Source organism: Aegilops tauschii, unplaced genomic scaffold, assembly GCF_002575655.3.
Source record: "Aegilops tauschii subsp. strangulata cultivar AL8/78 unplaced genomic scaffold, Aet v6.0 Super-Scaffold_100181, whole genome shotgun sequence".
Lineage (NCBI taxonomy): Eukaryota > Viridiplantae > Streptophyta > Magnoliopsida > Poales > Poaceae > Aegilops > Aegilops tauschii.
In genome coordinates, this window is record NW_027332455.1 from 806,750 (window position 1) to 878,838 (window position 72,089).

The following is a 72,089-nucleotide window of genomic DNA, read 5'->3' on the forward strand; positions in this document are numbered from 1 at the left end:
ACAACTGAGCACGTCGAGGCTCAAACTCCCCACGGAGCCGTGACAAGAACTCATAGACGCGCTGAAACTCCAAGTCTGACCTCATAGTCTGGCAACACGAGCAAGTGCCACAAATAGTAGTGCGAAGCGAGTCAAGCTGGCGCCAGAAGCAGAACTCTGAGTGTAGACCTCATCAATAGTGGAGTCTCCCTGCTGAAGAGCATGCTCCTGAAGGACCACACACAAGTAGAGAGCATCACCAAAGGGCTTATAGCGCTGATGAAGATGAGTCCACATCTGAAAGACAGTACCGAGGCCTATAAACTCAGAAGCAAACTAAGGCAAAACACTGGAAGTGAGAACAGTCGCAGCACGAGCGTCATCATCACGCCATTCAGTGTAAGAAGCCAGATCGTCACGATAAACATAAAGAGCATTTGAATAATCCAAGACCTCCTGGTCATAAGCGGCAGTCGCATCATCAACAGCAACCCTGGTTGTAGCCCTATCAGCATCAGAAGCGTCTGCGTCAAGAGCTGGTGGCGTCGGCGGTGGGGTAGGAGCCACAGGAGGTACTGGGCGCGGAGGACGGGGGACCTCACTAGAAAGAACACCCGAGAGACGAATGCCATGCATGTGAATGCACATAAAGGCAACGAACTCAACATAGTTAGCCCCATCGAATATCACCGGGCAGCGCGGGATGGCAACATAGCCCGATGACGCCAAAGACATGGTGCTCCTTTTTTGTCTTTTTTTAGAATAGCAAAGGTCACCCAAGACTTATCTGGCCAAGATGAGAGCGGCCAGAACCAGCAGCAGATCAATCAGACGAAAAGCCAGCCGAACGAGGACCAAATCGATTAGACAGAGTCGCGATCTGGAGCAGTAGACACCCGGACAAGAAACGACAGCAGCCACTCACGTAACCACGTGAGCGCCCCGCAGGCAGCCGCGGAAGACAGCAGCGCCGCAGACGGGGCCGGCAGCCGGTAGCAGCAGCGCAAAGGGGGCCGGCGACCGGTGGCGCTGCAGAAGGCAGCAGTGGCACGGACGAGGCCAGCGGTCGGCAGCAGCGGCGCAGACGGGGTCGACTACTGGTGGCCACAGAAGGCAGCGGCGGCGCGCGGACGAGGCCGGTGGCCGGCAGCCACAGAAAGCAGCGGCGGCGCGGACGAGGCCCACGGCCGGCAGCGTCCTTGGAGGAGGACGAGCGGCCAGCGGCTGGATCGATTGAGACCAAGTCCGATCGGATCCAATATTATCCAGCCGATTCCACGCGAGAATTTTTGTTCAAAAAGACTACCCGACGACTGCAATAGACAAAAAAGACCATCACTGGATCAAAATGGCACAAAAAACCAGCTAAGTCGTGGCGGCAAGCCCACGTGCGACATGTGTCACCCCATATATCACAAGATTTGAAATGATGCGGGAACGGAAAACGGGAAATGGGTATAGACATGGCACCTGCCGCCGGAGGCTGTGGCAGCAGGCCTGTTGCTGCATGCTGCGATGTGTGTGAGTGAGAAGGTATGTGCTAGGAAAGAAAGAGGAATGCGCATGTAGCAAGAGAGAGAGGAAAGTATGCATGATAGGACTAGACATACACGAGGCAGACTGCACATGCATGCATGCTATAGGACTGGACGTGTATGCGCTTCATGACGTACAACATGCAGCAACCTGCCGCCACATGCCTAGCCGGCAGGTGCAATGACAACGCCCATTCCCGTTTTCCGTTCCCGCATCACTTCAAAACCTGTGACATAAGTGGTGCCGCTACACGCTGCGGCGGCAGGCCCTGCCGCTTTTGGCTGTGGCGGCAAGTGACACGTGTCGCTTGTCGGGCCTGCTGCCACGGCTCAACTGGTCTTTTGTGCTATTTTGATTCAGAGGTGGTCATTCTTGTCAATTGTACTTGCCAGGGCCAAATCGATCGGGACCAAATTGATTAACAATGGATTCCGCGGGAGGGCAACAACTAGCCAGCTGCTGGATCAACAAGCTAACTTGGATGGGAAGTTCCTGTAGCTGAAGATGGACGCAGGCAAAAACAAAATCACGACCGGAAGGAATGAGAACAACGGCGGCCGTGTAGGAGTTTGGATCGGGAGCAGCACGAGTTGCGTGTGCGGAAAAATAATACTTAGAGCTCTAATACCATGTTGGGAATAGCAACTTATATTATTTGTTTTTGCGGGATAAACTTCCAATCTATTCATCATCTTCAAAGCAGTACAAAGAACACTAGAATTACATCCAAGTCCATAGACCACCTAGCAACGACTAAAAGCACTGGAGCGAGCCGAAGGCGCGCCGCCATCATCGCCCCTCCCTCACTGGAGCTGGGCAAACCTTGTTGTGGTAGATAGTCGGGAAATCGTCGTACTAAGGCCCAAGAGGACCAACGCACCAGAACAACAATCGCCGCCGATGAAGAGAAGAGTAGAACAGAAGGATCCAATCTAAAGACACAAGAACACATACTAACGAAGGCCAGATCCATGTGGATCCACTGAAGACAAACACCGACCGAATCCTGTGATGTCCGTCGGAGACACATCTCCACATGCCCTCCGATGATGCTAGACGCGCCACCAGAACGGGGACTAGGCGGGAAGAATCTTATTCCAACTTCAGGAAGCCGCCGCCGTCTCGTCTTTATAGAAAAACACAAACCCTAAACGCACACAGAAAAACCTCCAAAAACAAATGAGCCAACATATATACACATACATGAGGATGCCAAAAGGCTACAACAGGATGCCAAGAGACTAGAATGCAATAGGCCAAAAGACATCACTTAATATAACTCTAACAAAGAAAACACTTACATTATTGTTTCCTGTGCCCGCAAAGTCTCCCATTGGCCTTATTATAGATGGATCGAAGAAGTTGAAACCTCCTACGGCTAGTCCGCTAAGGGCATCTACAACGGGGGCGCTTAGGCTAGGCGTCTGGGTTCTATTCCGGGCAGTTTTGGGCTAATCCTATTCGATCCAGGGATTGGGGCTGGCATCGATGCTAGTTCGGTCGTCGGGCGCTTGTTTCCTTTCTGTTCGTATGACCCCCTTTAACCAGCGATAAGGATATTCTTTCCAAGAAAAATAAATTCTATTAGCGCTCAGTTAGGCGCTCGTGCGTTGGCCCAACAGATGCCTGCATCAACTCAACTTTAGTAATTATATTTTCCTATTACTAAGCGCCTAAATAGGCGCCTCTCCATTAAAGATGCCCTAACAAGGGCACCACAAGAATACGAGGACTCTGATCACACTAGAAGAAAAACGAAAAACATAAAAAACGGCACGGCAAGGCGCGTGTATTCTTCTAGTCCTAATGATTACTAACTACGTCTCAGGACACAAACTTCGCTAATTAATAAATAAACAGCTCTGTTTCTTCTCTTTCGATTACACAAGGCCTGGTTGCTCGTGTGAAGCCGCCTTGAGCTGGTCCAAGGCATCGCTCTTGAGATTCTTTTTTTGCGGGTATCGGTCTTGAGATTCTGAAACGATTGCACCGCATTTTGAGGTTCAAACGACAGCGTCGTTTCATTCATTTGTGTGCCTATTGCGTCAGGTGTAGACGTTGAAGTCTGGGCACCTTTTCTACTCCGTCAGTGTCTCGCCAGGTTTTTTTTTGCCTCATAAGGATGTTCGTCGCCAAGATAACGCGCGTTTTAGTGGGTTTTTCCTAGCATTATTGGAGGCTTCTGATTTCCCATTTGTTGCGTTTTGTGTGTGTGTGGTGTTGTTTCCATTAACAGTGTCAAATGGAAGCTGGACGAGCCCCAGTTCGAAAGAAAAGAAAAACATGTTTCTCTTGTTCAGATGTATTGCAGAATGGAGCAACGGATTAACATATTTTGAAAATCCAAGACAATGTATGTAGATAGTGCATAACCGAATGTGTAATGAACTAGAAAATCATCATGTTGTGGGCACAGGCAATTTGTTCCCCCTAAATCACCTGAGGTTCAAATGTCAAAACTGAAAATACTCCCTGATGAAACTGCAAAGGTGAAGATATTCCCCGACTGGATGTGTGGTGCCAGGTTCTCTCTTTCTTTAGCAGAACCGAAAATATTCCCGGACGAAAGTGAGGTGCCAGGAAAATATTCCCCGCACGAGTTCTCAAAAGAACTCTTCGCTTTCTTCTTCCTCTGATCAGTTTATGCTAGAGTGAGGTGACAGAGAGGGAGAGGTAGACTCGAGGAAGAGCTAGGGCAAGGTTTTGCCCCAACAGATTTCCTCTGTGATCCTGCACAGGGTGGTGTAGGCCGACCACAAACTAAAGGGCACTTTCTTGATCCAACTCCTTCCGCTGGTCTTGAGTTGGTCGAAGGCATCAGTCTTGAGATTCTGAAATGACTGTGTTTTGAGGTTCAAACGACTGCATCATTTCATTCATTTGTTTGCCTATTGCGTCAGGTATAGACGTTGATGTTTGGGCACCTTTGCTACTCCGTCAGAGTCTCGCCAGGTTTTTTTCACCTCATAAGGATGTTTGTCGATACGATAGCGTGCGTTTCAGTGGGTTTTTCCTGTTATTAGTGGAGGCTTTTTTTCTAGACATCGCATGAATGTGTGTATCATGTGTTAAAGGAGGAGAGAAACGACCCCATCCACAATATTCTTACAAGATGGTTACATGCAAGAACTCCACATCCACACGGCCCAAAATGCTAACTACGTACTCGCTTGTACCCACCTTGCTAGCCCTCCCAGAAAGGTGTCAAAATCACCTTTTAGTAGGCCCGCGTGTGGAGGCTTCTGATTTACCATTTTGTTGCATTTTGTGTGTTTATGATGTTGTTTCCATTAACAACATCAAATGGAACCTGGATGAGCCCTGCGGGAAACGTCGTACCCTAGCTCTGGGCGACGCTTGCATGTTATATAACCTGGGGCGCCACTCCTTGGACAGCATACAAGTTGTTGGGGTTACAGACTTGGGAAGGAAGGAAGAGGTATCTAGTTACAAGAGATAACAGAGAATATAAACTACCTATATCTCTATCCCTATCTGTAGTCTTCGGTTACAAGGAGTGGAGCCGGCTATCACACGATGCAATATGTGTCGTTTGGCACCCTCCCTTAATCACAACTTGGTTAAGTTGAGATTACGCTTGAATTCCTCAAGACTCCTTGTAGGTAATGCCTTTGTGAATCCATCTGCAACCTGATCTCGTGAATGCACAAAACGAATCTCCAATTGCTTATTAGCTACCCTTTCTCGAACAAAGTGGAAGTCTATTTCAATGTGTTCCGTCCTGGCATGAAAGACTGGATTAGCAAATAGATAAGTAGCACCGAGATTATCACACCATAGACATGGAATTCGAGTGTGCTTCACACCAAGCTCTTTCAACATGGACTAAACCCATATAATCTCTATTGTCGCATTAGCTGGTGCTATATACTCAACTTCTGTACTTGACCTTGACACCATGGCTTCTTTATTTGCACACCAGGATATCAAGTTTGGCCCAAAGAATATTGCAAAACCACCAGTGGAGCGTCTGTCATCTGGACATCCTGCCCAGTCAGAATCAGAAAAAGCACTAACAAGAGTGGAAGAGGACTTGTTGAAGGTAAGACAAAGATTCATAGTATCTTTCACATATATCACTATGCGTTTTGCAGCAGTCCAATGAGTTTTGGTGGGAGCATGAAGAAACGGACGTACTTTGTTGACAGCAAAAGAAATATCAGGCCTTGTTAAAGTTATGTACTGAAGTGCTCCCACTAAACTTCTATATCTGGTACTATATATCTTCCTCACTCAAGGGTTCTCCCTCACCAAGTGACAGTTTTTCTGTACTAGATAGTGGTGTTGGTGCATGCTTATATCCTTGCAACCCAACTCTCCTTACCAGATCAGTGGCATACTTTTCCTGAGAGAGATGAAGACTGTCTCCATGTTTTTTAACTTCAATTCCTAGAAAGAAATGTAGGTCTCCCGGATCCTTAAGGGCAAACTCAGCACTTAGATCCTTTAACAAACCTGTCACAGCTTCATCAGATGAACTTGTGACAATGATATCATCAACGTAAATAAGAACAAATATAGTGGTATTTGACTTATTGTAAATGAACACGGATGTGTCGGATTTTGAAGGAACGAACCAAGTGTTTGCAGTTTCTGACTTAATTAGTCGTGAGTACCATGCCCTGGGAGCCTGTTTCAGTCCATATAGAGCTTTGTCAAGCTTGTATGGTGTTGTTTCCATTAACAGTATCAAATGGAAGCTGGATGAGCCCCAGTTCGAAAGAAAAGAAAAACATGTGTCTCTTGTTCAGATGTATTGCAGAATGGAGCAACCGATTAACACATTCTGAAAATCCAAGACAATGGGCCGGTATAGATAGAGCATAACTGAATGTGTAATGAACTATAAAATAATAATGTTGTGGGCAGAGGCAATTTGTTCCACCTAAATCACCTCAGGTTCAAATGCCAAAGCTGAAAATACTCCCTGATGAAACTGCAAAGGTGAAGATATTCCCTGGCAGGATGTGTGGTGCCAGGTTCTCTCTTCCTTTAGCAGAAACGAAAATATTCCAAGACGGAATTTGAGGTGCCAAGTTTTCCTATTTGGTAACGGGTTCTCAAAAGAGAAAAAAATGTAACAAGAAATTTTCGCACTGGGCTACCACTTCTTTGCATAACCCTCTTGTGTAATTTTAGCGGTACAGTTGTTTTTCCCCAACCGGACTGGAAATATTCTGTTTATCCAAACCGCGGTGCATCGGTCTTGAGCCGGTCGAAAGCATCGGTCTTGAAAATAATAATAAGACTAAGCGCGATTGCCTCCGTGGCTGTGGGGATTATAGATGCCCTGTTTTTTCTCAGCCACCATGTTTTCGCGTGCGAGTATTTCCTAGGAAAAACTGTTTAATTTATGTGGTTTCCTAGTGTTTTCCATTTCTTCTTTTACAACGCACAGGCAACTTACATGATGTTTTTAGGAAAACATGTGAATGCCAGGGTGATAGTTTTTTAGATATATATATGAACAACATTTTCTGAAAAAAGGTGCAACAACTTGCACGGATACTTTTCTAGAATATGCGTGCCTAAATTGTTGTTGAATGTAGACGGATTGTTTTCACACATCCTCAAGTTTCCAATCCTTGTTGCATGCAGATAAAATAGGAGAATATGGCATTAAAAAGGAAGCAAGAATCTTTATTATTATGTATCCACATCAATGGAAAACCATTATACATGAGTAATCTCGACAAAAAAAACAGAGAAAGGGAGTCACTGGAACAAGCATGTCGTCATAATACAAAAGACGGTCTGTTAACAAAGAGACAAAAATGAAAGAAACCAAAAAATATGGGATGCAACCGCGACAATTTAATAGTAAATAAATAAAACATCCATAGACACCATAACAGCAGCGACACCGATAGACAAAAGAGCGCGCACTCACACTCACGGGGTCACGGCTTTATCGCTGAGGACTTTGGCACGTTCTAAGTAGGTGGTAGCTTCATTCTTGAGTTTAGTGGCCTGTTCTGGAGAGGCAGTTTTGGCCTCCTTGAGTTTATCGCCAGCCATCTTAACATATTCTCCGGCTCCAGCTTGATACTTGCAAAAGTCAATGCACTTTTGGTTGCACACTTCCATTTCCATTTTTGCCTTGCAATCCTTGAAACATTTGTCCCAGCAGTCCTCTTGGGCAGTTACTGCTGGTGTTGAGACCGCCACGACCATCACGACGAGGAGGAGAACGGCAACGATTGCATTCCTAGTATTCAGCGCCATTCTTTCTTGAGACTACTTCCACAAGGTACGTATGACGGGTTGAGAAGGAGGTTGTTGATGAGGAGATGATGGTTTTTGGATGGAGTTCTGGCCATTGTCCGGTTAAATAGCATGCTTAGGAGAAAAAGTGTGGCCATGAGAGATACATGGACAACCCCACGTTGTAAGTGACATACATGTCGATCTGGGTGCACGGTGGCCATTCCTCCTTATTTTTATCCAACCACAAATTGGTGCCAAGGGATTAGCTAGAAAGCTTTATTTTCGATGGTTCAAGTAAATGTTACGAGGAATGCATGCACGGGGTCATTCCTGATAAAATTCTACTGATCTACTTCTGACATGGCCATGCATCATGGAGGACCATCAGTACTTTTCTTTTGAAAATCATCTGAACTAGAAAGGTTCGACGCGCTTTGTTACGTCATTCGTGTTGTTGGGTTTCTCAACAAATAATCACTCTCTTTAAACATATAAGGTATATTGCCTTTTTGAAAAGGCAAACCTTTTCTATTTGATTAATTTATACAAAAATATGTCAAAAACCATAATATCAAATCAGTATTTTTAGATTCATCACGAAATGAATTTATATACCTTTTTTGTTTAATATTATGGATGTCGATATTTTTTCTCTAAACTTGGTCAAAGATAAATAATTTTCACTTTCTAAAAAACTAATACCCCTTATATTTGAAACTGATGGAATATTTAGTTTGGCGGGTGCGGGAGATGATAGTGTGTTTTATTTTTATTCATAACGCGTTGATTTGGTGGGCCTTTCCTGGTGTGATTATGTGTTATACGCTAACCAAGCTATATTTATGTGGGGAAATTTTTGTGTCGATGGCTGCATATGTACTATATTAGTGCTACAATATCACATGATGACACTTCTTTTTCCAGGTGGTGGGAAGGTGCACCGGATTATTATGTTGTTATAAGCCGGTTGCTGGTGATTGATTTGAAAAATCATTGGCACAGTTAAAATCGTAAACCAAATACAAAATTGAATACCTGAATGAAAGAGCTTCAAAATCAGGGAACATAGTGAACTAAAAGAATTTAATGGGGTAGCTTGAGAAATTGTTGACCAGGTCAAAACTGGATGACCCAAATCTAAATTGAATACCTCAATTAATTATGCGCCTTCAAAAATTAAGAAGCATAGTGTATAGAATAAAAGAATTGGATGAGAGAGCTTTGAGAAATTGTTGACTCGGTCAAAATTGGATGACGGAACAATGCACTCTAGCAGCTAGTTTTGCTTCCGGGAGCTGTGAAAGACTTAGAGCATCTCTATCAGACCCCGTATAACGCCGACACACAAAACACGTTTACAGATCATCGAAAAAGGCGCGGGCGGGCGCAGAGTCAGACCCCGCAAAACCGAACTGTAAAAAGGAATACTCGCGGATATTCCATTTTACAGTTCCGCTATGCGGTGTCTTACTCTGTGCCCAACCGCGTCGGCCTGCAAAGTCGTTTGCGGTTTTATCTGAATTTGACACATATGCACATATTCAGAATTGCTAATTTGCAATATAAGGAAAAATGTCAATTTGACGATACAACAATTATCCAAATTAATATAATTATTCAAATCACCGAAGCAAACTGAATAATTCAATACAAAACTTGTCCCGAATACAAATCACAAATGAATTAAATGAAAATGAATGGAAAAATGGAATGTGTTACTGGCCAGCCCTTTGCCAATGGTACTCAATGAGATCCTCCTAAAGCTAAAAGTGGGTGTTTGCATGTTCAATCTCCTTGTAGGTCTGAAGAAAAGCTCTAGTGCGATTAGGGTCTCTAACTGGTTTGACACGGCTACCCACATTGTAGTAGAAGAACTCCAAGTTCATGCCTATCTCATCTTCGATTATCATATTGTGAAGAATAACACAGCATGTCATGATGTTTTTCAAGGTTCACTTGTCCCAAAAACGAGCAGGACCACAAACAATGGCAAAACTAGATTGCAAAACCCTGAATGCTCTTTCAATGTCTTTTCGGGTTGCCTCTTGTACCCTTGTGAATTCACATTATTTCCTAGTTTGGGCCTCTCTGATGCTCTTGAAAAATGTGCACCAAAGAGGGTATATACCATCTCTAAGATAGTACCCCTTTGTGTATTCATGCCCATGGATAGCGTAGTTGCAAACAGGAGCATCACCACGAGCAAGCCTAGCAAACAAATGAGACCGTTACAACACATTGATATCATTGAGAGTACCCGGCATAACAAAAAAGCAATGCGAAATTCATAAATCCTCGGATGCTACGGCCTCTAGCAAAATTGTTGCATCACGAGACTTGTCACAATACATTCCCTGGCATGCCTTTGGGCAATTTTTACATGTCCAATGCATATAATCTATGCTACCTAGCATGCCAGGCCAACCTCTTCTATCATTAGCTGCCATCAATTTTTTTGTGTCTTCCTCGTTGGGTGCCCGAAGATATTCAGGACCAAAGACACGGATGATCACTTGGCAAACCTACGCACCGACTCAATTGTAGCATCTTCACCAATGCGAAGGTACTCATCGGCATAGTCAGCCGGAATGCCGTATGCAATTACCCACATAGCTGCCGAGATTTTTGATATGCACTAAATCCCTTCAAGCCCGCAGCTGTTGACACACGAACACGTCACGTGTACCCTCTACGCAGGGGGTGATGCACCACAACTCACGTCGAAGGAGACCCGACTGACAGCGCGATACGCAGGACAGTCGGCGGGCGCTTTTGAAGACCCGAAACCCCACAAGCCCGGGAGGGACCCCGTCAGGGATTGCGGCGGCTATGGGCTGCCCTAGGTTGATTCGCTCGCCCCTAGAGCCTCATGGATCGCTGCCCTCCAATGCGAAGAACGAATGAAGAACGAGAAAGAAAGATACAAGGGTAGGCGATAAAGATAGATGAACACAAAAGTGTAATAGATTGATTGGTTCGATTGGTTTTGTTCAATCGACCATCACCCCAACATATATAAGAGGCGGCTGGACTTCCCGTACAAGTAAAGGATTCATCTAGGATTTCCTTACAAAAAATTACATCAATTCACGTCCTAGAGTCCTAGTTCTATTCCAACTCGGATTCAGTCTGAATCTGGCCCAACTTCTGTCTTCCTCCTTGCGCGGGCCGTCGAGCTTGCATATGATCTCCGATCAAGACGACCCAAATATCAAACGTGTGCGCCTTGACGATACGAACAACTCTCATGTTGATCACTTTTTCAAATAAGGCCATCTTGAATACTTTTCGAGGTCATCTTTACCTTCCAGTCGGACTCGGTCTTGCAGCAGACTGGATTGTCCGAGTCTCGTAGTGAATTTGCAGGCCATATACTATCTCTGATGATGATGACTCCAAAACCAAAGTTTACCGTTTTGACAATATGCACAACTTCCGTATTGAACACTTCTCCATCCGAGGTAATCTTGATAAACTTTCGGGCACATGTTCAGTTTCCCTCGGATTCGAGCTCATCCACTCGGATTGTAGAGTCATTCACTCGGATCGTCCGACTGGACTTTTTCACTCGGATGGCAAAATTTTCACTCGGAAGACAATCTTTCACTCGGATGACTATATTTTCACTCGGAAGGCAATCTCTTACTCAATCGGCAAGCTTTCATCCCGATGGTAATCTTTTCACTTGGATAACAATATTTTCACTCGGATGAAAATAAGTTCACCCAGACGGCAAACTTTCACTCGATCGGTAAGTTTTCACTCGGAATTCCCGACTGAAAACATAGCCTGATCTTGATTTGTCTCTCCAGGTCTCATACGACCTCGAATTGAGACATATTATATATGAAAATCGATCTTCTCGACGAGACGAAACTTTTCCGTGTTGAAGGATTTTCGATTCAAGGCCATCTTGAGGGCCTAATTGCTCACGCGACCCATCAGACAGGGTGTCTGGTACTTCGCGCCATATTTTCGTTTAGGTTCGGTCTGTAGTGTATTGTCTCTAACTTTTGCATATGAACTAGGATTGAGATAATTTATATATCAAAATCGATTGCCTCGACAAGACGAAGACATTTCCTTTAGAGTGCTCCTTCATCCGAGGCCGTCTTGAAAGTGTGATCGGCCGAAAACCACTCAGAACACTAAATCCTGCCACTCGGAGTACAATTTCGGTCCCTAAGATAAGGTCGGATGACGATAACCGAAACAACAAAGTTGTTCCACTCGGCGACGTGAAACTTTTCACGCTGAAAACCCTTTCACTCGAGGTCATCTTATTTGCCTTTTATGTCATGCCAAAATGTGGTGTCAACAGCAGCATTTCTTCTTTGAGTAAAATACCGACAATTGGCCTCGCAAGCTTGCACAATTTTCACAAAGAGGGATCGGCGCATTCGATACCTTCTTCGGGAGAGGTGCGGCGGATATGTTGGACTGTCCGTGAAGTAGTCTTGCATCAATATCTCGTTTTCGAGATGGCGATTTTGAGGAATGCAAAGACGTCCGACGGTCGATCATCGCCGCCTCTTTCGGTTCTCATCTTCGTGCTCCTTGACGGCAAGGGCCATCACCAACATCTGCTGGCAGTAGTTGACAAGCAGCGTCTCAACATCCGAGTCGTCCGAATCAGACGAATCGTCTAGTAAAAACTTCTCGCACGGGCTCAATTCCATCTAAATTCACAAACACGCATGCCGCGTTAATTAACAACGTATACCGATCGGCACTAGCACAAGTACATACACACCGGCTGCTCGGGGCGGTGGCTCTCCGACAGGGGATGCGGAGGCGGCGGCGACGACTAGGGGTGGCTCGTGGGCAGCGGATCCCGGGTGGCGACGGCGGTTAGGGGCGACTCGGATCGGCGGATCCGGGGAGCCGGGGCAGCGGCTCGGCGGAAGAGGGTAGGGGCGCCCCCGTGGCCCGCTTGCGTCCGCAGGTTTGGCCGGAATCACCGTCGGCGGACGGGCGGAACCAATGGCGAGCGGCGGCGGAAGGGGGTGGGGAAAGAGCGCAGGCTGAAATGTCCCTCCCGCCAACCGCTTTCCTGGGATACGGGGCACCGTAGGGGCGGGGCAAAAACCTGCGTTTTCGCGGGTTGAGGATGGGATTTTGTCGCGCCCCTCAAAAAACATACGGGTCGAACGTGTTTGCTGGGTCTGGTCGGGCGGGATTTTCCGCGCCGACTCGTATTTTGGCGGTTATTTTACGGTCGCGGCTTTATACGGGGTCTGCTAAAGATGTTGTTAGGACTTGGCCTTGGCGTCCGCTCTCATCCTCGGACCCCGGCATTTGGCTCCTTGCGCCCAGAATAAGGTCGGTCGTTCCAAAACGGGACAGCGTTGTGTGCGAGAAATAGCGACACATTTTTATTCACAAGCAGGGGTGAACCCCGGATACACTGCTTGTACGGCAAGAAGAATGAGCCGGTGCACAATCGGAATGAGCTGGTGCACAAGGCTTTTGTGAGTATTATTTCATACATAGACACAAAATCCTCTGCAACATGATTCACAATACAAATCAACAACACACATGTTCCCCTATGATTACAACTCGTCTACAAAGCCTAAATCACCGCCACATTATTTCAGTTTCTCATAGAAAATTTGAATCCATAAAGAACTAGCTAGGGTTTCACCCAAATTAACTTGCACAAGGATAAACAATGGCAAGGATTTTTCACATGAAAAGGAGGGATGCGGCGGAGAATACCTTGTGGTAGGGACTAGAGTTGAAATCCACGGAGAAAAAAAATTCAAATCCTGGGGAGAGATAGGAAACCGCGGCCACCCCTCTCATCCTCTTTCTTTGTGGAAGGGGTGTGCGAGCGGGCGGGAGGGCCGGCTCGCGCCGGTTACTAAGTGGCAGTATAGCGCTTGACAGAGAGGCCCCATGCGAGGTAGGATAGCGCCCGAGCCTCAGGCGCTACTTAGCCAGGGGTGGGGCCCATCCTGGCCCCGTGACGCCACGCTGGCAAAGGCGTGTATCGCCCATCAGAATAGCGCTACGGCACAAAGCATAGCATCCACGAGTTGGACGCTACCCGAAAGGGTTACCTCTGTCAAATAATTTTTGAGGAGATTTTATTATGTGAATTTGTTTCGCCTCTAGGTTATTCTTGTCCATTTTGCCCATGTGCACACTTTATTCGTAGATAAAATGTTCTTTTTGCAGGGCCTAGATAAAATGTTCGACCTAACTAATTGTAAAGAAAGGTTATATTTTGCCATTTTTGATGCAGATGAGTGACCAAAAGGTAATAAAAGGGAAGTTGTTGCAAAATTGCTCAAATTTGGGTTATTTTCTTCAAATTTTCGACCTACCAATTTTATTTTATTTCGAGAAACCAGTTGTCCTTTTTTTGAGTAACTAGAAACCAGGCATCCATGGGCCGAAACCAGACACAAAAGGGTAAAGCCCAGACCGAACTGAATTAACAACGTTTAGCCCGTTTCGTCTAATACAGTGCTTGCAGGTTTTGTCGTGGTCGAGGGAGGCCATGTTGTGAAAAAAAGAAAAACCCTAACTGACCCGATCTCCTTTGGGAAGGCCGCCGCCAGCTGAGCCCTTCTCGGCCGCCGCCGCCGCCAGCGACAACCACTCCCCGCCGGCGGCCCTTTCCTCCTCCGCCCAGTGGTAGGGTATGTCCTTGGGCTCACGGGATTCCTTCCATGTGTAATCGTGCTAGAAAGAAAAGGAATGGGCTCGGTTTCCATCTGGATTCAGATCCAAAAGGAACTCTTTTTATTTATTAGTATTAGCAAAGTTTATTTGTGTCCCTTGTGATATACAGTAGTTAGTATAAATTATTAGGATGTGATCGCGTCCTCCTATTCGTGTGTTTCCCTTGTTAGCCGTAGCAGATTTTGACTTGTTTGATCCATCTATCTATCTATCTATAATATAAGGCAGATAGGGAGACTTTGCAGACATGAAAAACAATAATGGGAGCGCCTGGAACTCATTCGAATGAGACATAAAATGGTCTTATTCAGATGACGTATGCATGACATCCCTTTTTCTTGTCCCATCCCGTTTCCCTGGCAGGCCTGCACTATCCTTATCCTAGGTAAAAAAACACAATAACGGTCCTTTTTTATTGTCATTTTTTACCTTGTTAGTTTTTTTTGTCGTTGTTTGTTTTGGTTGTCATTGTTGGGCCTTTTTGAAAAAAAGTGTCATAAGTAATCCGGTAACCATCCCGGCTGTACTAAGTAGTACATTGTTGTGAATTGTGATGTCATCTACACAGAGAATGATGTTCCATAAAATAAGCCAATCAAAACAAGGACAACTGGGACATCTGCACATACAAGTAGCTTAGGTGCTGGTGTTTGTGCTGCAATGGCATTGAGATGGCTGAACGGCTAGTCTGTTCAAACACATTGATCACCATAAAAAGCCCCTCCTAGGGATAAACACCTAAAATCACCCCCCTTGCCACATAAGCACACTATAAAAAAGTTCAGAAATGCTATGGTACTCTGAATCTAACAAATTCAGACTTGCTGTACAATTTCTCTAGCAGATACAGACTTCAATCAAATAGAAAATCCTGGCTCAATGAATCAAAATCCTCATCCCCCTGCTGCCCAACCCCCTACTCCAACGTGACCTACACAAAATTCACCAGCAAGACGACGCATTCTACAGTTCAATTCGCGGCGCTGAGTTGAACAGAGTGGAACCAAAGTGGAACTCTGCCTACAAATGAAAAAAAAACATAATCGAGATAGCGTGATGTGGACTTGGTCTTACTCGATCGTGTGTCGCGTGCTCTGTGTCACCGGCGCAGAGATCGGGGGCCCTGCCCATGGCGGACGGCGCGTCGCCCGCGCGGAGCTCCCGGACGGTGCAGACGGTGGGGGACTTGTCGGGCACGCGGGGCTCCTGGACGTGGCAGACGGCGGGGCCTTGTCGAGCGCGCGAAGCTCCAATATGGTGTGGATGGCGGGTGGCTCGTCGGCGGCGACATCACAGGCCATCGTCTTTGATGTACACACCCCCGACTCTGCCCAGCTTCTCTCCCACCGATTCAAACAGTGGCGGCCGAAAAGAGATAGAAGCAGAGCCGCACAACCTGGTGTTATCCGTTGCAAACTTTGGACATCTTGCAGAAAAACCCTCAGAAAAAATTATAATGCAGTTGAGTTCAAAAATTGGCCTTTATGCTCCTACACAAAAGGTTGTTTGTGTAAAAAACATACACGGGATCATACCATGTAAGAATATTTGATATAAAAAAATACTTTAATAATTATTATAGAATATTGATCATAGTAAAGACTAGGGATTATATATTTCTTTTTACAAAATGTAGTTATATTAAAAACAAAGTAGAAAATCCTTTGATTTGTTCCATCAAAAAAGGAAAAAAATCTATCAAAAAAATGGAAATAGTTGTAAAAAAAATGCGAGTCGAGCATCGACTTGGAACTGGTTGAATCGGTCCTCAACAAACACACACAGACACCGGCACCTCTCAATCGTGATTTCAGTGGTTGACATGCAAAAAAATAAGGGTTCGTACAGAAACAAAATTTCCCCTCCCCCTCCCCCTAGTTGCAAGTCGATGCTCGGCTAGCAACAGGGGCTTGTACAAACAAACTTCTCCCCCTCCTCTTCGGTTGCGGCTCGATGATAGACTCGCAAAAACTAGGGACCTTGACAAACACACGAATACACCACCCCCGTCCCGCTCCTAGTTGCGAGTCGATGGTCGGCTTGCAACTGGGACCCTCAACAAACACGCACTCCGCTACTTGCAACTTTGGACCCCTTAGTTGTGAGTCAATGGTTGAGATGCAACTGGGGACCCCTTGACAAAAAGACACACACACATCCTTAGTTGCGAGTCGATGAGCGGCTTGCAACTGGGGACCCCTTGACACACACACACACAGAGACACCCTAGTTGTGAGTCGATGGTCAAGTTGCAAACTGGGGGCCACGAATAAACACACACACCCCCCTAGTTGCAAGTCGATGGTCACCTATTCTAAAAGTGTGAGATCATTTAGTGTAAGAGAAAATTGAGCGTTGTACGAACATGTGATAGCAAAGAATAAAAGCGAGAGACTGCATAATAAAAGTTGCCATCACAAGGGGCAATATAACGTGGCATTCTTTTGCATTAAGGGGTTGAGCATACAAACAAATAAGCGCATGACAACCTCTGCTTCCCTCTGCGAAGGGCCTATCTTTTACTTTTATGCAAGAGTCAAAGTTTTTCTCTCTATTCCTTTTTACTTTTCTCCTTTGGCAGGCATCATGTGGTGAGGAAAGATCTAGCCACATATGTCCAGTTGAATATGGGTGGCATGAGTTATTAAGCCTGTGCTGACTAGCTAATTGTTGCATTAATTGTTTTGGTATGTACATATATTAACTCTTCTTTCTTCTTTTATACAGCCCTCCGGATCAAGCAATACTTCAGTAAAGAAACGAGGCCCAAAGAAAAAGTTGCGCCAGGATGAAAGGTTCACGATCACAGAAATCGTGCGCGATGGCCAACCGATTAAACCCCTCCGGACCAAGGAAGCATTTTCTGCTCAGTGCGGGGTTCTTCTTAGGGACATGATCCCGATCAGCATCGAGCTATGGAATGAGCCTAAGAAGGAAGAGCTTCAAGTTTCTTTTGTCGAAGATAGACAGAAAGAAGATCTTTGGAAAGCGCTGAAGGTAAATTTCACCCTACCGGAAGAGGAGGATCTGGAGAATCCAGTTATAGAACCATTGATCAAGTCCTGTGCTCTCAAGAAGATGGCAGATCTATTCAGGAGGTGGAAGAATGAGTTGAAAACAACGTATGTCGACCAAGACAAGACTCCAGAATTCACCGGCCGATTTGAGAAGATAAGAGATCACTGGCCCGCATTTGTGGCCAACAGGACATCGGAGAGGAGTAAGAAGATGTTAGCGACTAACAAGACAAATGCTGCAAAGAAGGAGCATCACCATCGCACAGGGTCAGGTGGCTACCTCAAAGCCCGGCCGTTGTGGGACAAGGCTGAGCAGGACCTGATTGCTAAAGGAGTCGAACCAGAGACATTGCACTGGCCAGACCGTTGTAGGACTTGGTTCTTCGGGGCTGGTGGAACATTGGACCCTGAAACAGGGAAGTACTGCTGGACCAACGAGCAACTTGCAACACCCATCATGAAGCTTCGGAAAGAAATCAACGAAGTGCGGGAAGGGAAGTTCGTTCCCGACAGAGAGAACGACGAGCTCACAAGGGCCCTCAGGAATCCTGAGCACCCTGGACGAATACGAGGCACGCCAGGCTCCGTTCCGTGGAAGGCTGGGTTTCCCGACGCAGGCGGTTACAAAACCCAAGAGAGGAGGAGGAAAGTGGAGCAGAGCGAACTACAGGAGCTTAATGCAAGGGTAAGAAAGCTAGAGGAACGAGATGTTGAGAACCAGCAGCTGCGAGATCCTGCCCCAGAAGTTACCCCGCCATCTCAGCGGAGAAGCAGCGTGGCTTCCACCGAGCTTGTTCAGCAGCCTGACTTGACGGGTCCTAGCTACCCCGTGGATTTTATCACAGATTCACACTAGTGCCACCTTATGACGCAATGGCTTCAACTCAAAGTCAAGGCGGCTGTCGGCTCTGTGTTCCCTCCTTCACCCGGAGCAACTTTTCACTACAGTCCGATTCCACAAGGCTATGCTGTTGTGATGGTGGACGAAATAACGGAGGGATTTTAGGAGCTCCAGCTTGACCACCCTACAGGAGATGGGGAGACTCAGCTAGGTCTTGCTATGAAGACTCTGTGTCTATTGCGGAAGGAGCACATCAACCTTCTGAACTTCAGGGCTCCGGCGAGTCAGCTGGGCACTCCGCCTCCTCCTCCTCCTCCGGCGAGTGATCACGGCCCTCTGCCTCCTGCTCCGGCGCGTGAGGGCGGCAGTCGCCTCCTTCTCCGCCTGCTCCGACGTGTCCGAGCAGCCCGCCTCCTGCTCTGGCACGTGAGGGCGGTAGTACTCCGCCACCTTCTCCGCCTGCTCCGGCGCGTCCGAGCAGTCCGCCTCCTCCTTCGCCGCCTCGTAAGCGATGACGGAACACAGACGCCGCCGCTCCGGCTGCTCTGGCGCGTCGTAGCAGTCTGCCTCCGGCTACTCCGCTTCTTTAGCAACGAAAGAAGACAACTGCAGCCACTCCGTCTGCTCCGGCGTCTAGCAGTATAGCTCGGCAAAGGCTAGCAGAACGAAGATGGGAAAAAATTCCCCAGCTCGGCGAACAAGCGAAGCAATCGTGCCCCTCGCTCAATGTGTCTAGCGATATCGTCGCTAATCTTTCGGGGATGTTGCCCGGTACCAATCCTAGAGATTACATGACCGACAACGATGCAATTTTTTTAAACAATGGAGGTGGACACATTAAGATTCGAGCACGGGAAGCCTCTCGTCAGACCTGGTGATGCGAAGATTCCATGATTGGTACATGGACATCTGCAGGAAGTCTGGGAAAAATACTTTGTCGCTGAGAGTTAAAGAGGAGCACGACCTCGTTGGAATTGATGTGTTGTTAGTTCCATATGAGGAGTTCTTCTAGTTTTTCAATCAAAAGGCCCTCGATAAAACAATCATCACTTGCTACTGTTTATAAGTACTACTTCTCTGTAATTAATTAAGTCTCTATATATAGCTCAGCTCTTTCATTGCATGTATATACAATTATCCTCACTATATTATGCAGATTGAAGATCGCAGAATTGAAGAAAAGACAAGTAGGTGATATTGGGTTCATTAACATAAATCTCATGGATGAATGAAGTGTTAAACATTCTGCCAGAGAAACCGAGGCCAACTTGCTCGCATCGTACTTCGAAATCAAAACAAAGCTACAATACTCTTTCCTTAAGAATACAAGTGAGTGTTACTGTCTTGTGCATATTCGGTTTCCCTTATTACTCGAGGTTATGGTAATGTAATTGATGAGTTATGCATGCGTGCGTAACTTCCACTTTACTCTGCTAGAGATTAAGCTTGAGCAGGGACTGGTAACCGTCATAGACTCCAAACGAAAAAATCCGAAGGAGTATGCGACCGTGACTAAAATGCGCGAGAAGTAAGTTCAATCGATCATTATCGCACCATATCGGCAACTTTGTTCATTTCCTGATATCAAGTAATTGTTTTCTTTGTCTGGCAGGGTTTGCAAAAAGTTCACCGCACAAGCTCCGGGACTGCCGGTGCAGCTGTGATTTAACCACCCGAAAGTAAGTGCTAGCCTACCTAGTTCCGTGCATCTCCCATTGATTCTAGCTAGTTTCATCAATACCATTTAGCATGCTTGCTTATCAGTTTGATTGACCTCTATTTCTTGTAAAGTGGTTGTGGCAGGAACCCGGGAATGATTTCTGTGGACACTACATTTGCGATTTCATCCACCACACCACCTGTGAGGGGGGCTACTCTAAACAACAATATGAAGTGCGTAAGCAATAATATTCACAATTTTATTTTATTACCATGATTTGTGTTCAGTTTCATTCATATATATGTATTGACCCCCTTCTTGAAATTAGATGTGGCAGATGCGGGATGAACTCCTACCACAAGATCGCATACGAGCAATTCAAGAGGAATTTGTGGGATTCTTTCTTGACCACGTCATCGATAAACACGGAGAATACCATGTGGAAGTTGAGTTCAGATGTTAGGGGACGTAAGAGATCCTATATTGTATATATATATGTAGCCAGTAGCGTCGGATAGATATACGAAAACTTGTTGTTCGACCAATCTATTGGAGAAGGAGAGGTCGTTCACTTCTCTCTGTGCATATGTTCATGACGATCTTCTATACTTAATGGTTTCCTTCATTTGCTTACTAGCTAGCTAGCGTGTCGAGTCCTCTCTATACGTAGCGTCGACCAAGCACGGAGATTAGACATGACATTTCTCTCTATTTGCTAGCTAACACAATATATGAAACCCCTAAATTAACCCTACAAAACCCCCCAAACCCCCCAAACCCCCCCCCCCTTTCAGAAAAAAAGACCCAGCCCCTGAAGTGCTGACACGTGGAAGCCTTTTGGTCCTGGTTGGTGGCACTAACCGGGACAAAAGGCCCCCCTGCCTGGGCAAGCAGCAGCGGCCACATGGAGCCCCATCTGTCCCTATTCCTGGGCGAACCGGGACTAAAGGTACAGGGCTTTAGTAACGACCCTTTAGTCCCGGTTCGGTTCACATAACACCACTAGAGGAGAGACAACATAGATCTCATCAAAATATCGAACGAATACCAAAGTCACATGACTACTAATAGCAAGACTTCACGCATGTCCTCAGGAACAAACGTAACTACTCACAAAGCATATTCATGTTCATGATCAGAGGAGTATTAATATGCATTAAGGATCTGAACATATGATCTTCCACCAAGTAAACCAATTAGCATCAACTACAAGGAGTAATCAACACTACTAGCAACCAAGAGGTACCAATTTGTGGTTTTGGATACAAGATTGGATACAAGAGATGAACTAGGGTTTGAGAGGAGATGGTGCTGGTGAAGATGTTGATGGAGATTGACCCCCTCCCGATGACAGGATCATTGGTGATGACGATGGTGATGATTTCCCCCTCCCGCAGGGAAGTTTCCCTGGCAGAACAGCTCTACCGGAGCTCTAGATTGGTTCCGCCAAGGTTCCGCCTCGTGGCGGCGGAGTTTCATCCTGTAAGCTTGCTTATGATTTTTTTCCAGGGTAAAAGCCTTCATATAGCAGAAGATGGGCACCGGAGGGCCACCAGGGGGCCCAGGAGACAGGGGGCGCGCCCAGTAGGGGGGCCCACCCTCCTGGCCAGGGTGTGGGCCCACTCTAGTATTTTCTTTGCTCAATAATTCTTAATAATTCCAAAAATGACTTTCGTGGAGTTTCAGGACTTTTGGAGCTGTGCAGAATAGGTTTCCAAGATTTGCTCCTCTTCCAGCCCAGAATCCCGGCTGCCGGCATTCTCCCTCTTCATGATAAACCATGTAAAATAAGAGAGAATAGCCATAAGTATTGTAACATAACGTGTAATAACTGCCCATAATGCAATAAATATCGATATAAAAGCATGATGCAAAATGGACGTATCAACTCCCCCAAGCTTAGACCTCGCTTGTCCTCAAGCGGAAGCCGATATCGAAAAATATGTCCACATGTTTAAAGATAGAGGTGTCGATAAAAATAAAATACGGACATGGGGGCATCATGATCATTCTCAAAACAGCAACATATATAGATTTTGTCATATGATTTCTTATGCTCAAGTAACAATCTATTCACAATGTCAAGTATGGTTCAGAAACTTCATTGAGAACGAACAAACTATAATCTCAGTCATTGAAGCAATTGCAATTTATCATAACTTCGGAAAGAGTCAACGATAGAGCTTTTCAATAAGTCCACATACTCAGCTATCATATAGTCTTCTACAATTGCTAACACTCCCGCAATACTTATGGTTATGGAGTTTTAATCAGACATTGAGAAAGATAGGGGCCTATAATTTCGCCTCCTAACGTATTCACCTTTAGGTGATGTCAACAATAATAGCTCATGCTAACTTACATCCAATTGGATATATATATCAGGATCTTTCCAACACGAGGCGCTTGCCAAAGGATAAAATGAAAAAGGGAAAGGTGAGGATCACCTTGACTCTTACATAATATAAAAGACATAAAGTAAAAGATAGGCCCTTCACAGAGGGAAGCAGAGGTTGTCATGTGCTTTTAGGGTTGGATGCACAAAATCTTAATGCAAAAGAACATCACTTTATATTTCCACTTGTGATATCAACCTTTATTATGCAGTCCGTCGCTTTTATTACTTCCATATCACATCATCGTATAAAGCTTATTTTCTCCGCATTAATAAGTCACACATATTTAAAGGGCGATTTTTATTGCTTGCAACATGACAACTTACTTGAAGGATCTTACTCAATCCATAGGTAGGTATGGTGGACTCTCATGGCAAAACTGGGTTTAAGGATATTTGGAAGCACAATTAGTATCTCTACTTGGTGCAAGGAATTTGGCTAGCATGAGGGGGAAAGGCAAGCTCAACATGTTAAGATGATCCATGACAATATACTTTAACTGAGATGTGAGAAAACATAAGCCATTACGTTGTCTTCCTTGTCCAAGATCAACTCTTTAGCATGTCATACTTAATGAGTGCTCACAATCATAAAAGATGTCCAAGATAGTATATTTATATGTGAAGCTTCTCTTTCTTTATTACTTCCTATTAATTGCAACGATGACCAAAACTATGTTTGTCAACTCTCAACAACTTTTATGCCTCAAACTCTTTATATGTGAGGTCATTACTATCCATAAGATCAATATGAACTCTTTTATTTCTTTTTATTCTTTCTATTTTCTCAAGATCATAGCAAGATAGCAAAGCCCTTGACTCAACACTAATCTTTATTATAGATAGCTCACGGACTCGATTACATAAAGAGATCACAAAGCAAAACTCAAAAACTAATTCATACCAAAACTTTATTCTACCAGATCAAGATATTACTAAAAGGACCGAACTAAGTAAAACGGTAAAGATAGGAGTGTAATGGTGATACGATACCGGGGCACCTCCCCCAAGCTTGGCAGTTGCCAAGGGGAGTGCCCATACCCATGTGATTATGTCATCGGAGGTGCTGAAGAAGGAGTTGTTGATGATGTAGGCTTCTTCCTCAATTTACGCTCGAGGATAGTATTTTGCTCCTTTAGATCATCGATCTCCTGCTCAAGGCTTAATATTCTTTTGCATAATTCCTGTTTATTTTCCTGCAAGAGACGAAAATGGATAAACTCGATCTTTGGCTTCTTTGCTCTATCAGGGAGGCTTGACTTTTTAAACTGCACATGCATGTCCCCAGGTTGAGGTAATGGGGCTTCGTCTTCGTCTGAGCTCGTATCCTCCTTTCACTTAGGCTCATAGTCTCCCTCTTCCTCAGTGGTCCAGCCACCATGCTCCAAGTCCCCGTAGACCTTAGGGCCTGCAAGGAAATCAGGAACATAGCTTTCTCCCTCCGAATCCTGGGATGACATATTGCTCTAATTCTGCGACAGAAACAGCTTGAAACAAAAACAGAGGATTTTTGCGTGATACGGTGGTCAAAACCTTCGGGAGATTATATAATGAATTTTTACCGAACAAAAGAAGTAACGTGCAAGAAAACGGAGTCCGGGAGGCACACGAGGTGCCCACGAGACAGGGGGGCATGCCCAGTAAGAGTGGGCGCGCCCTCCACCCTCGTGGAGGCCTCATGTCCTTCCCGGATTACTTCTTGCTTTCCAAAATTCTTAAATATTCCAAAACGGATAAAAATTACCATTAGAATTGTTTTGGAGTCGGTTTACTTACCGTACCACATACCTATTCCTTTTCGGAGTCTGAAACGCTCTGGAAAGTGTCCCTTATGTATTCCTCCGGGGTTATGGTCTCGATAATATTAGTTTCAACATTGATAGGATTACCTGAGATATAATGTTTGATTCTTTGACCGTTCACCACCTTCGGATTTGTGCCTTCGAAGTTGTTGATTTTTATGGCACCGGAACGATCGACCTCCTCGATAACGTAAGGGCCTTCCCACTTAGAGAGAAGTTTTCCAGCAAAAAATCTTAAACGAGAGTTGAATAGCAACACATAATCACCTACGTTAAATTCTCGCTTTTGTATCCTTTTATCATGCCATCTTTTAACTTTTTCTTTAAACAGCTTGGCATTCTCATAAGCTTGGGTTCTCCATTCATCTACTGAGCTAATATCAAATAACCTCTTCTCACCAGCAAGTTTGAAGTCATAGTTGTGCTCTTTAATAGCCCAATATGCTTTATGTTCAAGTTTGAGAGGTAAGTGACATGCTTTTCCATAAACCATCTTATAAGGAGACATACCCATAGGATTTTTATATGCAGTTCTATAGGCCCATAATGCGTCATCAAGTTTCTTGGACCAGTTCTTTCTAGATCTATTAACAGTCTTTTGCAAAATTAATTTGAGCTCTCTATTGCTCAATTCTACTTGACCACTAGACTGAGGGTGATAAGGAGATGCAATTCTATGATTAACATCATACTTAGCAAGCATTTTACGAAAGGCACCATGAATAAAATGTGAACCACCATCAGTCATAAGATATCTAGGGACTCCTAACCTCGGAAAAATAACTTCTTTAAGCATCTTAATAGAAGTGTTATGATCAGCACTACTAGTTGGAATAGCTTCTACCCACTTAGTAACGTAATCAACAGCAACTAAAATATGTGTATATCCATTAGAGGCAGGAAAAGGTCCCAGATAATCAAAGCCCCAAACATCAAATGGTTCAATAACAAGAGAATAATTCATAGGCATTTCTTGACATCTACTAATATTACCAATTCTTTGACATTCATCACAAGACAAGACAAACTTACGAGCATCTTTGAAGAGAGGAGTCCAATAAAAACAGGATTGCAATACCTTATGTGTAGTTCTATCTCCAGTGTGGTGTCCTCCATATGGTTCGGAGTGACACTTGCGTAGGATCTGTTCCTGTTCATGCTGAGGTACACAACGTCTAATAACACCATCTACTCCTTCTTTATAAAGGTGTGGGTCATCCCAGAAGTAATGTCTTAAATCATAAAAGAACTTTTTCTTTTGCTGGTATGTGAAACTAGGTGGTATAAATTTAGCAACAATGTAATTAGCATAATCAGCATACCGTGGAGCAGTACGAGAAGCATTAATGACCGCTAATTGTTCATCAGGAAAGCTATCATCAATAGGTAGTGAGTCATCAAGAACATTCTCTAACCTAGACAAGTTGTCTGCAACGGGGTTCTCAGCTCCCTTTCTATCAATAATATGCAAATCAAATTCTTGGAGCAAGAGAACCCATCTAATAAGTCTAGGCTTAGCATCTTTCTTTTCCATAAGATATTTAATAGCAGCATGATCAATGTGAATAGTAACTTTAGAATCAACAATATAAGGTCTGAACTTATCACATGCAAATACAACTGCTAAGAATTCTTTTTTGGTGGTAGCATAATTTCTCTGGGCAGTATCAAGAGTTTTACTAGCATACTGGATAACATTTAATTTCTTATCAACTCTTTGCCCTAGAACAGCACCTACAGCATAATCACTAGCATCACACATAATTTCAAAGGGTAAATTCCAATCAGGTGGCTGAATAATAGGTGCAGTGATCAAAGCGTTCTTAAGTATTTCAAATGCTTCTACACAATCATCATCAAAGACAAAAGGAATATCTTTTTGCAATAAATTAGTCAGAGGCCTAGAGATTTTGGAAAAGTCCTTAATGAACCTCCTATAAAAACCGGCATGACAAAGGAAACTTCTTATACCTTTTATGTCCTTGGGACATGGCATCTTTTCAATAGCATCAACTTTAGCTTTATCAACTTCAATACCTCTTTCAAAAATTTTATGCCCCAAGACAATGCCTTCATTAACCATAAAGTGGCACTTTTCCCAATTCAAGACGAGACTAGTGCCTTCACACCTCTGCAAAACTTGATCAAGGTTGCTCAAGCAATCATCAAAAGAGGATCCATAAACGGAGAAATCGTCCATGAATACCTCACAAATCTTTTCACAAAAGTCAGAGAATATAGCCATCATACATCTTTGAAAGGTAGCAGGTGCATTACATAAACCAAAAGGCATACGTCTATAAGCAAAAGTACCAAAAGGGCAAGTAAAAGTAGTTTTGGATTGATCCTCCGCTGACACAGGTATTTGAGAGAAACCAGAATAACCATCTAGAAAGCAGAAATGTCTATGTTTGGATAGTCTTTCTAGCATTTGATCAATGAAAGGTAAAGGGTAATGATCTTTCTTAGTAGCTTTATTTAATTTACGGAAATCAATTACCATCCTATAACCTGTAATAATTCTTTGCGGAATCAATTCATCTTTATCATTAGGAAGAACAGTAATACCTCCCTTCTTAGGAACGCAATGGACAGGACTTACCCATTCACTATCAGCAATGGGATAAATTATACCTGCCTCTAGGAGCTTTAGTATCTCCTTTCTTACCACTTCTTTCATCTTAGGATTTAACCGACGTTGAGGATCTCTAACTGGTTTAGCATCTTTCTCCAATTTTATTTTGTGCTGGCATAGAGTGGGACTAATGCCCTTTAGATCATCCAGAGTATATCCAATAGCAGCATGGTGCTTCTTCAGAGTTTTCAATAATCTTTCCTCTTCTTGCTCTGAAAGGTTAGCACTAATAATAACAGTATATATCTTCTTTTCATCAAGATAAGCATATTTAAGATTATCAGGTAAAGGTTTGAGCTCAAACACGGGATCACCCTTGGGTGGAGGGGGATCCCCTAGGATTTCAACAGGTAAGTTGTGTTTCAGAATAGGACCCTGTTGAAGGAATACTTCATCTATTTCCCTTCTTTCATTCATAAACATATCATTTTCATGGTCTAGCAAATATTGTTCTAACGGATCAGTAGGACGTACGACAATAGAAGCAAGACCAATAATTTCATCCTTACTAGGCAAATCTTTATCATGGGGTTGTCTATGAAACTTAGCAAAATTAAACTCATGTTTCACATCCCCCAAGCCAATTGTAACAACATCCTTTTTGCAATCAATCTTAGCATTAACAGTATTCAAGAAGGGTCTACCAAATATAATGGGACAAAAGTCATCTTGTGGGGAACCAAGAACAAGAAAATCAGCAGGATATTTAACTTTCCCACACAAGACTTCAACATCTCTAACAATCCCAACTGGTGAAATAGTATCTCTATTGGCAAGCTTAATAGTAACATCAATACCTTCTAACTTAGCAGGTGCAATATCATGCATAATTTCTTCATATAGGGAATGAGGTATTGCACTAGCACTAGCACCCATATCACATAAACCATGATAACAATGATCTCCTATTTTAACAGAAATAACAGGCATGCCTACAACGGGTTTATGTATCTTAGCATCGGGCTTAGCAATATTAGCAGCTTCACCACAGAAGTAAATAACATGCCCATCTATATTATCATCCAAGAGATCTTTAACCATAGCAATACTAGGTTGAACTTTAATTTGCTCAGGAGGTGTATTTGTTCTAGTATTATTCTTACGAACCACAGTTGAAGCTTTAGCATGATCCTTTATTCTAACAGGAAAAGGTGGTTTCTCAATGTAAGTAGTAGGAACAATAGGATCATTATGAGTGATGGTCTTTTCTTCAACTGTAATAGGTGCAACTACTTTTACTTCAGTGGGAGGATTATATTTAAACCACTTCTCCTTAGGGAGATCAACGTGAGAAGCAAAAAATTCACAAAAAGACGCTACTATCTCAGAGTCAAGTCCATATTTAGCGCTAAATCCACGAAAAGCATCGGTATCCATAAATGATATAACACAATCAAACTTAGGTGTCATACCTGACTCCTTACCATCATCGGAACCCCAATCTTCAGAGTTGCATTTAATTCTTTCCAATAAATCCCACTTGAATTCAGTAGTCTTCAACATATAAGAACCAGCACAGGAAGTATCGAGCATGGTGCGCTCATTAAGAGGAAGCCGAGCATAAAAATTTTGAATAATCATTTCTATTGAGAGCTCATGATTGGGGCATGAATATAACATTGACTTAAGCCTCCCCCAATCTTGAGCGATGCTTTCTCCTTCGCGAGGCCAGAAATTATATATGTAATTACGATCACGATGAACAAGATGCATAGGATAGAACTTCTGGTGAAATTCCAACTTCAATCGTTTCTAGTTCCAAGATCCCGTATCATCACATAGCCTATACCAGGTCAATGCGTCTCCCTTCAAAGATAAAGGAAAGACCTTCCTCTAAACAACATCATCGGGAATACCTGCAATCTTAAATAATCCACAAACTTCATCCACAAAGATAAGGTGTAAGTCGGGATGCAATGTTCCATCTCCTACAAAAGGATTAGCTAGCAGTTTTTCTATCATACCCGAAGGAATCTCAAAGTAAACATTTTCAGTAGGTTCAGTAGGTTGAGGAGCAATTCTTTGCTCTACTGGTCGGGGCGAAGATGCCCCGAACAAGCCCTCAAAGGATTAGTTTCCATAGTAACAAGTGATAGCAAATTTCAGCACACTATATAAATGTTTCCTTACCAAGTTCCACTCACCAAAGGCGCTTCACTCCCCGGCAATGGCGCCGGAAAAGATTCTTGATGACCCACAAGTATAGGGGATCTATCGTAGTCCTTTCGATAAGTAAGAGTGTCGAACCCAACGAGGAGCAGAAGGAAATGACAAGCGGTTTTCAGTAAGGTATTCTCTGCAAGCACTGAAATTGTAGGTAGCAGATAGTTTGGTGATAAGATAATTTGTAACGGGTAACAAGCAATGAAAGTAAATAAAATCCAGCAAGGTGGCCCAATCCTTTTTGTAGCAAAGGACAAGCCTGGACAATTTCTTATAATGAGAAAAGCGCTCCCGAGGACACATGGGAATTATCGTCAAGCTAGTTTTCATCACACTCATATGATTCACGTTCGGTACTTTGATAATTTGATATGTGGGTGGACCGGTGCTTGGGTACTGCCCTTACTGGGACAAGCATCCCACTTATGATTAACCCCTATTGCAAGCATCCGCAATTACAAAAGAAGTATTAAGGTAAACCTAACCATAGCATGAAACTAGTGGATCCAGATCAGCCCCTTACGAAGCAACGCATAAACTAGGGTTTAAACTTCTGTTACTCTAGCAACCCATCATCTTCTTATTACTTCCCAATGCCTTCCTCTAGGCCCAAATAATGGTGAAGTGTCATGTAGTCGACATTCACATAACACCACTAGAGGAGAGACAACATACATCTCATCAAAATATCGAACGAATACCAAATTCACATGACTACTAATAGCAAGACTTCACCCATGTCCTCAGGAACAAACGTAACTACTCATAAAGCATATTCATGTTCCTGATCAGATGAGTATTAATATGCATTAAGGATCTGAACATCTGATCTTCCACCAAGTAAACCAATTAGCATCAACTACAAGGAGTAATCAACACTACTAGCAACCAAGAGGTACCAATTTGTGGTTTTGGATACAAGATTGGATACAAGAGATGAACAAGGGTTTGAGAGGAGATGGTGCTGGTGAAGATGTTGATGGAGATTGACCCCCTCCCGATGAGAGCATCGTTGGTGATGACGATGGTGATGATTTCCCCCTCCCGGAGGGAAGTTTCCCCGGCAGAACAGCTCTGCCGGAGCTCTAGATTGGTTCCGCCAAGGTTCCGCCTCGTGGCGCCGGAGTTTCGTCCCGTAAGCTTGCTTATGATTTTTTTCCAGGGTAAAAGCCTTCATATAGCAGAAGATGGGCACCGGAGGGCCACCAGGGGGCCCAGGAGACAGGGGGCACGCCCAGTAGGGGGGGGGGGCGCCCCCACCCTCCTGGCCAGGGTGTGGGCCCCCTCTGGTATTTTCTTCGCTCAATAATTATTAATAATTTCAAAAATGACTTTCGTGGAGTTTCAGGATTTTTGGAGCTGTGCAGAATAGGCTTCCAATATTTGCTCCTCTTCCAGCCCAGAATCCCGGCTGCCGGCATTCTCCCTCTTCATGATAAACCTTGTAAAATAAGAGAGAGTAGCCATAAGTATTGTAACATAACGTGTAATAACAGCCCATAATACAATAAATATTGATATAAAAGCATGATGCAAAATGGGCGTATCATGGATCCACCAAAGACAAACACCGACCGAATCCGGTGATATCCGTCGGAGACACATCTCCACATGCCCTCCGATGATGCTAGACGTGCCACCAGAACGGGGACTAGGCGCGAAGAATCTTATTCCAACTTCAGGAAGCCGCCGCCATCTCGTCTTTATAGAAAAACACAAACCCTAAACGCACACAGAAAAACCTCCAAAAACAAATGAGCCAACATATATACACATACGTGAGGATGCCAAAAGGCTACAAGAGGATGCCAAAAGACTAGAATGCAAAAGGCCAAAAGACATCACTTAATATAACTCTAACAAAGAAAACACTTACATTATTGTTTCCTGTGTCCGCAAAGTCTCCCATTGGCCTTATTATAGATGGATCGAAGAAGTTGAAACCTCCTGCGGCTAGTCCGCTAAGGGCATCTACAACGGGGGCGCTTAGGCTAGACGTCTGGGTTCTATTCCGGGCAGTTTTGGGCTAATCCTATTCGATCCAGGGATTGGGGCTGGCATCGATGCTAGTTCGGTCGCCGGGCGCTTGTTTCGTTTCTGTTCGTATGACCCCCTTTAACCAGCGATAAGCTTATTCTTTCTGAGAAAAATAAATTCTATTAGCGCTCAGTTAGGCGCTCGTGCGTTGGCCCAACAGACGCCTGCATCAACTCAACTTCAGTAATTATATTTTCCTATTACTAAGCGCCTAAATAGGCGCCTCTCCATTGAAGATGCCCTAACAAGGGCACCACAAGAATACGAGGACTCTGATCACACTAGAAGAAAAACGAAAAACATAAAAAACGGCACGGCAAGGCGCATGTATTCTTCTAGTCCTAATGATTACTAACTATGTCTCAGGACACAAACTTCGCTAATTAATAAATAAACAGCTCTGTTTCTTCTCTTTCGATTACACAAGGCCTGGTTGCTCGTGTGAAGCCGCCTTGAGCTGGTCCAAGGCATCGCTCTTGAGATTCTTTTTTTTGCGCTATCGGTCTTGAGATTCTGAAACGACTGCACCGCGTTTTGAGGTTCAAACGACGGCGTCGTTTCATTCATTTGTGTGCCTATTGCGTCAGGTGTAGACGTTGAAGTTTGGGCACCTTTTCTACTCCGTTAGTGTCTCGCCAGGTTTTTTTTTGCCTCATAAGGATGTTCGTCTCCAAGATAACGCACGTTTTAGTGGGTTTTTCCTAGCATTATTGGAGGCTTCTGATTTCTCATTTGTTGCGTTTTGTGCGTGTATGGTGTTGTTTCCATTAACAGTATCAAATGGAAGTTGGACGAGCCCCAGTTCGAAAGAAAAGAAAAACATGTTTCTCTTGTTTAGATGTATTGCAGAATGGAGCAACGGATTAACATATTTTGAAAATCCAAGACAATGTATGTAGATAGTGCATAACCGAATGTGTAATGAACTAGAAAATCGTCATGTCGTGGGCATAGGCAATTTGTTCCCCCAAAATCACCTGAGGTTCAAATGTCAAAACTAAAAATACTCCCTGATGAAACTTCAAAGGTGAAGATATTCCCTGACGGGATGTGTGGTGCCAGGTTCTCTCTTCCTTTAGCAGAACCGAAAATATTCCCGGACGAAAGTGAGGTGCCCGGAAAATATTCCCTCACGAGTTCTTAAAAGAACTCTTTGCTTTCTTCTTCCTCTGATCAGTTTATGCTAGACTAAGGTGACAGAGAGGGAGAGGTAGGCTCGAGGAAGAGCTAGGGCAAGGTTTTGCCCCAACAGATTTCCTTCTGTGATCCTGCACAGGGTGGTGTATGCCGACCACAAACTAAAGGGCACTTTCTTGATCCAACTCCTTGCGCTGGTCTTGAGCTGGTCGAAGGCATCAGTCTTGAGATTCTGAAATGACTGTGTTTTGAGGTTCAAACGACTGCATCATTTCATTCATTTGTTTGCCTATTGCGTCAGGTATAGACGTTGATGTTTGGGCACCTTTGCTACTCCGTTAGAGTCTCGCCAGGTTTTTTTCGCCTCATAAGGATGTTTGTCGACACGATAGCGCGCGTTTCAGTGGGTTTTTCTTGGCATTAGTGGAGGCTTTTTTCTAGACATCGCACGAGTGTGTGTATCATGTATTAAATAAGGAGGGAAACGACCCCATCCACAGTATTCTTACAAGATGGTTACATGCAAGAACTCCACATCCACACGGCCCAAAATGCTAACTACGTACTCACTTGTACCCACCTTGCTAGCCCTCCCAGAAAGGTGTCAAAATCACCTTTTAGTAGCCCGTGTGTGGAGGCTCCTGATTTAGCATTTTGTTGCATTTTGTGCGTTTATGATGTTGTTTCCATTAACAGCATCAAATGGAACCTGGATGAGCCCTGCGGGAAACGTCGTACCCTAGCTCTGGGCGACGCTTGCATGTTATATAACCAGGGGCGCCACTCCTTGGACATCATACAAGTTGTTGGTATTACAGACTTGGGAAGGAAGGAAGAGATATCTAGTTACAAGAGATAACAGAGACTATAAACTACCTATCTCTATCCCTATCTGTAGTATTCGGTTACAAGGAGTGGAGCCGGCTATCACACGATGCAATATGTGTCATTTGACACTCTCCCTTAATCACAACTTGGTTAAGTTGAGATTACGCTTGAATTCCTCAAGACTCCTTGTAGGTAATGTGTAGCGACTAGACCTCAAATGGTCTGTGCTGCTGTGCAGCAGTGTCATCCCTGGATCAGTAATGCTGACACGCACAGTGCAAATGGAGGATTTATAACAGAGTAGCAATCACACACTTATTACATCGAATATCTCCAAAGAGAATAAGTATGTTAAATATGGCTTAAGGCCATCTAAAAACGATAACAGCGGAAGACTTGGACGATAAGTGAGTCCATCAACTCTAGCGGCATCACTGAGTATAAGACCATGACCTAAGGCACCTTACTCGTCGTCTGAAAAGTCTGCAACATGAAACGTTGCAGCCCGAAAACGGGTCAGCACATAGAATATGCTGGCAATGTAACACATAGAGAATAATGAGCAATAATAATGCTATACTACATGCATATATGGCTGGTGGAAAGCTCTACGGTTAAGTTTTTGCGAAAAGCCAATTTTTCCCTACTTCAAAGGAATAAATTTTATTTAACTATCATGGTAGTTGTGAAACATTGAGATGGTTGACAGCATTTCAATCCCAATTAAGAATCATCATTAACCCAACAAAATTAATTAAAAGTAACATGGTGATGAGATTCAAATGATAATCCAGGTACTAGATACTCAAGTTGTCCATAACCGGGGACACGGCTAACCATGATTAGTTTGTACACTCTGCAGAGGTTTGCGCACTTTTCCCCACAAGACTCGATCGCCTCCGCTTGATTCTCGCACTGCATGATGTTTGAGAAACGGATGACCGAGACACAGTCTTTCCGAAGAGGTCCCCTTAACCGATAGATAGGCCGGTACACCTACAATCCCCTACATCTGCTAGCCCATCATGGAAAGGTTTCCCACAACTTACTCAACTATGCTAGAGCCCATAATAGCTTGTGGCTGCACACGGAAGTTTCCAGCATGAATAATCTTATGATCCCTTTGAGCCTGGGTGGCGGTCCTTATACAAACAGACAACACTGGGTTCTCCAGGTGCCTCAATCCACCCAGATGTGAGTTTTAGTTGCCACCTTAAGTTGAACCATTAATTAACAATCTCACATCTGTCATGGAAAATTCACTCAAACCCAATCCACGTCTACGAGCATAGCATGGCAATATAATAGCAACGTAGAAGTAACTCCCAAGGGTTTGATAAAAGAACAGGTAATAGGTACTACCTCAACTACTTCCCAAAGTCCCACAATTTAATTAGATCCTAACATGCAATTGTTTGAGGAATATATCTAATGCAATAAAACTGGGTATGGAAAGTATGATCAAAGTGTTACTTGCCTTGCTGATGATCCGCGAAACCTAGCGATTCGAAGTAACAAGCGGCACACTCCGGGTACTCTATCGCAAACAAACAAGCATACAATCAGTACTCATCTAATGCACAGGTAAAAACTTGAATGAAAGATCCAACCAGAAAGTTCAACTTAAGAACTCCGGTTTGCAAAAAGAATCAATTCGAACGAAGCAACGAAAGTCAAACTGCGAAAGAAACAAGCTTCATTTACTAATCTGGATCTAGGTCAAATTTTACAGTAGGAAAAACTTGTTTGAGTAGGTTAAACGGAAAAAGAATTTCGAGACGAAACTCTAGGCGCTTGAATCGCCTGATTCCGATAAACGAGCGAAAAGTTAAACAGAAACGAATATTCGATCAGAAATCAAAATCTGAGATAATCGCGGAAAAATCCGACGAAAAAGAAAAACGGACGAACGGTTAAAGAACGGACGTTCGTTAACAGAGAAAAACTGACGAACGCGTTGTTAAAACGAACGAGTCGGTGAACGCTCACAAAATAACAAAACCGAAAAAAAACCGATCTAGGGTTTTTTTTAAACGAATGGTTTTTTTTAAACAAAACCGGCAACCGAACGGCGGTGAGGTATACCTCGTCGGGGCGGGCTCCGGCGGGGCTTGGCCGGCTCCGGCGAGGGGCGGCGAGGGCGGCGGGGTGCGGGGGTGCTCGGGGGAGGGCGAGGGGCGGCGAACGGCGAGCGGCGGCGGCGGCCTTCAGGCGTCGGGGCTCCAGCTCCGGCGGCTCGGGGCGGGGCAGGTGCAGGCGGCGGCGGGGTGAGAAGGAGGGGGGGCGGCGGCTATATATGAGGGGGGGTGCTGGAGGCGTGGGGGAGGGGGCAAGGCACGGCTCCGGCGGAGTCCGAGCCGGGCACGCGGCGGCGGCGGCGTACTAGGGAAGGAGAGGGCGCGGGCGGGCCGGCGCGCGGCTGGGCCTTGGCCCGGTCGGGCGGCGCGGAGTTTTTTTTTTAATACGTTCCACGGAAAAAATTCGTAGAAAAATAAATAAAAGTCCAAAAAAGATAAAATAAATTTTCCCCGTTTAGTTAGAAAATCTAGAATAGGGTGAACATTTTTTTGACACAAAAATAATTTTTGAAAACATGCAATATTTTTAATGCAAATAAAATCCAAATAAATTCCAATAAATGATTTTAACACTTTTTCTCCAGTATTTCAATTGTTTTGGAGAACTCATATATTCTCTCGTTTATTTTTAAAATGAAATATTTTTCCGGAGAGAAAATAATTAAAACCAAAATCCTCGTTTTATTATTTGATGGAAAATCAAATATGAAAACTTGAGAAAATCCCCAACTCTCTCCGAGGGTCCTTGAGTTGCTTAGGATTTATCGAGGATTTGTCAAAATGCAATAAAATATGATATGCAATGATGATCTATGTATAACATACCAAATTGAAAATTTGGGATGTTACAAACCTACCCCCCTTAAGATGAATCTCGCCCTCGAGATTCGGGTTGGCTAGAAAACAACTGGGAGTGGTCCTTCCGTAGATCTTCCTCTCGCTCCCAGGTGGCTTCATCTTCCGTGTGGTGACTCCACTAGACTTTGCAAAACTTGATAACCTTACTGCGGGTAACTCGGCTGGCATACTCAAGAATCTTAACTGGTTTCTCCTCATAGGTCAAATCACTTTCCAGTTGAATTGCTTCCAGTGGCACAGTATCTCTCAGTGGTATCTCAGCCATCTCTGCGTGGCACTTCTTCAACTGGGAAACGTGAAATACATCATGAACTCCAGACAATCCTTCGGGCAATTCCAGCTTGTAGGCAACCTCTCCCATACGTTCCACAACTCTGTATGGTCCGATAAAACGGGGCGCTAACTTTCCCTTAACTCCAAAGCGCTTCACTCCTCGAAGTGGTGATACTCGAAGATACACTCTGTCTCCGACTTCGTGAACTGTCTCCTTTCGTTTAGAATCAGCATAACTCTTCTGCCTGGACTGGGCTACCTTGAGCCTATCGCGAATCAACCTTACTTTCTGTTCAGACTCCTTAATCAAATCTGGTCCAAACAACTGACGGTCTCCAACTTCGTCCCATAACAACGGTGTTCTACACCTCCTTCCGTACAAGGCTTCGAAAGGGGCCATCTTCAAACTGGTCTGATAACTGTTGTTATAAGAAAACTCTGCATAAGGCAGATTGTCGTCCCAACTAGATCCATAATCTAGTGCACAAGCTCTCAACATGTCCTCCAAAATCTGGTTGACTCTCTCGGTCTGTCCATCCGTCTGTGGGTGAAAAGCTGTACTAAACTCTAGCCTGGTTCCCAATGTTTCATGTAACTGCTTCCAAAACTTCGAGGTAAATTGGGTTCCTCTATCTGATACAATGGTCCTCGGAACTCCATGCAAACATACGATCCTGGTCATGTATATCTTTGCCAACTTAGCACTGGTGTAAGTGGTCTTCACTGGAATAAAATGAGCCACTTTCGTCAAACGGTCGACTACAACCCATATTGAGTCATAGCCTGAACGAGTCCTGGGTAATCCTGTGATAAAATCCATGCCTATTTTATCCCACTTCCATTCGGGTATCGGCAATGGTTGTAGCAATCCTGCTGGCTTCTGATGCTCTGCCTTCACTCTCTGACATACATCACAAACTGCTACATATTCTGCAATATCCTTCTTCATTCCGGTCCACCAGAAAGTATTTTTTAGATCCAAATACATCTTGGTATTCCCTGGGTGAATTGAGTACGGTGAATCATGGGCTTCTTGCAAAATCAACTTCCTGATCTCCGGATCATTTGGCACATATACGCGGTCCTCAAACCATAAGGTATCGTGCTCATCCTCATGAAATCCCTTGGCTTTTCCTTTGTTCATCTTCTCCTTTATCTCTTCAATCTACTTGTCTGTCTTCTGAGCTTCTCTGATCCTTTCCATCAAGGTAGACTGAATCTCCAATGTCGCTAAATAGCCTCTTGGGACTATCTCCAAACATAGCTCGCGAAGGTCCTCGGCTAACTCCTGAGGTAACTCTCCTGTCATGAGGGTGTTGACATGACTCTTGCGGCTCAACGCGTCTGCTACAACGTTAGCCTTTCCTGGGTGATAATGCAATCTCATATCATAATCCTTAATGAGCTCCAACCATCTCCTCTGTCTGAGATTTAACTCCTTTTGCGTGAAAATATACTTCAAACTCTTGTGATCTGTATACACCTCACAATGGTTTCCGATGAGAAAATGTCTCCATGTCTTCAATGCATGCACCATGGCTGCTAACTCCAAATCATGCATAGCATAATTCTTCTCATGGGGTTTAAGTTGTCGTGAAGCATATGACACAACTCTTCCTTCCTGCATAAGCACTGCTCCAAGTCCTCGACGAGAAGCGTCGCAATAAACTTCATAATCCTTGCGTTGATCTGGTAGAATCAACACTGGTGATGTAACCAATCGTTCCTTCAACTCTTGGAAACTAGCTTCACATTCCTCAGTCCAATTGAATTTGGTGTCCTTTTTCAATAGCTCCGTCATGGGCTTAGCAATCTTCGAGAAATTCTCGATGAATCTCCGGTAGTATCCTGCAAGTCCAAGAAAACTCCGGATTTCTCCAACTGTCGTGGGTGATTCCCAACTTGTCACTGTGTCAACCTTGGCAGGGTCTACTGCTATTCCTTCTCCCGAAATAACCTGTCCAAGGAATCCAACTTCCTTCAGCCAAAATTCACATTTGCCGAACTTGGCATATAACTGATGTTCTCTGAGCTTCTCAAGTACCAATCGCAAATGCTCCTCATGCTCTTCATCATTCTTGGAAAAGACTAGAATGTCGTCAATGAACACCACGACGAACTTATCCAAAAACTCCATAAATACTTTGTTCATCAGGTTCATAAAATAGGTAGGTGCGTTAGTCAGACCAAATGACATAACGGTATACTCATACAATCCATATCTGGTGGTAAAAGTCGTCTTAGGTATATCCTGCTCTCGAATCTTTAACTGATGGTATCCTGATCGTAGATCGATCTTAGAAAATACTTTAGCTCCTTGTAGGCGGTCAAACAAATCATTGATCATTGGCAGTGGGTACTTGTTTTTGATGGTCACTTCATTCAATCCACGGTAATCAACAACCATCCTTAGCGATCCATCTTTCTTCTCCACTAGAAGTACTGGTGATCCCCAAGGTGACGAACTTGGGCGAATATAGCCTTTATCCAGTAACTCCTTGATCTGCTTCTTAATTTCCTCCAAATCTTTTGCGGGCATCCTGTACGGTCTCTTAGATATTGGCCCTGTGCCTGGCAAAAGTTCAATCAAGAACTCAATGTCTCTATCTGGTGGCATGCCTGGCAACTCTTCTGGAAATACATCCGGATAATCCTTCACCACTGGTACTTCCTCCTGTACAACTCCTGATAATGAATTCACTTGGGTCCTCTTCGGCATATGCCGGGATACATACTTGATCCTTTTTCCTTCCGGGGTGGTAAGAAAAATCGTCTTGCTGGCACAATCGATGTTTCCTCCATACAACGATAGCCAATCCATTCCCAAAATCACATCCAAACCTTGCGACTCCAAAACTATGAGGTCTGAGGGCAAAACATGCCTTCCAATGGCCAACGGCATCTGAAAACATCCTTGGCTGGCCATATACTCTGCTCCTGGCGAGGTTACTAACATAGGGGTTTTGAGAACTTGGGTGGACAGCTTAAACTTATTCACAAATCCCCTTGATATGTATGAATGCGATGCACCAGTATCGAAAAGAACGGTTGCAGCAAATGACTTAACCAAAAACTTACCTATTACTGCATCAGGCTGAGCTTCAACCTCCTCCACGCTCACGTGGTTCACATGTCCTTTGTTGAACGGGTTCGGCTTCTTCCAAGAGCTTCCATTGCCATTTCCATTTTGGGCTTCAGGACAATCAGTTGCATAGTGTCCAGTCTTCTGGCACTTGAAACAAATAGATAGGCCGGTACACCTACAATCCCCTACATCTGCTAGCCCATCATGGAAAGGTTTCCCACAACTTACTCAACTATGCTAGAGCCCATAATAGCTTGTGGCTGCACACGGAAGTTTCCAGCATGAATAATCTTATGATCCCTTTGAGCCTGGGTGGCGGTCCTTATACAAACAGACAACACTGGGTTCTCCAGGTGCCTCAATCCACCCAGATGTGAGTTTTAGTTGCCACCTTAAGTTGAACCATTAATTAACAATCTCACATCTGTCATGGAAAATTCACTCAAACCCAATCCACGTCTACGAGCATAGCATGGCAATATAATAGCAACGTAGAAGTAACTCCCAAGGGTTTGATAAAAGAACAGGTAATAGGTACTACCTCAACTACTTCCCAAAGTCCCACAATTTAATTAGATCCTAATCATGCAATTGTTTGAGGAATAGATCTAATGCAATAAAACTGGGTATGGAAAGTATGATCAAAGTGTTACTTGCCTTGCTGATGATCCGCGAAACCTAGCGATTCGAAGTAACAAGCGGCACACTCCGGGTACTCTATCGCAAACAAACAAGCATACAATCAGTACTCATCTAATGCACAGGTAAAAACTCGAATGAAAGATCCAACCAGAAAGTTCAACTTAATAACTCCGGTTTGCAAAAAGAATCAATTCGAACGAAGCAACGAAAGTCAAACTGCGAAAGAAACAAGCTTCGTTTACTAATCTGGATCTAGGTCAAATTTTACAGTAACGAAAACTTCTTTGAGTAGGTTAAACGGAAAGAGAATTTCGAGACGAAACTCTAGGCGCTTGAATCGCCTGATTCCGATAAACGAGCGAAAAGTTAAACAGAAACGAAGATTCGATCAGAAATCAAAATCTGAGATAATCGCGGAAAAATCCGACGAAAAAGAAAAACGGACGAACGGTTAAAGAACGGACGTTCGTTAATAGAGAAAAACCGACGAACGCGTTCGTTAAAACGAACGAGTCGGTGAACGCTCACAAAATAACAAAACCGAAAAAAACCGATCTAGGGTTTTTTTTAAACGAACGGTTTTTTTTAAAACAAAACCGGCAACCGACCGGCGGCGAGGTATACCTCGTCGGGGCGGGCTCCGGCGGGGCTTGGCCGGCTCCGGCGAGGGGCGGCGAGGGCGGCGGGGTGCGGGGGTGCTCGGGGGAGGGCGGGGGGCGGCGAACGGCGAGCGGCGGCGGCGGCCTTCGGGCGTCGGGGCTCCGGCTCCGGCGGCTCGGGGCGGGGCAGGTGCGGGCGGCGGCGGGGTGAGAAGGAGGGGGGGCGGCGGCTATATATGAGGGGGGGTGCTGGAGGCGTGGGGGAGGGGGCAAGGCACGGCTCCGGCGGAGTCCGAGCCGGGAAAGCAGCAGCGGCGGCGTACTGGGCAAGGAGACGGCGCGGGCGGGCCGGCGCTCGGCTGGGCCTCAGCCCGATCGGGCGGCGCGCATTTTTTTTTTAAATACGTTCCACGGAAAAAAAATCGTAGAAAAATAAATAAAAGTCCAAAAAAGATAAAATAAATTTCCCCGTCTAGTTAGAAAATCTAGAATAGGGTGAACATTTTTTCTTTTGACACAAAAATAATTTTTGAAAACATGCAATATTTTTAATGCAATTAAAATTGCAAATAAAATCCAAATAAATTCCAATAAATGATTTTAACACTTTTTCTCCAGTATTTCAATTGTTTTGGAGAAGTCATATTTTCTCCTCTCGTTTATTTTTAAAATGAAATATTTTTCCGGAGAGAAAATAATTAAAACCAAAATCCTCGTTTTATTATTTGATGGAAAATCAAATATGAAAACTTGAGAAAATCCCCAACTCTCTCCGAGGGTCCTTGAGTTGCTTAGGATTTATCGAGGATTTGTCAAAATGCAATAAAATATGATATGCAATGACGATCTATGTATCACATACCAAATTGAAAATTTGGGATGTTACATAATGACTTTGTGAATCCATCTGCAACCTGATCTCGTGAATGCACAAAACGGATCTCCAATTGCTTATTAGCTACCCTTTCTCAAACAAAGTGGAAGTCTATCTCAATGTGTTTTGTCCTGGCATGAAAGACTGGATTAGCAAATAGATAAGGAGCACCGAGATTATCACACCATAGACATGGAATTCGAGTGTGCTTCACACCAAGCTCTTTCAACATGAACTAAACCCATATAATCTATGTTGTGGCATTAGCTAGTGCTTTATACTCAACTTCTATACTTGACCTTGACACCATGGCTTCTTTCTTTGCACACTAGGATATCAAGTTTGGCCCAAAGAATATTGCAAAACCACCAGTGGAGCATCTGTCATCTGGACATCCTGCCCAGTTAGAATCAGAAAAAGCACTAACAAGAGTGGAAGAGGATTTGTTGAAGGTAAGACTAAGATTCATAGTATCTTTCACATATCTCACTATGCGTTTTGCAGCAGTCCAATGAATTTTGGTGGGAGCATGAAGAAACTGACATACTTTATTGACAGCAAAATAAATATCAGGCATTGTTAAAGTTATGTACTGAAGTGCTCCCACTAAACTTCTATATCTGGTACTATCTTCCTCACTCAAGGGTTCTCCCTCAGCAAGTGACAGTTTTTTTGTACTAGATAGTGGTGTTGGTGCATGCTTATATCCTTGCAATCCAACTCTCCTTACCAGATCAGTGACGTACTTTTCCTGAGAGAGATGAAGACTGTCTCCATGTTTTTTAACTTCAACTCCTAGAAAGAAATGTAGTTCTCCCGGATCCTTAAGGGCAAACTCAGCACTCAGATCCTTTAACAAACCTGTCACAGCTTCATCAGATGAACTTGCGACAATGATATCATCAACGTAAATAAGAACAAATATAGTGGTATTTGACTTATTGTAAATGAACAAGGATGTGTCAAATTTTGAAGGAACGAAAACAAGTGTTTGCAGTTTCTGACTTAGTCGTGAGTACCATGTCCTGGGAGCCTGTTTCAGTCCATATAGAGCTCTATCAAGCTTGTATGGTGTTGTTTCCATTAACAGTATCAAATGGAAGCTGGATGAGCCCCAGTTCGAAAGAAAAGAAAAACCTGTGTCTCTTGTTCAGATGTATTGCAGAATGGAGCAACCGATTAACACATTCTGAAAATCCAAGACAATGGGCCGGTATAGATAGAGCATAACTGAATGTGTAATGAACTAGAAAATAATAATGTTGTGGGCAGAGGCAATTTGTTCCACCTAAATCACCTCAGGTTCAAATGCCAAAACTGAAAATACTCCCTGATGAAACTGCAAAGGTGAAGATATTCCCTGGCAGGATGTGTGGTGCCAGGTTCTCTCTTCCTTTAGCAGAAACGAAAATATTCCAAGACGGAATGTGAGGTGCCAAGTTTTCCTATTTGGTAACGGGTTCTCAAAAGAGAAAAAAATGTAACAAGAAATTTTCGCACTGGGCTACCACTTCTTTGCATAACCCTCTTGTGTAATTTTAGCGGTACAGTTGTTTTTTCCCCAACCGGACTGGAAATATTCTATTTATCCAGACCGCGGTGCATCGGTCTTGAGCCGGTCGAAACAATCGGTCTTGAAAATAATAATAAGACTAAGCGCGATTGCCTCCGTGGCTGTGGGGATTATAGATGCCCTGTTTTTTCTCAGCCACCATGTTTTCGCGTGCGAGTATTTCCTAGGAAAAACTGTTTAATTTATGTGGTTTCCTGGTGTTTTCCATTTCTTCTTTTACAACGCACAGGCAACTTACATGATGTTTTTAGGAAAACATGTGAATGCCAGGGTGATAGTTTTTTAGATATATATGAACAACATTTTCTGAAAAAAGGTGCAACAACTTTCACGGATACTTTTCTAGAATATGCGTGCCTAAATTGTTGTTGAATGTAGACGGATTGTTTTCACACATCCTCAAGTTTCCAATCCTTGTTGCATGCAGATAAAATAGGAGAATATGGCATTAAAAAGGAAGCAAGAATCTTTATTATTATGTATCCAAATCAATGGAAAACCATTATACATGAGTAATCTCGACAATAAAAACAGAGAAAGGGAGTCACTGGAACAAGCATGTCGTCATAATACAAAAGACGGTCTGTTAACAAAGAGACAAAAATGAAAGAAACCAAAAAATATGGGATGCAACCGCGACAATTTAATAGTAAATAAATCAAACATCCATAGACACCATAACAGCAGCGACACCGATAGACAAAAGAGCGCGCACTCACACTCACGGGGTCACGGCTTTATCGCTGAGGACTTTGGCACGTTCTAAGTAGGTGGTAGCTTCATTCTTGAGTTTAGTGGCCTGTTCTGGAGAGGCAGTTTTGGCCTCCTTGAGTTTATCGCCAGCCATCTTAACATATTCTCCGGCTCCAGCTTGATACTTGCAAAAGTCAATGCACTTTTGGTTGCACACTTCCATTGCCATTTTTGCCTTGCAGTCCTTGAAACATTTGTCCCAGCAGTCCTCTTGGGCAGTTACTGCTGGTGTTGAGACCGCCACGACCATCACGACGAGGAGGAGAACGGCAACGATTGCATTCCTAGTATTCAGCACCATTCTTTCTTGAGACTACTTCCACAAGGTACGTATGACGGGTTGAGAAGGAGGTTGTTGATGAGGAGATGATGGTTTCTGGATGGAGTTCTGGCCATTGTCCGGTTAAATAGCATGCTTAGGAGAAAAAAGTGTGGCCGTGAGAGATACATGGACAACCCCACGTTGTAAGTGACATGCATGTCGATCTGGGTGCACGGTGGCCATTCCTCCTTATTTTTACCCAACCACAAATTGGTGCCAAGGGATTAGCTAGAAAGCTTTATTTTCGATGGTTCAAGTAAATGTTATGAGGAATGCATGCACGGGGTCATTCCTGATAAAATTCTACTGATCTACTTCTGACATGGCCATGCATCATGGAGGACCATCAGTACTTTTCTTTTGAAAATCATCTGAACTAGAAAGGTTGGACGCGCTTTGTTACGTCGTTCGTGTTGTTGGGTTTCTCAACAAATAATCACTCTATTTAAACATATAAGGTATATTGCCTTTTTGAAAAGGCAAACCTTTTCAATTTGATTAAATTTATACAAAAATATGTCAAAAACCATAATATCAAATCAGTATTTTTAGATTCATCACGAAATGAATTTCTATACCTTTTTTGTTTAATATTATGGATGTCGATATTTTTTCTTTGAACTTGGTCAAAGATAAATAATTTTGACTTTCTAAAATACTAATACCCCTTATATTTGAAACTGATGGGATATTTAGTTTGGCAGGTGCGGGAGACGATAGTGTGTTTTATTTTTATTTATTTATAACGCGTTGATTTGGTGGGCCTTTCCTGGTGTGATTATGTGTTATACACTAACCAAGCTATATTTATGTGGGGAAATTTTTGTGTCGATGGCTGCATATATACTATATTAGTGCTACAATATCACATGATGAGGCTTCTTTTTTCCAGGTGGTGGGAAGGTGCACCGGATTATTATGTTGTTATAAGCCGGTTGCTGGTGATTGACTTGAAAAATCATTGGCACTGTTAAAATCGTAAACCAAATACAAAATTGAATACCTGAATGAAAGAGCTTCAAAATCAGGGAACATAGTGAACTAAAAGAATTGAATGGGGTAGCTTGAGAAATTGTTGACCAGGTCAAAACTGGATGACCCAAATCTAAATTGAATACCTCAATTAATTATGGGCCTTCAAAAATTAAGAAGCATAGTGTATAGAATAAAAGAATTGGATGAGAGAGCTTTGAGAAATTGTTGACTCGGTCAAAATTGGATGACGGAACAATGCACTCTAGCAGCTAGTTTTGCTTCCGGGAGCTGTGAAAGACTTAGAGCATCTCTATTAGACCCCGTATAACGCCGACACACAAAACACGTTTACAGTTCGTCGAAAAACGGCTTTGCCGGCCGGGGCGGGCGGGCGCAGAGTCAGACCCCGCAAAACCGAACTGTAAAAAGGAATATTCGCTGATATTCCATTTTACAGTTCCGCTATGCGGTGTCTTACTCTGTGCCCAACCGCGCCGGCTTGCAAAGTCGTTTGCGGTTTTATCTGAATTTGACACATATGCACATATTCAGAATTGCTAATTTGCAATATAAGGAAAAATGTCAATTTGACGATACAACAATTATCCAAATTACAATAACTATTCAAATCACCGAAGCAAACTGAATAATTCAATACAAAACTTGTCCCGAATACAAATCACAAATGAATTAAATGAAAATGAATGGAAAAATGGAATGTGTTACTGGCCAGCCCTTTGCCAATGGTACTCAATGAGATCCTCCTAAAGCTAAAAGTGGGTGTTTGCATGTTCAATCTCCTTGTAGGTCTGAAGAAAAGCTCTAGTGCGGTTAGGGTCTCTAACTGGTTTGACACGGCTACCCACATTGTAGTAGAAGAACTCCAAGTTCATGCCTATCTCATCTTCGATTATCATATTGTGAAGAATAACACAACATGTCATGATGTTTTTCAAGGTTCGCTTGTCCCAAAAATGAGCAGGACCACAAACAATGGCAAAACTAGATTGCAAAACCCTGAATGCTCTTTCAATGTCTTTTTGGGTTGCCTCTTGTACCCTTGTGAATTCACATTATTTACTAGTTTGGGCCTCTCTGATGCTCTTGACAAATGTGCACCAAAGAGGGTATATACCATCTCTAAGATAGTACCCCTTTGTGTATTCATGCCCATGGATAGTGTAGTTGCAAACAGGAGCATCACCACGAGCAAGCCTAGCAAACAAATGAGACCGTTACAACACATTGATATCATTGAGAGTACCCGGCATAACAAAAAAGCAATGCGAAATTCTAAATCCTCGGATGCTACGGCCTCTAGCACAATTGTTGCATCACGAGACTTGTCACAATACATTCCCTGGCATGCCTTTGGGCAATTTTTACATGTCCAATGCATATAATCTATGCTACCTAGCATACCAGGCCAACCTCTTCTATCATTAGCTGCCATCAATTTTTTTGTGTCTTCCTCGTTGGGTGCCCGAAGATATTCAGGACCAAAGACACGGATGATCACTTTGGCTAACCTACGCACTGACTCAATTGTAGCATCTTCACCAATGCGAAGGTACTCATCGGCATAGTCAGCCGGAATGCCGTATGCAATTACCCGCATAGCTGCCGAGATTTTTGATATGCACTAAATCCCTTCAAGCCCGCAGCTGTTGACACACGAACACGTCACGTGTACCCTCTACGCCGGGGGTGATGCACCACAACTCACGTCGAAGGAGACCCGACCGACAGCGCGATACGCAGGACAGTCGGTGGGCGCTTTTGAAGACCCGAAACGCCACACGCCCGGGAGGGACCCTGTCAGGGAGTGCGGCGGCTATGGGCTGCCCTAGGTCGATTCGCTCGCCCCTAGAGCCTCATGGATCGCTGCCCTCCAATGCGAAGAATGAACGAAGAACGAGAAAGAAAGATACAAGGGTAGGCGATAAAGATAGATGAACACAAAAGTGTAATAGATTGATTGGTTCGATTGGTGTTGTTCAATCGACCATCACCCCAACATATATAAGAGGCGGCTGAACTTCCCGTACAAGTAAAGGATTCATCTAGGCTTTCCTTACAAAAAATTACATCAATCACGCCCTAGAGTCCTAGTTCTATTCCAACTCGGATTCAGTCTGAATCTGGCCCAACTTCTGTCTTCCTCCTTGCGCGGTCCGTCGAGCTTGCATATGATCTCCGATCAAGACGACCCAAATATCAAACTTGTGCGCCTTGACGATACGAACAACTCTCATGTTGATCACTTTTTCAAATAAGGCCATCTTGAATACTTTTCGAGGTCATCTTTAACTTCCAGTCGGACTCGGTCTTGCAGCAGACTGGATTGTCCGAGTCTCGTAGTGAATTTGCAGGCCATATACTATCTCTGATGATGATGACTCCAAAACCAAAGTTTACCGTTTTGACAATATGCACAACTTCCGTATTGAACACTTCTCCATCCGAGGTAATCTTGATAAACTTTCGGGCACATGTTCAGTTTCACTCGGATTCGAGCTCATCCACTCGGATATTGGAGTCATTCACTCGGATCGTCCGACTGGACTTTTTCACTCGGATGTTAGGATCTTTCACTCGGATGGCAAAATTTTCACTCGGAAGACAATCTTTCACTCGGATGACTATATTTTCACTCGGAAGGCAATATCTTACTCAATCGGCAAGCTTTCATCCCAATGGTAATCTTTTCACTCGGATAACAATATTTTCACTCGGATGAAAATAAGTTCACCCAGATGGCAAACTTTCACTCGATCGGTAAGTTTTCACTCGGAATTCCCGACTGAAAACATAGCCTGATATTGATTTGTCTCTCCAGGTCTCATACGACCTCAAATTGAGACGTATTATATATGAAAATCGATCGTCTCGACGAGACGAAACTTTCCCGTGTTGAAGGTTTTTCGATTCAAGGCCATCTTTAGGGCCTAATTGCTCGCGCGACCCATCAGACAGGGTGTCTGGTACTTCGCGCCATATTTTCGTTTAGGTTCGGTCTGTAGTGTATTGTCTCTAACTTTTGCATATGAATTAGGATTGAGATAATTTATATATCAAAATCGATTGCCTCAACAAGACGAAGACAATTCCTTTAGAGTGCTCCTTCATCCGAGGCCGTCTTGAAAGTGTGATCGGCCGAAAACCACTCAGAACACTGAATCCTGCCACTCGGAGTACAATTTCGGTCCCTAAGATAAGGTCGGATGACGATAACCGAAACATCAAAGTTGTTCCACTCGGCGACGTGAAACTTTTCACGCTGAAAACCCTTTCACTCGAGGTCATCTTATTTGCCTTTTATGTCATGCCAAAATGTGGTGTCAACAGCAGCATTTCTTCTTTGAGTAAAATACCGACAATTGGCCTCGCAAGCTTGCACAATTTTCACAAAGAGGGTGCGGCGGATATGTTGGACTGTCCGTGAAGTAGTCTTGAATCAATATCTCATTTTTGAGATGGCGATTTTGAGGAATGCAAAGACGTCCGAAGGTCGATCATCGCCGCCTCTTTCGGTTCTCATCTTCGTGCTCCTTGACGGGAAGGGCCATCACCAACATCTGCTGGCAGTAGTTGACAAGCAGCGTCTCAACATCCGAGTCGTCTGAATCGGATAAATCGTCTAGTAAAAACTTCTCGCACGGGCTCAATTCCATCTAAATTCACAAACACGCCTGCCGCGTTAATTAACAATGCATACCGATCGGCACTAGCACAAGTACATACACACCGGCTGCTCGGGGCGGTGGCTCTCCGGCAGGGGATGCGGAGGCGGCGGCGACGACTAGGGGTGGCTCGTGGGCGGCGGATCCCGGGTGGCGACGGCGGTTAGGGGCGACTCGGATCGGCGGATCCGGGGAGCTGGGGCAGCGGCTCGGCGGAAGAGGGTAGGGGCGCCCCCGTGGCCCGCTTGCGTCCGCAGGTTTGGCCGGAATCACCGTCGGCGGACGGGCGGAACCAATGGCGAGCGGCGGCGGAAAGGGGTGGGGAAAGAGCGCGGGCTGAAATGTCCCTCCCGCCAACCGCTTTTCTGGGATACGGGGCACCGTAGGGGCGGGGCAGAAACCTGCGTTTCACGGGTTGAGGACGGGATTTTGCCGCGCCCCTCAAAAAACATACGGGTCGAACGTGTTTGCTGGGTCTGGTGGGGCGGGATTTTCCGCGCCGACCCGTATTTTGGCGGTTATTTTATGGGTCGCGGCTTTATACGGGGTCTGCTAAAAATGTTGTTAGGACTTGGCCTTGGCGTCCGTTCTCATCCTCGGACCCCGGCATTTGGCTCCTTGCGCCCAGAATAAGGTCGGTCGTTCCAAAACGGGACAGCGTTGTGTGCGAGAAATAGCGACACATTTTTATCCACAAGCAGGGTGAACCCCGGATACACTGCTTGTACGGCAGGAAGAATGAGCCGGTGCACAAGGCCTTCCGCGGGATGAGCCCGAATATAATACACTTGCGCAATCGGAATGAGCCGGTGCACAAGGCTTTTGTGAGTATTACTAGGACATATGCTCGTGCGTTGCACCTGGAGAAACAAATTCTCGCATGTAACCATGTAATATTTGAATGCACTTACATGAGAGGCATGGTACTCCTGGTTGTAACTCCTCAATCATTGAGGAAGCCTGGGCATGTGACCACCTAGACGTCGAACCGAACTGCACCATGTATGCAAGAACCCTCAATTTTCACCATATGAGACTCTTCAATAAACAGTTATACTATTCATATGGTCCATCCCTAGTCCCTCATATTCTCACTCGATTTTGATTTATATTGTTGTTGACTTGTTTCATGGTGGGAGGGCGGGTCCTGCATGTATGTATGCAACTCGAGGCCCAGTGTTCTTGTCCCTCGTACTCCCGCATGCCTCCATAGGGCTAATCTTTTTGTTAGTTATTATCTCGGAACACAAAAGCCATAACTTCTTATAGCATGTTAAATATCTTCGCTTAGTAGTAGCTTTGACCAAATCACCATAAGATGTGAGTGCGGATTAGCATTTATTTCAAGTACCATTATGCTGGCCTCTCAAGATATGGTTTATTCGGATTTCAGTTCCAGAATTCAACAAAAAAAACTATCTTAAATCCCAATGTTATCCCTAAAAAATCCAGTCTTCTGAAAACATATATAAGAAAGGCTATGCATCTAGGAACATGCAAATCCCCTTCTGAATAATCATTAGAGCACTAAAATGTTAGCAGAAAGATATAAGTTTAGCTTAACTGAAAACGGATCACTAAGTAGGTTTATGCTTCCAAGCACAGAGAGAAGGACTTGATCAGCAATGGCAAAAGCCAATATTTACTACATAGTAAGTAACCTTATATAGTTAAACTGTACACTAAGATGTAGAAACTTAACTCTACAGTCTCCGGTGCAGGCTACAAAAAACTTAAAATCCCTATGTTCTCTTGGTGAAGAGGTTCTACTTCGGTTGCAATTTCTTTTCTGAACTCCTGCTCGACTTCAGTAAGTCACAAAAGTTCCGTTTGCGTCCCGCTGCTACACTTACCACAGATCTCTTTACTAATTGACCACTATATCCTTAGCTCAGTCCATTATTGTTTTCTGCTGCTCAATAGATGCCCTTTGTCCCTTTGTAACCTTGAATCAAGTTGTGTAGTTCCCTACTTCCACCATTCTTTGAATTTTCAGCTGTCTGGTATTTGGTCCCTTTCTTCTATAGCTTTTGTTAATCAAGTCAGGAGCAGAACTTAATTATCTCTACTCTCATATGTAACTCCGACTCCAGCTTACCAGTTTAGAAAAAGCAAGTCAGCACAACTCAGTTATATGTACTCTCATATGTAATTGTCAGGAACACTTCGGTTAGAAAAGCAATAAATCTTACATATTTGTTTGGTAATGGAAAAGTCATGTTTTTTTGACTAAAAACTTATAACAAACAAAAGAAAGAAAGTTTTCACAATAGATCTCTAGCTTCGTGGTATTTGTAAACATTCGACAGAGTACCATTGTAGAATTTAGCATTGCTATTCCTTAAAACAGAAAATCTCAACCTTTAGAAATGACAGCCTGCCTTTCCTCCTGTCAGCATCATGTCGATTAATTCACAGTAAAGAAAGTTATGCCCATGTATATCCTGGGAATCTTGTGATGGTGCAACAATTATGTATATATATATTAGGCACATGGTAGATTACTCTTGGTAAGCAATGATGGCAGGCAAAAACTGTACTCTTTAATTTTGAAGCGGAATGTTGCCCATCTGGATCCAGTGAGTGATGCGCCATAGAGAGGGCACTTCTAGTGCTTCAGGAGTAGTTTTTCTGCGTCAGCAGCAATGATTAGGAATATTACCTGCATTGCAGAAGAATTAACAAAGCGAATGCAAGTTCATATATCTAAAAAAAGATCAGTATGTTATGGAGACTCGAAAATAACATTTCTCCATATGTGTGATTTGTTAGAGTACAGTGTTATAATTGTTTCTTAATGAAACACATTCTAGAACTCTGAAAACTTATGTGCCTTCTTTCACAATGAACTGGAAAATAACATTTCTCTATATGTGTTGGTTCGCTTGTCATGATTGTCGTCTCATTCAGCTAGCTGACTACTCATTCCTTTCGTAAGAGCAAATTAATTGTACACCCTTTGGTTCAAGTATAAACAAAATAATAGTCTGTTTTTTATTGTTAATACATATGCAAACCCATGGAAGCATAACTGAACACATAATAAAAGGGTATAAGGTTGAAAATAACCCATAATTTGATTAATATACAGAGACTGGAAACTGAATTACTCTGAATAACAGAACATCTGCAAGTAAGAACTGAAGATCTCGATCAGTTTCGGGTTCCAAGCACACAGAATTAAATATGTCAGATCTGGTGAAAGGAAACTGACCATCATGAAGAAATGCATCAGGTATATCAGCAGTCCATGAATGTAATGTGTATCAGGTCCTATCTTTTTTTGAAGTGACGCTGGTTCCTAAATGATCTGGACACTGTATCTGAGATATATTAAATTATATATGAGTACAATTTATCTGATTGCTAAGCATGTATCAACAGGGCGATGAATAGAGAAAGGGATTTAAGAAACAGAGTTACCTGTCTGCTGAATAGTGGGCATTTGACCTACAGGCAAACAACACAAACATTGAGGAGGTTAACAGGGGCACCACGAGTTGTTCACAGCCTCGCTGATGGAGGCGACTTACTTATTTTCTTCAGATTTATTTCCATCGATACGCCTCCTCAATCATCATGGTACATACATCTATTAGAATAAATTTGAAACAAGATTGTAGCATGATCAAAACTTGGACGCTAAGGAGATGCAAGCATACAGAAAAAAGATCAAGGAGGACTGAATCTTAATCAGAGCATGATCAGAACTTGGACAACCGATTTCTTTGTTTTGAAAGCAAACATATAATGGATGAACTATGAGAACTAAACAGGACTCTTTTGCATCAGATTGTAGTTAAACAAAATAATTATAGATGATTTGCTATTACACCCAACTAATAAAATGAAAAAGGAGGGGTCTACAGGAAAGGGAAATTTAATGTGTCAACAGAAACTCAAACTAAAGGCTGCACGAAAGATGAACCATACCTCTGAAAATTCTTCAACCACACCAGGCAGGAAGCACCTGATCGAGAGATCGAATTCAGCATTGAATTAGCACCTGGCACCGCTCCCATTTATAAGAAGCCGTATAGAATGGCACCCTCAGAATTGGTGGAGTTGAAGAAGCAGATAAAGGAATTACTGGACAAGGGGTTTATACGAGCCAGCTCCTCACCATGGGGTTCGCCCGTATTGTTCGCCAAGAAGAAGGATGGGACACTGAGACTGTGCATAGACTATCGAGCCCTCAATATGGTCACCATCAAAAACAAATACCCGATGCCACGGATAAATGATTTGTTTGACCAGCTCGCACAAGCTAAAGTATTTTCGAAGATTGATTTGAGATCAGGATACCATCAACTGAAGGTACGAACAGAGGATATCCCTAAGACAACATTCACTTCCAGATATGGGTTATACGAGTTCACAGTGATGCCTTTTGGTCTAACAAACGCCCCCGCATTTTTCGTCCACCTCATGAACAAAGTGTTCATGAAATTCATGGACAAATTTGTGGTGGTATTCATTGACGACATTCTGGTTTACTCAAGGACACCAGAAGAACATGCTGAGCACCTCAGAATTGTTTTGGGAGAATTGAGGAAACATCAGTTGTACGCCAAATTTAGCAAATGCGAATTTTGGCTAAGACAAGTTGGTTTCTTAGGCCATATACTGAACCAAGAAGGCGTAGCCGTAGACCCAGAAAAGGTCAAAGCCATACTGGACTGGAAACCACCAGCCAACGTCACGGATGTGCGGAGTTTCCTAGGAATGGCCGGATATTACAGGAGATTTATTGAAGGATTCTCCACTGTGGCAAAACCTATGACCCAACTGCTCAAGAAGGACAGGAGATTCGTATGGACGGAAGCATGTGAGCAGAGCTTCCAAGAACTCAAGAAGAAACTGACAACCGCACCAGTTTTAACTGTGCCAGACATACACAAGAGTTTTGAAGTATATTGTGACGCGTCCCAAAAAGGTCTCGGATGTGTACTAATGCAGGATGGCAAAGTTGTCGCATATGCCTCCAGGCAACTGCGAAAGCATGAGGAAAATTACCCAACACATGACTTGGAGCTAGCAGCGGTCATACATGCACTCAAAGAGTGGAGGCACTTTCTGTTGGGAAATCGTTGTGAAATATATACGGACCATAAGAGCCTCAAATATATCTTCACACAGCCAGAGCTGAATTTACGCCAACGACGCTGGTTGGAACTGGTCAAAGACTACGACGTCGGCATCCACTACCACCCTGGAAAAGCAAATGTAGTAGCCGATGCCCTTAGCCGAAACCCCAGCCCGGACAGTGACGGTCAGCAAAACTTGAGGCCTGAGTTTCAGCGAGAGTTCAGTCGGCTCAACATGATGTTAGTCTCCGAGGGCACCGTATCGAACCTAGAGATACAACCCACCCTAGTGGAACAAATCAAGAAGGCTCAACAGGGACATCCCAGTATCGAAGGCATAAAGAAGAAAATGAATACTAGTAAGACTTCAGAATTCGTCACGGACAGTGAAGGAACATTGTGGTACCGAAACAGACTTTGCGTACCTAACATTGAGGAACTCAAGCAACAGATCTTGACGGAAAGCCACACCGCTCCATATTCGATCCATCCTGGAGGAACCAAAATGTACAAGGACATCCAGGAAAGATTTTGGTGGCACGGTATGAAAAGAGATATAGCCACATTCATTGCTTGTTGCGAATCATGTCAGCGTATCAAGGCCGAGCACCAAAAGCCAGCAGGGCTACTCCAGCCAAACAGAATACCGGAGTGGAAATGGGACGAAATAGGAATGGACTTCATTGTCGGATTACCCCGGTCACAACGCGGAAATGACGCCATATGGGTCATCACAGACCGACTAACCAAGGTTGCTCATTTCATTCCTGTAAAGACTACCTACTCCACACAAAGACTGGCAAAGCTCTACCTATCTCGTATAGTTTGCTTGCATGGAGTCCCGAAGACCATAATATCAGATCGAGGCACCCAATTCGTCTCCAAATTCTGGGAACACCTACAACAAGCTCTGGGCACACGACTGGCTTTCAGTACAGCATACCACCCTTAGACAGATGGACAAACAGAACGTGTAAACCAAATCCTAGAGGATATGCTAAGAGCCTATGTGCTCACCTATGGGTCCAGTTGGGAAGAGAGTTTGCCCTATGCCGAATTTGCGTACAACAACAGTTACCAAGCCAGCTTGCAAATGGCACCCTTTGAAGCATTGTACGGACGGAGGTGTCGTACCCCATTGAATTGGTCAGAAACAGGTGATAGCCGTATCTTCGGCCCAGATATGCTTAAGGAGGCCGAGGAAAAACTTAAACAAATCAGGGACAGGCTCAAGACAGCACAGAGCCGACAAAAGAGCTACTATGATCAGAAGCATCGTGAGGTCAGCTTTGAACCTGGTGATTCCGTATACCTCCGAGTATCTCCTATGAGGGGTCTGCAACGGTTCAAAATTAAGGGGAAACTAGCCCCAAGATTTATTGGACCATTTTGTGTGAAGGCACGAAGAGGCACGGTAGCCTACCAACTAGACCTGCCCAAGGAGCTGTCAGACGTCCATGACGTATTCCACGTCTCGCAGTTGAGGAAATGTGTGAGTAACCCAGAGAAACATGTACCTCATGAGGACATTGTTATGCAACCAGATCTCACCTACAGAGAAAGGCCAGTAAAGATTTTAGAAGAGTCTGAACGGAGGACCCGTCAGAAAACGACAAAATTTTTCAAGGTTCACTGGAGCAACCACACTGAGGATGAAGCTACATGGGAAAGGGAGGATTTCCTTCGAGCAGAGTATCCATATCTGTTTGAGGATCAGCAGAAATCTCGAGGACGAGATTTTTCCTAAGGGGGTAGGTGTTGTGGCACCCAAGTTTTTATTTGGATTTTTCAAAAAAAAAAATTCAAGAGAACTCTCACTCTCAAATATCTTTCTTTATGGCAAAAATTTTATTTGGATTCACCCAAGATCTGCCTTTGACCTTGGAGGTTCTTGCTTTCTTTAGGACTCAAGACAAAATGGTTTTCATTTGGGAAAATAACTTTTGAAAACCTTTTCTTGAATTTGCACTATGGCTTTTGGAAAGCCTTTTGCCACTTCCAACAATTCCTTTTTGCCATGGCCCAAGTGCAAATGATCTCTCCTAACTCCTCCCTCACCTCTGGATCATGATTTACATCAAATCCAGCAAGTTGGACCTCCCCATGTATTTATTTTCCATTCAAATTCTATTCAAATATTTTCTGCCTTCTATTCTACCACTTGGAGATTTACAAAGGAACTCCTCTTTCTGTTTTGATTTTTGGCCCCAAACTTCTTTCCCCTCCTAGTCCTTTGAACCCTCAACCTGGAACCATGAAGATCCACTGGTCTCGAGTTCAAAATTTTCAAACTACATCAGCTGCAAGTTTGGACCAGATTTGCCAAATTTGGTGAAATTCATTCAAAACTTTCTCCAAAAATTCCAAGTAAATTCATGCAGCCCCTGGGTGCTTTGAGTGATCATCTCACCAAGTTACAGCCCCAGCAAAATTCATCTTTTTACCAACACCTACTGTCGAACACCTGCAATGCATAGTCACTGTCAAGTTTCAGAGATTCAGAGTTTCAGTTCAGTGGCTACTGTCGTTTTCTTCAGAGCATGACATCGATCTCGCCAGTACCCTCGCGTCGCCTTGCTCCTCGTCCTCGCCCTCCCGTTCCTGCACCGCACGAGTGCCTGGCATCTTGCGGGCGTCGGCGACGAGCAGCAGAAGGTGCGCCGCCCCGTGACCGACGCCGGCGGCGGCTTTGCGGACGCCAGCGGGAGACACCGCGCCGCCGACTCCACCCAACACCGCCCAAACCACCGGAGCCCGCCGTGTGGCCGTCCACTCCCCCGAATGCGCTGCCGCTCTCGTCGTGAACCCCAGGGCGCGGAGCGCGCTCTCTGCCGCCGTTGAGCTCGTGCGGTCACCTCACCGTGAACAGACGCCGTTACGCCAAGACTAACCACGTTCAGCTGCAAATCAAGTCCAGCAACATCCACTGATGCTTCTCAACCGCTCAAACCTCCTGCCAACCCACTGCTCCGTCGTAATCGCTCGCCGGAGGTTCTCCGTTCACGGCCACCCCGTCGAGCTGCCTATAAATAGCGGCCCCGAGCTTCAACTCGAGCACCCACCAGCCCTACACTTCCCCTAGAGCACGCCCAGCCACTGGAAGAGCCGCGAGAGGGTCTCCTTCCTCGACTCCGGCCACCGTGATCCGCCACGGGATCCAGCCCGATTCGCCCCCGTGTGTGCTCCGCAACCCCCATTCTCTTGCCAGTAGCTTCTCCTTGCATCACCCGTTCTGACCCGCGCCTCAATTCGTACTTTGCAGCCCTCCACCGGAGTTCCCCAACCTCACCCGAACCGCCGTCCGCCGGAGATAGTGTCGCCGTCGACGTGGTGCTCCCCGTTGGACGAGTCCACCACCCACCGACGCGGAAGAAGACACTGAAGCTCTTGGTACCCTCCGTTTCTCCTAACTCGTCGTGGTTCGACGCCGGCGTCCACCGCCGTCTTCGGGCGCCGGCGAGTTTTCAAACCTGACATGCGGGCCCCGCGTGTCAGCCTCTGTTTTATTTCCCCGAATCGTTTTCTGTTGGCGCCTTCGGGCAAATTACGTCTTCTCTCTTGCGCTTGCGCATTTCCAAACGAACCGTTTTCTGTTTTCTCAGTTAAAACCCTGGAACTTTTCTGTTTCATTACAGAAAGGTCCCTGGACAGAAACCTTTATAACTTTTTAATGAAAAGGTATTTTTGAGTGATTCTTTTTCTGTCCATCTCCAAATTTTGCCTAGTTTTTTATGGGATTTATTTGAAAAATATTTGGCAAAGTTTCTGTGCATGTGTTGGTTTTCACGTTAGTACCCCGTTTCGTGATTGCCGTAGGTTCCGGGAGAGGGGACGGAGCCGCGAACTTCGCCGAGCTAGACTCCGACTTCTCCGAACTAGGCAAGCATGTTTGAACATTTGATATGGCAGATGTTTTGCATGTTCATGTGAAAGTTTGTGCGTGGCATGTGAGTGTCGATAAGTGCCTCGTTGCTTGTAAGGCAACGACCCGGTTGTTCCGAAGTTGTGATGACCTCTGATGAGAGGTGGCCTAATCATGTGGTGACATGAAGGGCAGCAAGGTGGTACTGTTGTAGCATGCCAGCCTTGCGTCATCCGACTTTCTTCGACGTTAACGTGGTTGGAGCCACGTTATCGATCTTTTCCCGTATGTTCCAAAGTTGCGATGACCTCTGATGAGAGGTGGCCTAATCATGTGGTGACATGAAGGGCAGCAAGGTGGTACTGTTGTAGCATGCCAGCCTTGTGTCATCCGACCTTTCCGACGTCAACATGGTTGGAGCCGTGTTATCGTCCCTTCCCCTTTCCGTGCTACCACATGTCTCGTTGCCAGGATACGGTTTAGTAAGTTGGTAACCTCTTTCCGTGTACACACCAAACAGAGAGGCCGGGATGATGGTACCTTGGCCCAGGATTAAAGCCAGTCATTCGGTCAGGGGGCATGGGTGTTTCCGGTTGGGACCGAGAGGGGGGCACCCCCTTATAGCGCGCGTATAAAAATTTGATCCCATGCTACGCGAGGTTGTAGCCTCCCCGACTCAGGGTTTTTCCTGAATGTTGCCGAGGGTGATCCCTGTCTTCGGATGGTTAAATTGGGTGTGTACTGGTTAGACGTGTTCCTCCCAGAACACCGTAGACGGAACTAGTCCCCGTGACTACTGAAATCCGTTGGCTGTGGTTAAGTACAAACTCTGCAGAGTCAATTCTTTCCAAATCATCGTATCCATAGTCAGAAATGTAGATTTTTATCCAAATCTATCCGTGTGAAAAACTTGCCCCGGTGAACAAGCTCAAGTGGTAAAGTCTCAGATTTATTGTTATTCCTGTGGATGGACCAACATTATATTTGTCTCGTGCTTGTGATAAGTTATATTCCTGAATTATTGTATTGTTGTGTTACAATATAAGCCCTTTATGCGATGTCGCTCAGACGTCCGACTGCGGCATGTACTGTCTTTATTTTCTGTTATAAGCCCTTTATGTGGTGTCGCCCCGACGCCCGACTGCGGCATTATTATTCCGCATTTTCCTCTCGAGGAGTCTTTCAGACACTCGTTTGGCACCTGTATTATTATTCCGCATTTTCCTCTCGAGGAGTCCTTCAGACACTCGTTTGGCACCTGTATTATTATTCCGCATTTTTCCTCTCGAGGCGTCTTTCAGACACTCGTTTGGCACCAGTATTACTATTCCGCAGTTTCCGCTCGAGGCGTCATTCAGACCCTCGCTTGGCACCCAGTATTTATTATCTCTATGCCTGATCGCACTGGTTAACTTATTCATGTGCTTCATGGTTGCATTTGTTATACCTTATGCCCGAACTGTCTTGCGAGTACTTTCATAGTACTCACCTGGCTTGTTGATTTGGCCAGATGTTGACGAAGGCGATCTCTTGGATGAAGAGTTTGATAGCGCGTCCGACGCCTAGAGGAGTCCCAGTCAGTCCTGCGCGATCCCGGATATTGGTCACTTGTATCGTTTGCGCTTCCGCCACCCGCAATAAGTCTTCTCGAGCCTCACTCCGACGCTCGAAGAGCTGTAGTCTTCTGGAGTCATATCACTCGCCCCGCGGTGATATCTCCACCATCGTTATTATCGTGAGTTAGTAGTTTGCCACCCTATCCGCCGTATTGTTTTATCGGCGTGCCTGTAATAAATTGTTGGGCAATCTCTGCTCAACTTTGTATTATATTTAGTACTCCTGGTGTTTTTCTTCTGTGACCAATGTATTGTCTATCAGTGAGAAGGAATTCTTCCTCGCTGGTCCGTAACAGGGATTGGTTTCTCAATAATTATTTTATTGAAAAACCGGTCGTGACAATGGATAACTACCATGGTCATGTCCACCTACCTGAAATTTTTTGGGTCATTTCAAGGGTATCGGGAAACATCATGCTCAGTCTTCTGGCCTATCCGAACATCCTCATTAAACATGGTCTATGTTTGGACATCCTTCAAATGACTCAAAATTTTGCAAGCAGGTAGGCCTGCCCAGGGTAGGAATCCATGTCAACTTTGAACGATTTTTGAGTTGTGATACGTCCGGCCATTTATCAGTATTTTTTGACCAAGAAAACACCAGAAAATACAAAATTTGTCAAACACTAAAATAACTTTACATGGTACCTTTAATAGGTCATATAAGCTCATGGAAAAAATTTGGTGTCATTTGACGATGCCAAAAAAACGTGCTCTCAAACGGAGACTTCTGCCCTACCTGAACACACTTCGTTGAACACATGGTGTTTTTCGGATATTCATGAAATGACCTAAACTTTTTCCAGCAGGTGGGCATGCCCAAGGTAGGCATCCATAGTAGGTTTGAAGAAAAAAAATTAAAACCATAACTTAAATAGATATGTAAAACCGTTATCTTAATTTTTCCTGTTTTGGCGAGCAACAATGGACCAGCCCAGTCGGTCGGCCTCCTTTAAAAAGTATTAAATTCATGAACATTTTTTTCAAATCAATGAACTTTTCAATTTCACGTTTTTTTATCAAATTCCTGAACTTTTCAAATTGACGAACTAATTTTAATTTCGTGAACTTTTTCGTCCTTGGAGCCAAGGTAGACATAAAAACCGACAAACCAAAGAACAAACTAAAAAGTATATCAATTTTTTGATTTTTGTGTTGGTGTTTTCTGCCAGATGAAGCAAAGAAAGAGCGAACGATGCAGAAAAATATACGAGCGGACGCAAATATCTAGACCTAGATAGATAAAAAATTCTAACCATAATGGAAGCAATATGTACAATTAGAGGGCTCATATTTTAATGTGATTGGAAACGAGAATATTCTGTCACATTGGACTCATATGTATCTATCTAATGGAAGCAAATTCTCTAACTAAGCAAAGATGAAAACTAATAATTTTATGGATACATTTTTTGTTTAGTCAATGCATATTTTAGTTCCTCACAAAAAAAGAAGAAGCATATTTTAGTTGCACCAGAAGCAAATTCTCGTGTTCAAAAAAGAAGAAGAAAAAGAAGCAAATTGTTGAATTGATTGAAACACGAATTCATTGTGTTGAAAACGTGTGTTGCATCAAAAAATAAATTTGGTATGCATTGGAAGAAAGCTAATTCCCTTTTCGAAATCCGATGGGATAAATAATTTGATCCAACACAAAACAATTTTGGTAAACTCACAACATATTTTAAATTCGAAGCAAATTGATAACTAAAGGAAGAACATTTTCATTACGGTGGAAGCAAATTGAATATGCATCTGATTTTAGTACGTATGGCATACATAATTTCATTGAGCTTAATTTCCTATAAAACTGGAGAGAGAGAGAGAACTTTAATTTGATGGACCCCGATAACGCGCGCACGTTTGGTACCACAGGGCGCCGGTCCGAACGACCTGTTCAGAGTGGGACTCCCTCGAGCCGAACAAAATTGTTCAGACAGGATTCCTTAACCCCCGAACTACCACGTGGTGAAACCCCCCTCTTGGTCCACGCGGCTTCTCCCCTCGACCCCCGATCCAAAAACGCCATGCATCTCCCACCTCCACCCCCGATCCCCACCATAGTTCCCCTTCCCCTCCATAACCTTATCCATGGAATTTTCCATGGCAAGATCTGAGGAACTCTACAAAAGCTGCTAATAGAAGTGAAATTAGGTCAATTATTGCATGTCCACACCACCTCCTCACCCCGTCCCCCTCCTCCTATGTCCCCACTCTCTGATCTAGCCATTGTTGCCAACATTACTAGGGAAAAGCCAAGCAGGGCGTGGGTCTAAGGGCTATCAGTAGCGCGGGGCACCGCGCTACTGATAAGGTGCTACAGCTAACGTTTAGCAGTAGCGTGTTTTGATCCGCGCTACAACTATACCTACTTAGCAGCAACGTTGTCCATTCCAATGCTACTGCTAAGTGGCTTAGCGTTTTCCTGTCCAGGGCTAAAGAGCGCTACTACTATATTTTCACATATCTTTTTTTTGCTAAGTATTTGCGATGTTTTTGTACAGTTTTATACAATATTCTAATCATATTATAAACATGCAATATGCTCATCATATCATACACATAATAGTCTCATCATATCATCGAACACAAATCATGTCATCACATCATAATCAGGATATAGAGATACAAGTTAACTGACATGTCTCATCATACATAATGTAGTACTTCTTGAGGCCCCGGTTCGGATCCCTCTCTCGCACTAGCGTGAAACTAAACTAACTATTTTTCGCTTCGACTCTGCTATCGAACCATCTCTGGCTGTCGCTTGGAAACTGGTACAACTAGGCCTGACGCTCAGGCTACTCGTCGTATACTCCTGGTATAGCACTTCTTCGCCATCGATGATCTATGTACCTGCATCGTCACATTAGTCGATAATATGCAACATTAATAGTTGAGCAACAGAAAGTGACGGAGTTGGCAAAAATAGAAGCAACATATCATAAGCGTAAATAACAAAGTTCATCATACCCAAAATGACCTAACTAGAGTGATCTTCGTTAGTTGAGGAGGACAATTTAATTACATCACAAAATTTCGTCATGCATAGCTCAAAGTTTCGTCATAGAGAAAGTATGGACTAAACGAACACATTGCCATATATTGTCAATCACTCCAACATGTTGTGTCATCCATCCAAAGCAGGGTGATAGTTCCCGAGTGCAGTGAAAGGCTTCAGGTTGGGACGCTGAGTGGCTACACGTGTTCGGACGTCTTCCCGCGACATTTGCCCTTCTTCATAGAACGGCCATGTTTTCACATCTTTTTATCAAAATCCTGAACTTTTCAAATCGACGAACTGATTTTAATTTCGTGAACTTTTTCATCCTTGGAGCCAGGGTAGACATAAAAATCGACAAACCAAAGACCAAACTAAAAAATATATCAATTTTTCGGTTTTTGTGTTGGTGTTGGAATTTTCTGGAAGATGAAGCAAAGAAAGACGAACCATGCAGAAAAATATACGAGCAGACGCAGGTTTCTAGATCTACATAGATAAAAAATTCTAACCATAATGGAAGTAATATGTACAATTAGAGGGCTCATTTTTACTGTGGTTGGAAACAAGAATATTCTGTTACATTGGACTCATGTTTCTATCTCATGGAAGCAAATTCTCTAACTGAGCTACGATGAAAAATAATAATTCTGTGGATACATTTTTGTTAAGTCAATACATATTTTAGTTCCTCACAAAAAAAAGAAGCATATTTTAGTTTCACCAGAAGCAAATTCTCGTGTTCAAAAAAGAAGAAAAAAAGAAGCAAATTCTCGAATGGGTTGAAACGCGAATTCATTGTGTTGAAAACACGTGTTGTCTCAAAAAATAAATTTGGTATGCAATGGAAGAAAGCAGATTCCCTGTTCGAAATCTGATGGGATAAATAATTTTATCCAACACAAAACAATTTTGGTAAAGTCTGAACATATTTTAAATTCTAAGCAAATTGATTAACTAAAGGAAGCACATTTTCATACGGTGGAAGCAAATTTAATATGCGTCTGATTTTAGTATGTATGGCATACAGGATTTCATTGAACTTAATTTCCTATAAAACGAGAGAGAGAGAGAGAGAGAGAGAGAGAGAGAGAGAGAGAGAGACCTTTAATTTGATGAACGTCAATAAAGCATGTTCAGTACCACAGGGCGCCTGTCCGAACGACCTATTCGAAGTGGGACTCCCTCGAGCCGAACAAAATTGTTCGGACAAGATTCCTTAACCCCCGAACTACCACGTGGCAAAACCCCCTCTTGGTTTATCTGGTTTAAGATTATATGTTCAGATCCAATATGCTACTTAATACCCCTCTGATCTTGAGCATGTTTATCACTTGTGAGTAGTTACTTTTGTTCTTGAGGTCACGGGAGAAATCTTGTTGCAAGTAATCATGTGCACTTGATATGTGTTCGATATTTTGATAGTATGTATGTTGTGATTCCCTTAGTGGTGTCATGTGAACGTTGACTACATGACACTTCACCATATTTGGGCCTAAGAGAATGCATTGTGGAGTAGTTATTAGATGATGGGCTGCGAGAGTGACAAAAGCTTAAACCCTAGTTTATGCGCTATTCCGTAAGGGACCAATTGGATCCAAAAAGTTTAATGCTATGGTTAGAATTTATTCTTAATACTTTTCTCGTAGTTGCGGATTCTTGCGAGGGGGTTAATCATAAGTAGGAGGCTTGTTCAAGTAAGAGCACCACCTAAGCACCGGTCAACCCATATATCAAATTATCAAAGTAGAGAACATGAATCGAATCAACATGATAAAAGTGACTAGATGAAATTCCTGTGTACCCTCAAGAACGCTTTACTTATCATAAGAGACCATTTTGGCCTGTCCTTTGCCTCAAAAGGGTTGGGCTACCTTGATGCACTTTTGTTACCATTACCGTTACTTGCTCGTTACAAATTATCTTGCTATCAAACTACTCGCTACTTACAATTTCAGCGCTTGCAGACATTACCTTGCTGAAAACCACTTGTCATTTCCTTCTGCTCCTCGTTGGGTTTGACACTCTTACTTATCGAAAGGACTACGATTGATCCCCTATACTTGTGGGTCATCAAGGTTCTTTTCTAGCGCCGTTGCCGGGGAGTGAAGCGCTTTTGGTAAGTGGAAATTGGTATGGAAAAATTATTAGTACGTGCTGAAATTTATTGTCACTTGTTAATATGGAAAACAATCCTTTAAGGGGTTTGTTCGGGGTATCTTCACATCGACTGGAACCACAATTAGTTACCCCTCAACCTACTGCACCTACTTAAAATATTGTATATGAAATTCCTTCGGGTATGATAGAACAACTGCTAGCTAATCCTTATGCAGGAGATGCAACCGAACATCCAGATATGCACTTGATATATGTGGATGAAATTTGTGGATTGTTTAAGCTTGCAGGTTTACCTGGAGATGAAGTTAAGAAGAAGGTTTTCCCTTTACCTCTGAAGGGAAAAACATTGGCATGGTATAGGCTATGCGATGATATTGGATCTTGGAATCGGAATCGATTGAAATTGGAGTTTCACCAAAAAAAAATATCCTATGTATCTAGTTCATCGTGATCGGGATTACATATAAAATTTTGGGCCTCGTGAAGGAGAAAGTATCGCTCTATCTTGGGGGAGGCTTAAGTCAATGTTATATTCATGCCCCAGTCATGAGCTCTCAAGAGAAATAATTATTCAGAAATTTTATGCTCGGCTTTCTCATAATGATCGATCCATGCTTGATACTTCTTGTGCTGGTTCTTTTATGAAGAAGACTATTGAATTCCGGTGGGATCTTTTGGAAAGAGTTAAACGCAACTATGAAGATTGGGAACTTGATGAAGGTAAAGAGTCAGGTATTAAGCTCAAGTTTGATTGTGTTAAATCTTTTTATTAATACCGATGCTTTTCAAAAGTTTAGCACTAAGTATGGACTTGACTCTGAGATAGTAGCCTCCTTTTGTGAATCATTTGCTACTCATGTTGATCTCCCTAAGGAGAAGTGGCTTAAATATCACCCACCTATTAAAGAAGAAATTAAAGAACCGGTACTAGCTAAGGAGGAAACTATTATTTGTAATGTTGATCCAGTTGTTCCTACTGCTTATATTGAGAAACCATCGTTCCCTGTTAGGATGAAGGAACATGCTAAAGTTTCAACTGTGGTCAAAAAATATTAGAAAACCTAAACCCGGTGAGAAAATCAAAGTGGAACCTAATGTTGCTATGGTTAAGGATCTCCTGGAAGAAAATATAGATGGGCATGTTATTTATTTCTGTGATGAAGCTGCTAGAATTGCCAAACCCGATGAGAAAGATAAACGTAGACCTGTTGTTGCATGCCCGTTATCTCAGTTAAAATAGGAGATCACTGTTATCATGGTTTATGTGACATAGGTGCTAGCGTGAGTGCTATTCCTTTTACCTTATACTAAGAAATTATGAATGGCATAGCAATCACAGAGATAGAAGACATAGATGTTACTATTAAACTTGCTAATAGAGATACTATTTCACCAATTGGGATTGATAGAGATGTTGAAGTCTTGTGTGGGAAAATAAAATACCCTACTGATTTTCTTGTTCTTGGTTCCCCACAAGATGACTTTTGTCCCATTATCTTTGGTAGACCTTTCTGGAATAAGGTTAATGCTAAAAGAGATTGTGAGAAACAAACTGTCGGTGTTAGCTTTGGTGATGAGTTTCATGAGTTTAATTTTTCCAAGTTTAGTAGAAAAACTCATAAAAAAGAGTTGCCTAATAATGATGAAATAATTGGTCTTGCCTCTATTGATGTACCCCCTACTGATCCTCTAGAACAATATCTGCTAGATCATGAAAATGATTCACATATGCATGAAACAAATGAAATAGATAAGATTTTCTTTGAACAACGTCCTTTGCTTAAACACAATTTGCCGATTGAAACTCTAGGAGGTCCTCCTCCATCTAAAGGTGATCTTGTGTTTGAATTAAAACAATTGCCAGACACTTTGAAATATGCTTATCTTGATGAGAAAAAGATATGTCCTGTTATTATCAGTGCTAACCTTTTAGAACATGAAGAAGAAAGATTATTGAAAGTTCTAAGGAAGCACCGAGCTGCCATCGGATATACTCTTGATGATTTAAAGGGCATTAGTCCCACTCTCTATCAGCACAAAATTAATATGGAACCTGATGCTAAACACGTTGTTGATCACCAATGTCGGTTAAATCTAAAGATGAAAGAAGTGGTAAGAACGGAAATAGTAAAACTTCTGGAAGTAGGTATAATCTATCCTATAGCTGATAGTAGATGGATAAGTCCTGTTCATTGTGTCCCTAAGAAAGGAGGTATTACCAGTGTTCCTAATGATAAGAATGAACTCGAACCTGATGCTAAACCCGTTGTTGCTCACCAACATCGGTTAAATCCGAAGATGAAAGAAGTGGTAAGAACGGAAATATTAAAACTTCTGGAAGCAGGTATAATCTATCCTATAGCTGATAGTAGATGGATATATTATACCTGCTTCCAGAAGTTTTAATATTTCCGTTCTTACCACTTCTTTCATCTTAGGATTTAACCGATGTTGGTGATCAACGACGGGTTTAGCATCAGGTTCCATATTAATTTTGTGCTGGCAGAGAGTGGGACTAATGCCCTTTAAATCATGAAGAGTATATCCAATAGCAGCTCGATGATTCCCTAGAACTTTCAATAATCTTTCTTCTTCATGTTCTGAAAGGTTAGCACTAATAATAACAGGATATATCTTCTTCTCATCAAGATAAGCCTATTTCAAAGTGTCTGGCAATTGTTTTAATTCAAACACAGGATCACCTTTAGGTGGAGGAGGACCTCCTAGAGTTTCAATAGGAAAATTTTGTTTCAACAAAGGACGTTGTTCAAAGAAAATCTCATCTATTTCATTTCTTTCGTGCATATGTGAATCATTTTCATGATCTAGCAGATATTGTTCTAGAGGATCAGTAGGGTGTACAGAAATAGAAGCAAGACCAATTATTTCATCATTATTTGGCAAAACTTTTTATGAAGTTTTCTACTAAACTTGGAAAAATTAAACTCATGAGACTCATCACCAAATCTAACACTGACAATTTGTTTCTCACAATCTATTTTAGCATTAACGGTGTTCAAGAAAGGTCTACCGTAGATACTGGGACAAAAGTCATCTTGTGGGGAACCAAGAACAAGAAAATTAGTAGGGTGTTTTATTTTCCCACACAAGACTTCAACATCTCTAACAATCCCAATTGGTGAAATAGTATCTCTATTAGCAAGTTTAATAGTAACATCTATGTCTTCTATCTCTGCGGGTGCTATGTCATTCATAATTTCTTGGTATAATGTAAAAGGAATAGAACTCACAGTAGCACCTATGTCACATAAACCATGATAACAGTGATCTTCTATTTTAACTGAGACAATGGGCATGCCAACAACCGGTCTATGTTTATCTTTTTCATCAGGTTTGGCAATTCTAGAAGCTTCATCACAGAAATAAATAACATGCCCATCTATATTTTCTTCGAGGAGATCCTTAACCATAGCAACACTAGGTTCTAATTTGATTTTTTTCATCAGGTTTAGGTGTTCTAATATAACTTTTGTTGACCATAGTTGAAACTTTAGCACGTTCCTTCATCGTAATAGGGAAAGGTGGTTTCTCAATATAAGCAGTAGGAACAACTGGATCAACATTATAAATGATAGTTTCCTCTTTAGCTAGTACCGGTTCTTTAATTTCTTCTTTAATAGGTGGGTGATAGTTAAACCACTTCTCCTTAGGGAGATCAACATGAGTAGCAAAAGATTCACAAAAGGAGGCTACTATCTCAGAGTCAAGTCCATATTTAGTGCTAAACTTTTGAAAAGCATCGGTATTCATAAAAGATTTAACACAATCAAACTTGAGCTTAATACCTGACTCTTTACCTTCATCGAGTTCCCAATCTTTAGAGTTGCATTTAATTCTTTCCAAAAGATCCCACCGGAATTCAATAGTCTTCTTCATAAAAGATCCAGCACAAGAAGTATCAAGCATGGATCGATCATTATGAGAAAGCCGAGCATACAAATTATGCATAATTATTTCTCTTAAGAGCTCATGATTGGGGCATGAATATAACATTGACTTAAGCCTCCCCAAGCTAGAGCGATACTTTCTCCTTCACGAGAACAAAAATTATATATGTAATTCCGATCACGATGAACTAGATTCATAGGATATTGTTTTGGTGAAACTCCAATTTCAATCGATTCCAATTCCAAGATCCAATATCATCGCATAGCCTATACCATGCCAATGTTTTTTCCTTCAAAGATAAAGGGAAAACCTTCTTCTCAACTTCATCTCCCGGTAAACCTGCAAGCTTAAACAATCCAGAAATGTCTTCCACATATATCAAGTGCATATTTCAGGATGTTCGGTTCCATCTCCTGCATAAGGATTAGCTAGCTGTTGTTCTATCATACCCGAAGGAATTTCATATTCAATATTTTCAGTAGGTGTAGTAGGTTGAGGAGTAACTAATTGTGGTTCCGGTCGAGGTGAAGATATCCCGAACAAACCCCTCAAAGGATTGTTTTCCATAGTAAAAAGTGACAATAACTTTCAGCAAGTATTAATAATTTTTCCTTACCAATTTCCACTTACCAAAAGCGCTTCACTCTCTCGCAACGGCGCCATAAAAGAGCCTTGATGACCCACAATTATAGGGGATCAATCGTAGTCCTTTCAATAAGTAAGTGTAACATCCCAATTTTCAATTTGGATGTTATTCATTAGGTCATCATCTGCATTCATAATTTATCCATCTTTGAATTCGTTTTATTTGGAGTTTTGGTCCCTAGAAACCCTTAGCAACTCAAGGACCAATTGAGTGAGTTGGAGGTTTTCACAAAAATCCATTTTTGAATTTTCAAATTTGGCAAATTGGATTTAAGCGATTTTATTCGAAATTATTTTTCCAATTATTTCAAAATAAATAAAATAATGAGAGAAAATAATATGCCTTCTTCAAAACAGCGGCGAAATATTGGAAATTTAATTTTGAATAAAAATATGTTTTAGTTGTGTGTTATTTGAATATCTATTCGGTTCCATTTTATTAAATTAGGGAATAATGTGCATTTTTAAAAAATTGCATTTAGCCTAGAAAAATGTTCACGTTGTCTACATATTAGGAGGGCATGGAGAAAATTATTTCTGGAATTTTTCAGAAATTTACTTTATTTTGTTTGGATTTTCTTTGCGGCGCGATTAAAATAAATTCTCCGGACCGAACTGGGCCGAAGGCCCAGCCGGCCCGTCGCGCCATCGCCTTCCCTGCCGTGCGGGAGCCGGAATCGCCGGATTCCGAGCCGCCGTGGCGCGCCCGGACCCCCTCCCCAAGTCGGACGCCGTCCCCCCTCCTTATAAGCTGCCACCCCGCCACTCTTTCCCCCTCATCAGCCGCCGCTGCTCCACGCAGCAGCAGCCCGCCGCCGCCTGCCGCGCCGCCTCCCGCCTCCCGCTGCACCGCCTCCCGCCACCCGCCGCGCCGCTCGTCGCCGCCGTTCGCTGGAGCCGCACCGCCGCCGGAGCCCGATCCGCCGCCGCCGGTTTTTCTCACCGAACCGGTATAAATCACCGAAACCCGACCTGTTTTTTAGTTTTAGGTTTTTCTTTTTAGATCGCTTTATTTTATTAGTTTACTTTAATTAGCAAACGTTCGTTCGTTTAGATCTATTAGTGAACGTTTTCGTTCAGTAGTCTCTGTTAGCGAACGACCGTTCGTTAGATTTTTCTTTTTCGGTTTATTTCGGCCAGGGACCCATTCATAATTATTTTCTTGGTTGTTTAATCCCTGATCTTCAAACCCTCACAACCTTTTGCTCGTTTATCCAAATTCAACGAAACCAATGCGAAATTCTTCATTACGATCCCCTCTGTCTAGATAATTAACTTGAACATATTTTTTAAAATTTACAATTTGGTTTCAAACAGATTCGAATTTGAACTTCTTTTAATCATAATTTGAGTTTCGTAGTTCCGATTTGATCGATTGTTTTTGCAAATCGAAGCTCTTCGCTTGAAGTTTCTGTTTAGACCTTTTATTTGGTTTTACCTTTGCATATTATGCTTGAGTTCTTATGTATGATATTGTTTGTTTACGATAGAGTTTCCGGAGTGCGCAGCTTGCTACTACGAATCTCTAGGGTGTTGCGATCGTCAGCAAGGCAAGTTACACTTTGATCATATCCCTTTATTACCCAGTTTTTATGCATTAGTTTCAACCTTCAAACATTGCATGACTAGGATTGGTAACATGTGGTATTCCTGTAGTCTATGAGGTAGGAACCTATTACCTTTGATCACCCCAGGAATGTACACTTTGTTACTTATTGGTTAGCCATGCTCGTAGACGTGGATTGGTATGAGAGAATCATGCAAGTTGTGAGAGATAATAACTAAGGGAAACATAAGGTGGCTACTCTAATACACATCTTGGTGGATTGGTTGTGGGCACCTGGAGAATCCAGTGTTGTCCTAGGATATCCCGGAGTACCCGTGTGATCATCCTATGGAATGCCACCCAGGCTCAAAGGGATCATAAGATTATTCATGCTAGAAACTTATGTGTGCAGCCACAAGCCATTATGGGCTCTGGCATAGTTGAGTATGGTGTGTGACCTCTTTCAGTGGTAGGCTAGCAGATGTAGGGGAAAGTAGGTGGTGTTGTCTACCCAGAGTAAAGAGTTAATGCTTCGGAAAGACCGTGTCTGGGTCATCCGTTTCTCAAACATCATGTAGTTTGAGAAATTCAACGGAGGAGATTGAGTCTTATGGGGAAAAGTGCGCAAACCTCCGCAGAGTGTACAAACTAATCATGATTAGTCGTGTCCCCGGTTATGGACATCTTGAGTATCTGGTACTTGAAATATTGTTTGATCTCATTACTTACTTAATAAAATTGTTGGGTTATTGATATTGTTTTGGGATTGAGTTGGAGGAACCTTCTCATTAATGACATAAAATTAGTAGATAAATAAAATCTATTCCTTTTGTTGTAGGAAAAAATTGGCTTTATGCAAATGATAAACTTAGAGCCTCCACCAGCCATATACTGCATGTAGTGATAGCTGGTATTTGTTCATTTCTCTATAGTGTTATCTTGCCAGCATATTCCATGTGCTGACTGTTGGGGAACGTAGTAATTTCAAAAAAATTCCTACGCACATGCAAGATCATGGTGATGCATAGCAATGAGAGGGAAGAGTGTTGTCCACGTACCCTCGTAGACCGAAAGCGGAAGCGTTATCACAACGCGGTTGATGTAGTCGTACGTCTTCACGATCCGACCGATCAAGTACCGAACGCACGACACCTCCGAGTTCAGCACACGTTCAGCTCGATGACGTCCCTCGAACTCCGATCCAGCTGAGTGTTGAGGGAGAGTTTCGTCAGCATGACGGTGTGGTGACGATGATGATGTTCTACCGATGCAGGGCTTCGCCTAAGCTCCGCAACGATATTATCGAGGTGTAATATGGTGGAGGGGGGCACCGCACACGGCTAAAATATCGTATATCAATTGTGTGTCTAGAGGTGCCCCCCTGCCCCCGTATATAAAGGAGCAAGGGGGGAGGCCGGCTGCCCTTGGGGCGCGCCAAGGAGAGGGGGGGAGTCCTCCTCCTAGTAGGAGTAGGACTCCCCTTTCCTAGTCCAACTAGGAAGAGAGAGGGGGAAGGAAAGAGAGGGAGAGGGAGAGGGAAAGAGGGGCCGCGCCCCCCTCCCCTAGTCCAATTCGGACTCCTCATGGGAGGGGGCGCGCCACCTCCTGGCTGCTGCCCTCTCTCTCCCCTCAGGCC

The 72,089-nt window shown here is 43.4% G+C and overlaps 1 long non-coding RNA gene across 5 annotated transcripts; it reads right to left on the reverse strand.

Annotated features, from left to right (window-relative positions):
* Window positions 1-50,131: 50,131 nt before the first annotated feature.
* On the reverse strand, window positions 50,132-52,911 carry LOC141028190 (uncharacterized). Of its 5 annotated transcripts, none has more exons than XR_012190445.1 (4): window positions 52,600-52,911; window positions 52,200-52,258; window positions 52,090-52,116; window positions 50,132-51,989 (listed from the first exon to the last, which is right to left on the reverse strand). It is a non-coding gene; the product is annotated as an uncharacterized lncRNA (long non-coding RNA). The 5 variants fall into 5 exon arrangements; XR_012190447.1 differs by having other exon boundaries at window positions 50,132-51,328; window positions 51,881-51,989; window positions 52,200-52,911; XR_012190444.1 differs by having other exon boundaries at window positions 52,200-52,911.
* Between the last annotated feature and the right edge of the window lie 19,178 nt (window positions 52,912-72,089).